Source organism: Perognathus longimembris, chromosome 14 (genome assembly GCF_023159225.1).
Source record: "Perognathus longimembris pacificus isolate PPM17 chromosome 14, ASM2315922v1, whole genome shotgun sequence".
NCBI lineage: Eukaryota > Metazoa > Chordata > Mammalia > Rodentia > Heteromyidae > Perognathus > Perognathus longimembris.
In genome coordinates, this window is record NC_063174.1 from 49,229,262 (window position 1) to 49,301,350 (window position 72,089).

The following is a 72,089-nucleotide window of genomic DNA, read 5'->3' on the forward strand; positions in this document are numbered from 1 at the left end:
ATGTTTAGTCTTTTGATGAACATCCATAAAGCTTTCCAGAGTTTTTGAACCTGGGTACATTCTCACTAATACTGTAGCATTTCCTTTTGGCCACATCCTTTCCTGCATCTGTTATTATTTGTTTTGCTAATAATGGCCATTCTAACTGGGGTGAAGTGTAATCTCGTATCCATCAATATCCCAACAACATTCTTTAATGAAATCAACAAACAATCCAAAAAATCATGTGGAATAATATAAGACCCCAAATAGCAAAAACGATCCTTAGCTGGAAAAACAGTGCTAGAGGATGATCAACATGAAACCTCAAATTCTATTATAGAGCTATAGTTAAAACAAAACAAAACAAAACAAAATCAAGCAGCTTGTTACTGACACATGAACAGGCCGGAGGACCAATGGAAAACAATTAAAAACCCAGAAATGATCCCACAGACTTATGGCCACCTACTCTTTCATATGGAAGCCCAAATCATCAGATGGAAAAAAGCCTCTTCAGCAAATGGTGCTGGCAGAAATGGCTATACACATATAGAAAACTGAAATTACATCCTTATATATCACCCTGCATCAGTATCAACCCCAAAGAAGATCAAAGACCTCAAGGCAAGAGCATATACCCCAAAAATATTACAGGATGGAATAGGAGAAACACTAAGACTCCTTGCTACAAGTGGAAGTTTCCACTTCCTAAATAAAGATCCAGAAACACAACAAATTGAACAAAGGCTCGATAAATTGCATCACATTAAACTGCAGAACTTCTGCATAGCTAAGGGCATACCTAGGCAGATAAATAGAAAGCACAGAGATTGGGAGAAGAGCTTCACTGACTATACAACTGACAAGGGTCTCATATCAAAAATATACCTAAAATTGGCATTAAAATGTAATTGCCATTTTGGATATTTATCAGCATAACATCTTTAAGAAGGGATAAACACCTCAAAGTTCCATCTTCATGAATGGTCTTAGAGGTATGCTTCACTCATACTCTAGGCAATACTCAATTTCATCAGGTTGACAAACCACTGTTAACCACACCACATGTATATATTTGTAGTCAAGGAGATTTACTTCCTCAATAAACACACACACACACACTCACACACACACACATACTCTCACACAAACTCACACACATACATATGATGTAGGAAAACATAGTACTATAACTCATTGATGAGCATGGAACCCCAGATAGAGTACTGACACCACTGGATGTTTCAATCCAAGTGAGTGACAGTAGAGCTAAATGCAGTTCCTTACGTGGAACACACTAGAATAGACTCAGATGTTACTAAGCAATCTACTGCCCCATGCACATGTACTGGCTCTTGAATGCTTCCACATTTACAAAGTACACTTGCAGATTAGATGTAGAAGTGGATAGTTTTGTTTTTTTTTAACTGTTGGAATACTGTCTCCTTGAATGAAAATCTTTGGATTTTTGTAGACATCTTAATTTCATTGGAGAGCCCAATAATTCAAAATGCTTACTTGGTACAGAGGGAAGGTCAGAGAAAAATGAGGGAGGAGGTAACAAGTTTGATAAGAAATGTACCCACTGCCTTACATATGTAACTGTAACCTCTGTATTTCACCTTGACAATAGGAGAAAAAGGAAAAAAATGTACTGGATTAAAAAAATTGTTCAATGAATAAATGGCATTAAATGATTTTTCTTGTAAACATTTATTGTAACCAATGATGTATTATCGTTGGTAATATATCTCTCATCCAGTTATAAAAAAAATTGAATGCAAGTAAGGAAATATTCTCATGTATGTATGAAGAAGTGTTATTCTTATAGATCATCTTTTACTTAGTTTACAGAATTTTGCCAAAGAATATTCAATAAATAGTATTCATAGCAGTAAAAATCTATATAAATTTGAGGAATAAGTGTTATCTCAGTAAGGGTTTGATAATTTAGCAAATAAATATTAAGCTACTATATGCCAGGTAGTGTTTTAAGAAAATGAAGTAAACTATCTGCTCAAGAGAAGAGGTGTGTGTGTGTGTGTGTGTGTGTGTGTGTGTATGTGTGTGTGTATATTACATATACATATATGTATATGTATATATGTGTATGTATATATATAATTTCAGATGATTAAATGTGTGACTGAGATTGTTGAAAGTAGACAAAGGGAATAGAAAAATATTGTAAGTGGTGTTATTATCCACAGGATGGGTAAAAAATATCACATTCTGTCTGAGATTAAATTTGAATGAAGCACTATTTAACTATCTCTGTAATCTTATCTGAGTATATTAGAAACTGTGTATACTGGTATTGGAAGTAGGAAATTGAAAGGGAATACAAAATTTGAGAGACACAGGGTAAAAAAAGACAAACAACTACAAAAGCAATACTTGCAAAACTGTTTGGTGTAAGTGAATTGAACACCTCCAGGGGCGGGGGGCAGGGGGAAGGGAAAGGGGGAGGAGGGAGGGGTGTATGAGGGACAAGGTAACAAACAGTACAAGAAATGTATCCAATGCCTAAAGTATGAAACTGTAACCTCTCTGTAGATCAGTTTGATAATAAAAATTTGAAAAACAAAGGGGGGGGGAGTACAAATGGTATAAGGAAAAGAATCCACAGAGCATTTTAGGTATACAAGAGAGTAACCTGGCTAGAACTAAGTAGGAAAATGGTATGTCATGGGGTCAGGAAAGAAATACAGATGCTCTCCTGTTGCTATGGGAAGTTACTAGTTTATTATAAACAGGGTTGTGAAGTTTGAAGTGATTAACTTTAATCACACATTGCAAGTAGACTATAGACTCAGGGGTTAGCAGGGAGAAAAGCAAGGATCCATTAATATTGTCCAAGTGAAATTGCAGAATGGTTTCTTAATATGTTTGAGCAAACTGGCTAAGTGGAAAGCTTACATTTCTTTAGTTTTTCAAATTGTAAATTATTTAACTTCTCTGTATTTGGGTAAAGACAAAATTAAATTCCATGGCCAAGAAAATTTGTAAAATTGTTGGAAATTTAAATTACTTGGTGTGATTCTTGAATATCACAAAAGTTGAGGACACTTGCATGTACAATTGATGATAGTCATTATTGTCTCGAAAAGACATCAATTTGCCGAACTATATTTTCATATATAAAAAGGAGTAATTTCTTTCTAAGAATAAAGATTAACCAATTGTTCACATATGGTTAAAGTCTGAAATATGCTTTCTGTGTGTTTATGAAAATAAACTAATACCCAAACACACACAATTCCAAGTTACTAAGTGCTTAATAACTCTGTATGCTTTAAAACTCTGGATTCTAATGAAATATTTGTGGTACTTAGTTTCTGGGCCATATGTGCAAACACTTCAAAATTTCTCAGTGGCAGGGATAATTATTAGATGGGTGGGTATTAGTTGCTTAGGTTATATGCTTTCTTTTTTCACTGTTGTTAATGAGCTATACTGAATCGTAAGATGAGTCTTCTGGTTCAATAAAAATAGATTCCCTCAAGTCTCATTTTCTGAGCTTTCTTTGTATCCAGTGCCTAATTTTCAGATTCCTGCCCTTATGTCTGCTGACACTAGGTCTCTTGCTAACTGTGTAAGTCCTTGTCCTCAATGAATAAGGGCTTGATTGTGCACTAATTAAAACGGCTTATTTTACTGTTAAAGCAAATTACACAGAAATGGCATTTCCTACCAAACAAAGAAAAATAATACCATAATAACACAAACTTGACACGTCCCTAATGCTTTAATCTGACAACCTCAGTACACTTAACAAATGGCAATTAATTAACCCTTACAACATTCCTGTCAGGAAACACCGATTACACTCACCTTACAAATTAAAAGCTGAGAGGTAATGGGAATCAGAAGAGGTTATACTACTCCTGCTGGACAAGAGACCTCCAAGCCTTGACCCACATACACTCCCAGTCAATCAACAATTTAAGTACTATTAAAAAAAAAACAATTCCTGAGTGGCCACTTAGACAAAGGTTTCATTATAGGGAGTCACAATGCAAGTTTGACATCAAGAAATAAAGAACTCAAAAATCTGTACATATATCTTTCTAGGGTAAGCCAACAACAACAAAAGAGTTATATCCTCACTAATAAATGAAATACGAACAAGGAAGTGTTTGACTTACTGGCTGTGCTGATGCCCGGGTGTCATCTGTGTGAGTTTCAAAGTTAACTAGTCAATGACTTCAATAGCTCTCAATGTCCTGAAGAATATACATCTTGTCTTATAATCCCAAGAAGAAATGTTTTCTTATGATTCATGTACATGAGCCAAGCTGCCTTGCAAAGAAAAATAAAGAGAGAAGAGAAACTCTTTGGAAATAATACTGGAGGCTTGAATCCATTTAGAAGCTATTTTCTTTCTACACTGTGAGTATAAAATTAATATCTCTTTTACCAGTAATGTGGTTTCCTCAAAATCACTGGCTGCTGTTACTCTAGATCCCACAGGGATAGTGATGAGGATGGCTAGCCTCACATTACCATGGCACCAACTGAACCTGCAATTGCCAAGCTGCAGTCAGGTTGGGACAGAAAACACACTTCATTTCTCTTCTTGTCCAAATGCAGAGAATATAAACTAACCACACTCTTCAAACTTACATGTCCTCATGGATGTCCTAAGTAAGAATTTCACTCTCCACAAAGTTTATGTATGATATCCTGAGACTCTATACTTATTAAGACCACAAGAGGTCAAAGGTAACATGCACTTAGACCATTTATAATAGGCAAATAAAGGACAAATATAATTAAATGATACCATGGTTTTTCTTCTTGCTTTCAGCTCCTTTAAACTCTATCTATTTTTATTCTCTAATCTGACAAAAGGTTAGTTTTCTTTCTGCCTCTACATCATTTCTCTCATCATGGTGCCTTCTGATTTTTGAAGTTCATCAGCCCCTTGGTACTTTATCTTCCTGTCTTTAGAACCCCATGTCTAGCTCTGATCAACAACAATCCCAGAAGCATTCTACGTTTAATCATCCTCTCAGGTAACTACCCCATACACTTTTCTAGTCGATGCACTCAAGACCAATATAAACCGCCCTACCCTTTTATTCTGTTTCCTTTGTTTAGCTTTTTACCTTGTCATTCTATAACTATGATTAGTATTTAAATAGACAGATAGAATTGCAGACATTTTAGCAAATACACCATGTTTTGAAGCACAGAGATACTTCAGAGTGGCCTAATCCACCTATGTAATATCTCAATTGTTTTCATTATTATTATTTTTCTGGTGAGAACACATTCATTCTTTTCGTATATTTTAAGATTGGTCTAGAGTGTTGCCTATATTTTTTAAATTATGCAATAAACATCTTAAATTTATTCTCTCTATATAACTGAGATTTTAGCATGTGATGATCAATACTGCTTTAATACTTGACTTTTTCCCCAGCTCTTTGAACCTCTGGTAACAACAATTCCTTTTTTTAAAAATATTTATTGTCAAACTGATGTACAGAGAGGTTACAGTTTCATACGTTAGACACTGGATACATTTCTTGTACTGTTTGTTACCTCCTCCCTCATTCACCCCTCCCCCTCCTCCTTTCCCTTTCCCCCCATGAATTGTTCAGTTGATGTACACCAAACAGTTTTACAAGTATTGCTTTTGCAGTCGTTTATCTTTTTACCCTGTGTTTCTCAATTTTGGTATTCCTTTTCAGTTTCCTAGTCCTAATACCAGTATACACGGTTCCAATGTACTCAGATAAGATACAGAGATAGTGCAGGTACAACCACAGGAAGGGGATACAAGAGGATCATCAATAATAGAAGCTACGGTTTCACATCGCATGTTGAAGGTAGTTACAACAGTGATATAACAATTGTTTCCATAACATGGAATTAATTTCACTTAGCATCATCTTATGTGTTCATAAGGGTATAGCTTTTGGGCTCTTGTGATCCTCTGGTGTGACTAGCCTAAACCTGTGCTAATTATTCCCTATGAGGGAGACCATAGAGTCCATTGGTAACAACAATTCTATTCTATAGCTCTGTTAGATCAATATTATTAAATTCTACATATGAATGAGTAGTTTTCTATCTTTCAGATCATCTGTGTAGCTTAAAATACCATGTTTTCCTTCTTTTGCTTAAGAGGGTTACATTGTATGTACATGTCATATTTTTATATTTATTCATCTACTAATACAATTTAGGTTGATTTCATATCTTTATCTTGTGGATTTCATTCTTTAATTATTAATTGAACACTTATTGACTGTCATTTGTCTCTGAAATATGACATAAGGGTTTAGTGGTAGATATATTATAGATTGTCCCCTCAGGTAATTATACCTTAGTAGACATCAAAATGTGTTAATTTTTCTAACAATATTAGACTGTATACAATGTAAATAGCACAGAGCAGAGGAAAACATGAGGTCATGGTAAAATGGGGTGACGTGGTGGAATCCCATATCCGATTGACTCCACACTGACTATTCCAAATATTTCCCTATTGTCTCAACATTTTCTACCTTACTTAAAAACCAGTTATAAGAACAAAACTGTACATATGGTTCTTATGATTGCTTTCTTAATTTCTAAAATATCATTCATTCTTTTTATAATGTGGTGAATTATGCCATTTTCTTTTTAAAATTGTTTTATTGTCAAAGTGTGATACAGTGGGGTTACAGATTCATATGAAAGGCAGTGAGTACATTTCTTGTTCTACTTGTTACCTCCTCCCTCATTTCTCCTCTCCCCCCTCCCCCTTTCCCTCTACCCCCAAGAGTTGTGCAGTTGGTTTACACCAAATGGTTTCTAAGTGGTGCTTTTTGAATGGTTTGTCTTTTTGTTCTTTGACTCTCGATTTTGGGATTCCCTCTCCCTTCTCCAGATCATTTACCCCTATCGGTCAATATACAGGGTATTCGGATGTAGTACAGTGGTAGCAAGGGTACAGCCACAGGAAGGGAGTACAAGAGACACAAAACTAGGCAAACAACTCAGTCAAACAAATAGACAAGGAAAAAGAGGTGGTGGGGGGAAAGTAGTATGAATTCACATGGCATGTTGAGGTTCCTAAGAAGGCTAAACATAGAGCTCCCCTATGACCCAGCAGCCCCACTTTTGGGCATCGACCCAAAAGACTACAAGCAAGACCACACTAAAGCCACCAGCACAACTATGATCATCATACCACAACTTGTCATTGCTAAAACATGGAACCAAACTAGATACACACACCACACACATACACACACACACACACACACACACACACACACACGCACTCTTCCTCAAAGCAAAACCATACCCAAGATAAGCATGCTTTAAAAGGTGTAGATACTTATTCTTTGTGGGGCTATTGTTTTCTAACATTGTCTATGACCAACACAGACCTTCAGGATTTAGCATTTGCTCTATACAATATACAGGACACTTCTCCCTTCAAGGGTTTACACAATCACAGTATCTTCTAATGGACAATGTACAAGCAAGTGACAGAGGAAAGAAAACTATGGAAAAGTGTTTCTGATTTTCATTGGTGTGGAAGAGGTGCTCAGTAAATGATAAGAAATATATTGAGTACCTTGTTGATTAAGATTAGTGAAAAGGGTTGTCCTGAAATTATTCTGTGCATGACTTTGGATTCTATGTTTATCCTTATTTCACTCACTGTGAAAATGCTATTCAGAATCAAAGTGGAGAATCTTCCCTTTTGGTGATTAAATCATATGGGCACACATATTTTAAATCTTTACATTCACTTCTTCACAGATTAAAATATACTGTTTTGTCTACTGAACACCTATCTGCTGAAAGATAGTTAAAAAGGAAAGAAAGATCCATGGATTCTTTTTTTTTAAGTTTTTATTATAAAACGGATGTACAGAGCGGTTACAGTTTCATACGTTAGGCATTGGATACATTTCTTGTACTGTTTGTTACCTTGTCCCTCATATGCAATAACCTTTGTATTCTTACTAGTCTACTTTAGAGATTCAATTGAACATTCTCTAAGAGTCACAACACATTCTCTATGAGAAATGTTCATATTAACACATTAGAGACATTTATTTAAATATAAGGAATATCAATAAAGGTACAATTATTAATAGACTTACTATGTTTCCATAAATACTTGGTATATAATATCTTAATATTCTTCAAAAGGCCAGAAGTGAAGGTGGGGTTCAAGTGGGAAATCACTAGCATTGAACAAAAGATCACAAGGACAGTAGCCAGGCACTGAGTTCAAGCCCCAGGAGCAGTGCCTGCTCCTCCCTCCCCACAAAAGAAGAAAGAAATACCATATTTTATTATCAAACTGATAATAGTACTTCATTGTAACTTGGGATTATAAAACTACATGTATAAACTGTTGAAACATTTACAAGTACTCCAATGGAAAATAATTTATTGGTACAGAGTAACATTAATTGAGAACTTCATACTCTTTTCCTGTTATTTTCTTTATAAGAAATATCTCTTTAAAAAGCATGAAAATTACAAATACATTCACATTGTGTAGAATGAAAGCAATAATTTGTTTAAATACTACCCAAAGTCCTCCATGTTATGACTCGGCTGCAGACCCATGGTATCATGAAGGAATAGTGAAAGACACCTTTAAGAGGTAGTACTGAATATGAGGATTTTCCATTGCTGGTAATATGACCATCAAAGTAATATTGGGACTCAGAGACATTCTTGTGAATCTCTTTCTTTGCTTGCCCAACACCATAAAGCCCAACTGCTTGACCCAACACACAATCTCTCCCTGATGCACTAACTTGCCATTGTCTCAAAGCACCAGGGCCAATTGGCCATGAATGAGACCTATAAACCATTGAACCAAGAAATACCTTATATTATGATAATTTTTTAGAAATATTTTGATATAGTAATGGAAAACATTAACAGAGAATATTTGATTCAACATTACTAGAGTGGTGATAATGTGCAAAAAATATAAATGTGCAAGAGGATAAAAATTAATTCCTACACATCAATGTAATTGGATATAATATATTAAATAACAAGGAGTTAAAATATTTCTTGGAAAAATGTGAGCAATATAAATTTCATGGAAAAATTGCAAAATAAAATGTTGCTTTTAGAGCATTGTGTCAGATATGTAAGACATGTAAAATAGTATTTAACCACCTTTTGTGAAAAGCTTAGGAGGAGCCAAATTCAATAGTGTCTACCTTTAATTTTATGAGATTACAGGGATGTTTATATTTTCTCTATATATTATTTTCTTTTAGAAGAGTAATGATTTCATTATATTATAAGGAAATAGTTATATGCTTATAAAATTGTGCTTAAATATTAACCTTCATTTCAGATGGACAACTAGCCAAATCAACATTGCAGAATATTTCTAAAATATATATGCATAGCTGGAGGTAGTGTCATGTACCTGTAATACCTATACTTGGGAGATTGAAAATGGGGGTCGAATCCAAGGTCAGCCATTCTGGGATACATAAAGACTTCCAGAATAAATTTGACACGTGTGTGTGTGTGTGTGTGTGTGTGTGTGCGCACGTGCATGTATGTGTATGTAGCAGCAGATGAAATTTTTCAGGTGATTGAAATCTACCTGAGTTATTATGCATAAAAATGTAAAGGGAATGTTGCAAGTGATACTATATGTTCTCCTCTATTTTACATTAATTATTTTATATTATGTGAGGGGATTAAGCTTGAAAAAAAGGCAGAAAAGTGTTCCGTTTTATCACCCATTGAAATTAAATATTTAAAAGGTGCATCAAAGAGAATACAAAAACTGGGGTCTCTACTTTCAAAGTGATAAGTATAATTTTTTCCAAGTCCAACTCCTTCCATTTCCTTATGAATAGGGCAATGTCATTCTTTCTGATAGAGGCATAAAATTCCATGTGTATATGTACCACATTTTCCTGATCCATTCGTCTACTGAAAAAGTATACTAAGTGAAGTGAGCCAGACCCAAAGAAATATGGACTCTATGGTCTCTCTTATGGGTAATAATTGGTACATGTTTAGGCAAGTCACATCAGAGGATCACAAGAGCCCAATAGCTGAGCCCTTATGAACACATAGATGATGTTAAGTGAAATAAACTCCATGTTATGGAAACGAGTGTTATATCCCTGTTGTAATTACATTCAACATGCCTTGTGAAACTGTAGCTTTTTTTGTTGATGATCCTCTTGCATCTACTGTCTGTGGTTGCCCCCATACAATCACTGTATCTCATGCTAGTACCCTGGATACTGTATATACAGGTATTAGAACTAGGGAAGAGAATGGGAATACCAAAATCGAGAGACAACGGTTAAAAAGACAAATGACTACAAAAGCAATACTTACAAAACCATTTGGTGTAAGCCAACTAAACAACTCCTGGGGGGAGAGGGAAAGGGAAAGGGAGAGGGGGAAAATGAGGGAAGAGGTAACAAATTGTACAAGAAATGTACCCACTGCCTTACATATAAAACTGTAACCCCTCTGCGTATCACCTTGAAAATAAATAATTATTCAAAAAAAGAAGTGATAAGAAAAGGTCAAAAGATAGATTTCTGGAGAGAAGAATGGATTTTCTGGCATATGTATGAATTTTTTCTGAATAATCATTTATTTATTGTCAAAGTGATCTACAGAGGGGTTATAGTTTCATAGGAAAAGCAGTGGGTACATTTTTTTGTACAATTTGCTCCTTTTATCTTTTCTGTACCTGGGAGCTGCTTGAGCAGCTGCCTGGAAGTGCTTACCTGGTTAACAGGTGGTCTGAATTAGGCAATTGTCTCATGGTGTCACTGTGTATTACATTTGTAATATACTCTTCTACTTTTAGCTGGTTGGCTTCAGTGAGGGAGTAAAACAAATACCTTTTAGTCTGTATCTGACTAAACTAATGATAAACCAATAACTGGTGTTTGGAAAAGGAAAAAGCAACCCTGACGTTCATGCTGTAAGGATGCAGTTTATCTCCAGCTAACAATTTCCATGCTTGGTGAGATGTCATTTAAAGCAAGGATTAAGCCATATGTCACTTTAGTCAGTGATATTTTCATTTGCATATGCTAGTCTTATGTATAGGAAACTGTTCTAACTCAGTAGAGTAGGTGGTTCTCAGCATTTCAGAGGAAATACAGATTGGTAGTGAAGTGATTTATACCAAATTGATTTTACAGAAATCCAAATGTTATGGTGATTGATTTTTCTTGTCTGTTATATAAAGATACTCTTTTTCCTTTCACTTCCTGACTAATCATTTCCAACTAAAGCTGTTGAGATGGATGCATATGTGCTCCTAGGAGAAATTGCTCAGTCATTTCTTGTCCAGCCTCCCAGCCAGCCAGCCACACACACACACAGCCAACAAGCCATAAATTCATTTTATTCATCCATCCATCCATCCATCCATCCATTCATTTATCCCATTCACATGAACAATATGAATGGGAAACCTACTCTGCTCAAAATGCTGAAAATGGAATAGATACATGATTATACAACACAGTACCAGGATTGTTTCAGGTAAAAACTACTAAGAAAGAAAGATTAAACAATTCTATGATTATAGAACTATGGCATAACAGGTCATCTCACCAGCTGAGATTTGCCCTAGTATTTTGAAATTCCAATTATAGATGTGTTCTGTGGTTTCATTTCAGTAATATTAATTTGTGGGTACTCCTGCTAAGGTTTGAAGAAGCAGGGTGACACTCACCCCCCCCCACACACACACACACAAAGAAAAAAAACTTGTACTCTTAGGTTGGGGAATCAGAGTATACTTTTTATTCTCATTAGTTAACATGAACTACCACTCAGTAGATGTACTCATGTCCATTATCAACATTAATGAAGCATGCTTGTTCCTTCAGTGATACCTCTATATGTATGTAATTTAGTGTTCCTACACACACATAGATATTAAACATATTTACCAAATATCTGTATGGACACTTGAACATAATGAAATCACAGTTTTGTGAATATTTTAAGGCAAAAATTTAAGTTGCTAGCCTTGGAGTAAGAAGTATTCACTTAAATTATGCTTAAAATCTAAATATGATTTTCCCTCTCCATGTGGTTATATAAGTAACAGCTATCCACTTACTTAACTAGTCCATTATTGATGGGAACTTCATGTTGTTTTATAAAAAAAAATTATGTATCTATTACTCACAACATTTATTCCTTCATAACTTTCTCTAATTACATATGCAAGGGGAGATATGAGCTAAAAGATAAAATGCAGTTAATTATTTCATATACTCTACAGAATGGGATTATTTTTTCCTCATGAGAACATAACCAATAAACATTATTCTTATTTGCTGAATGAGACATAAACTAATTTCTTTCTCTGCAAATGCCTGTTTTATTCTTGTATTGATGAAGTCTAGGTTTTTGTCCTTTCATGCCTTATGATCTCTACTTGGTCTGCTGTCTAATCCATGAAAAACCAACCATAAAGTCTCTTACTGTATGATCTCTGATTGAAAGGGGAAAAAAATCACCACTTATAGTTAAGATACATTGAGGAAAAATAACAAGAAGGCTCCATTTCCAATATCAAGTAGGCACAAAAACTGTCACTATCTAGTTGAAAATGTATCATATTGTTTATGTATTTTTAACAACATATTTCACCATTTTATATATATTTTTAAATGTGCTGCATCTTTACGCTTGAATCTTCTGTGGAGAATTGAGATACCACTGGGTGACTATGACTATGGGCACCATATTTCATAGCTAAGAAAACTTATCTCTTTTCCTAATTGTATTTTTTCTCCTAATGGAGTTTGTTAAAGGATCTTTTGAAACCAATAATAGTAACAAATTTACAAATACTGAGCAAAGCGAATTAAATGCATGTTTACATTTTAACATTCGTGTGGTAAGATTTACTATTAGCCCATGTCTTCTAATCTCCATACATCATGATCTTTCTTATGAGTAATGCCAGTTTGCCAAACATACAAATCTTCCCATGTAAATAAGTTGGTGTTTTATCCTTAGGAGGCTTTAGTGATTGCAGGAGTTTAACTTTTCATTTTTTTACCTGTATATAACCACTTCTGCTCCTCATTCTGAGGTCCTCTCCAGGACTTCATGTTGATTCAGCCTTAGAAAGCAAAATATCCCAAACTATTTTTTAAACATCGTAAATGCATCTACTTGTGCAAAGTTATTCCACTTACTGAAACAAGAATTACAAAGCGAAAATCTAAAGGCTCTACTAATTCACAGAGTCTTTTTTTCTAATTCATCTAATTAGGTGGCTGAAAAAAAATGTGTGATCTGCCATTATTTAATTTCCTTGAATGCAAATATTGTTTTTATATATAAGCAAACCTATTTGCCTTAAAATCAACCAGGGATAATTATTAAATGGCATCTGGCTCTGCTGAGTTTCTAAAATTTGAATTTTTTTGTATCTCTGAGTAAACTGAATCTGAAGTAAACAAAATTACTTTTTAAACAAAATGTGAACATCAATGTCATTTTTCGCTTTCTACCTGTACATTGAAACATTCAGAACTGACAGACCTAGCTTTACTTGTATAATTATAATCTCCTCCACATGACACCTGATGGGATATATATATATATATACATATATATGTGTGTATGTATAATTATAACATATACTATATTATATATAGTATATTTTATAATATTATATATCATATATTATAGTATATAATTTATTCTGGTGTGTGCAAATAAGGGAAAACAGTATACTATGTGTTACTGATTTTCTGGAAAAAAAATGAGAGAAATTTGGAAGTGTGTTCATAGTATCATTCAACTTATCCAGAAATGTAAACTGAAGTAGAAAATAACTTGATTGCATAGTAAATTTACATAATATTTTTGTCCCGCCTCCAAATAATTTTATTGCCTTAGAAAATATGCAGGAGTTTCAATAATGGGTGTGTTTTAAAGCTCAATAACAAAAAGAAATGCCAAAGGATGCCTCAGTTTGTCCAAACTATTTTTCTACCCCAACTGGAACATAATCATTAATGCATGAAAGAATGTCTCTTTGCCCACAATTCTCACACATGCTGTGCCCTTAAGAGGAAAGATGAAAAGGCGGATGGTGAGAAGTCCAGGATCTGTTAGTTCCCTCACTTTGAAAAGCCTCAAATCACAAAAAATGACTTGTAGCTCCTTTACAGAAGGATCAAAAGAATCTTACTGACAGCTGTGTTTTTGGAGCACGTGCATTTTTTAAAGTAAGTTTATAGTTCGAATTTGAGGTCTTGAAGACCAGATGTTCATCATAGCAACAAACTCCTAAATTTACTTGAGAGGAAATAAAATGAAGAAAGAGAAAGCATTTCACCAACAAAAGGGTATTTACCTTTGAAAAATAAATCCCAATATGATCAGAAACAGTTTTTCTTAATTAAGGCCCATTTGCACATTTCCAGTATCAAAAATGTAGGTTAAAAAAAAAAAAGATAAGATACTGGCCACAGTTTAAGCAGATGAGCACTGATAGCAGTGAGCTTGGCTTTGGATTTCTACATATCTCAAAACATAATTAAGGTTTTGTTTGTTGGGTTGTTATATTGTTGCTTTTATGTTTTATAAAAGATGAGGAAGAATGAATTTATTGAGATAAATTGATCTATGGTATGAAAGAAGCCAAGAAGAAAAAAAAAGTAAAACTTAAAGGATGTATTTAAAGCAATGGGTCTGCAAAAGCGAGACATGACAGTTGAAAGATAAAATGAGCACAGAGCATGCAATGTTGGGGACTCAAACCCTGCAAAGGTCCAGAGTGAGAAGAGCAATGGCTTTGATGTATGGCCATTGATAGCTTTTAAATGGAAACAAAGGAATACCTATTTTTTAAATCCCATGCTGCTTTTTCTCTCTCTCTTGAAGATATTTTATGTATCTTTACCCAATGTAATCATCAGTAGAACTCAAAGATGGGGAAAACGTGTTGTAGAGAGCATTTCCCTGCAAGATATTATGATTTTGATTAGCATCAAATCCTTAGATCTTCACTTTGCCTTTCTCAGTCTTATTCATTCTATGCATACAAAAACATCTGTTAAAACACACCCTTTGGCAGACTCAGACTAAAAAAAGAGAGATAATGCTGTTTAAAACTATTTTTAAGTATTGTAATATTGTCACTGAGGCTCTGAAGGATAGATAACTTTTCACCAAAGTGTTCTCATTATTTTCTTGAACAACTAAAGAAACACACACACACACACACACACACACACACACACACACTTCAATGGGTTCATGGGCACACATTGATTTCAAGTGCCTCGAGCATCATTTGTTCCCAAAACCAACTGCAATAAGTTTGTGAGCTTCTGTCTTGATATTTGTCCATTCAAATAGGATAGCCTGTATAAATAAGAGAGGCTTGATCAGAAAAGTAAACAATAGCTGTGAAAATAACATAGAAGTAGAAACCACTGTTACACTATTATCTATTGAATGGTTAAATTACCAGAGGAGAAAGGGCATTGATATTTACTGCATACTTACTGTGATGCTGACACTAACAGCTATATTAATATTGTCAGATAGATAGATAGATAGATAGTTAGATAGATAGATAGATAGACAGACAGACTGACAGACTGATAGACAGACATGCACAAATAAATAGATGCACCAATGGTGGATGAATGTATTATAGATACACAGAGAGGTTGACATAGGTAAATAACATTATCCTCACCTGTATTAAGTAGAAATTTACCAGAGAACCAAAAACATAGGAAGACAAAACCAACTTACCCACTGCCATACAACTATGAATTGACAAATGGTTAATTAAAACCTACTGTCGTTCCTTAAGAGTACATGAATCCACAAGTAGCTACAAAGCAACATGTATTCCTTGTACTTCCTCGGAGTCATGTGGCTGCAATGACACAGGTTACATTAGAACTTCCTTTGCTGCAACCTTGAGCCTGTGGGAAAGATTGGTTCCTCCCTCCCTGTGCTCTTTCTACCTCAAAACCAGCCTAGGATCTTCCAGATGACAGGAGAAAATTCCACAGAATTGAAGAGAAGAAATTCTCACATACAAACATTCTCTGACCCTCCCCTTTGTCATATGTGTTCACATGTGAACACACAAAAAAAATGATGCTCAAGATCAGATTCAATAACAAAGAAAATAAACTTTACCTCATGATGGGAAGAGAGGCAAGTAGCTGTCATTACATGTTATAGGGATAGAAGAATTTATGGACACTATTGAAATCTCAAACAATTTGATAGTCACAACACCACAGAAACTATAGATAGCATTTGTATGTGTTTTGGCTGTTGTACATTGGGCTAATATATTGTGTCAATGTATGTTTTGTTTGAGAACTTGTGGAGCCACAGAAAGGAGCAAGATCTGGCTAATCAGGAGGTTAAGATATGATAGTCTGGGTACAAAAATCAGTAAGACCCCATCTCCCCCCAAACAATGAAAGAAAAAAAAGAAAGAGAGAGACAGAGACAGAGACAGAGAGACCGAGAGACAGAGAGAGGAAGGAAGGAAGGAAGGAAGGAAGGAAGGAAGGAAGGAAGGAAGGAAGGAAGGAAGGAAGGAATTCTACAGATGTGATTCTAGTGGTTGAGTACAAACTGAGTAAGCAAGCAAACCAAGTGTGAGATCCTAAATCCTGTATTCAAACCCTGGTCTCACCAAAAAAAAAAAAAAAAAAAAAAAAAAGAAAGAAAGAAAAAGGTTACACAGAAATGTCTATGTTTATAATCTGTTATTTTTGCTTAGGTAGACCAGCAAGAATTATTAAAAGAGCTCAGACTAAAACCTTATGCACAGCACTTGTTATGCCCTTGCAATTCATATATTCATTTTAGTAAAATTATTTTTTAGAAAACAAATGGCCTACACAATACACATGTCACACATTTTGTTTGTGGAGTGGGTTATAGGTACTGGGGGGTGGGGCTTAAGCTTAGGGCCTTAGGCTCTAGGTTGCCTCTTCCCTCTCAACCCTCTACCTCTCATGACTGGTACACCATCACTTAAGAGATAACTCCACTTCCATCTTTTTCCTGGTGTTCAGTGGAGATAAACATGTCTCAAATGTGTCTTCCCCAGGCTCCCTTGTAACCCTGATCCTTAGATCCTCAGCTTTCTACATAATTAAGATTATTGGCTTGAGCCACCAGTGCTTAGCTCCAAACATTGTTTTAAACTCAAATTGCTAACATTAAAAAAAAAGGAGAATATTGGAGAAAACACTCTATTTCTAGACCTTTGTTAAATCTCTAGTGTGTGTGTGTGTGTGTAAGTGCGTGTTTTGGGGTGTGTGTGTGTGTGTATGGTTGGCCACGGGGTGTGAACTCTGGTCCTGGGCACTGTCCCTGATCTCTTCAGCTCAAGGCTAGCACTCTATCACTCGAGTCACAGTAACACTTCCAGTTTTCTGGTGGCTAATTGGAGATAAAAGTCTCATGGGCTCTTTTCCCCCAGGCTGTCTTTGAGCCAAGATCCTCATATCTCAGCTTCCTGCATAGCTAGGATTATAGGCATGAGCCACCAACACTCAGCACACTCTAGTTTTGAAAAAAATCTAGCAACACTTACGATCCTATAGCCAAATAGTAATAGGTACAAGTCCTGTAAATGGGATGGAAGTTTCCAAATGTACATAAAACTGTAGCCCCCGATAGTACCAGTCTCCTCACTGAGACTGAAGATTGAAGACAGGTTGTAGACAGATCCAAAGTTTATAAAGATGGTTTGGAAGTCAGTATTTTTTTAACCTCTGTGATCTTTAGTATAATTATCAAGGCTAAGAGCCCCTTACCCTTTACTTAAGAAATATTATGTGGTTAGTAATTAAATCATTAACATGACTTGGCACTACCAATTAATTAAAAGTGAGCTTTTGTTCACTTATCTATTTAGTTAATTGCACATAATGGTTCTGGCATTCATTTACCAGCAATGGGTGGTTGGGGAGATCACCCTGTAGTCAGGAGATGAGTATTTCAACTAAATTCCATTTCAACTTGTCAAATGTGAGTAAATCACTTAACACCAGCGTATTTTCACACCACTTAAAAAGGAATAATAAGAGACTTTATAACCTTCACGATTACCTTTGGTATTTAAAAATAAGTCAAATGGAATGCACATATTTGTGCTAAAGGAGGAGTAAGGGAGCTGGGAATCCTTAAAACGTGCCCTACATTCCTCTAGGTTTAGTCATGCTGTTTGGATTTGACTATAAAATCAACACTAGGAAACTTTACCAGGGTCTTGTCAAATCTGTGAAATGTGTATCTGATTGCCCCTAGACCTGGGTGTCCAGGTACCAAATAGCCAGATGTGATCAAAGAGAGTTTCGGTCTTATTTAGGCATGATGAGTTCATTGTGACCAGATACTTGCCCACCTCACCAAATTGCACAGGTGTTAGCTCTACAGTTCACCATTTCAATCATATAGAATGATGGCAATGGGGAAAAAGCAGGTACAGGGATATTTTGAGCACAGTTTTGAACAATGTATTCCTTTCATTGAAAGAAGCCATTAAAAATAAAACTAATGGCCAGTAATATATACAACAGAGTTCTGCACTTGAGTATGTTCCAGAACTTGAATACAGTACCATCCTCCTTGAAACCTAGCCTCTATGCTGGGACTCAATTCAAGAAGCCACTCAAAGAGGTTCATGTGAAGGCAAACACAAATTCTGACCAAAATGGCAGGCAATCATCAAGCACCATTGGCCCAATGTGTTAATGCGGCTATTTTGAACGTTTCACCCATCTGTTTGTCCTTGCACGTGAGGCAGATGGCTCTGCTTTGTTGATCCCAGCCCATCTACTTAAGATTCAGAATCATAAACCAACAAAAAATATGCATTGCTGCTTTGGAACACTCCACTGAGGAGGAGATAACTGAAGCACACAATTGAAACGGATAGGTAATTGACTACAAATGACTTATTTTCATTGTTGTATTCAAGGATGGGATTACATCTTAAATTTCCTTCTGAACCCTACTTCATTGTTGGTGGGAATGTAAACTGGTTCAACCACTCTGGCAAGCAGTATGGAGATTCCTTAGAAGGCTAAACATAGAGCTCCCCTATGACCCAGCAGCCCTACTTTTGGGCATCTACCCAAAGACCACAAACAAGAACACACAAAGACACCAGCACAACAATGTTCATTGCAGCACAATTTCTCATAGCCAGAATATGGAACCAACCCAGATGTCCCTCAGTAGATAAATGGATCAGGAAAATGCGGTACATGTACACAATGAAATTTTATGCCTCTATCAGAAAGAATGACATTGCCCCATTCATAAGGAAATGGAAGGACTTGGAAAAACTTATACTATGTGAAGTGAGCCAGACCCAAAGAAATATGGACTCTATGGTCTTCCTCATAGGGAATAATTAGCACAGGTTTAAGCTAGTCACAGCAGAGGATCACAAGAGCCCAATAGCTATACCCTTATGAACACATAACATGATGCTAAGTAAATTGAACTCCATGTTATAGAAACGACTGTTATATCACTGTTGTAATTACTATCAACATGTGATGTGAAACCAAGGCTTCTATTATTGATGATGTTCTTGTATCACCTTCCTGTGGTTGCACCTGCACTATCTCTGTATCTTATCTGAGTACATTGGAAACCGTGTATACTGATATTAGAACTAGGAAAGTGAAAGGGAATACCAAAATCGAGAGACACAGGGTAAAAAGACAAACAACTACAAAAACAATACTTGAAAAACTGTTTGGTGTAAATCAACTGAACAACTCATGGGGGGAAAGAGTAAGGGGGAGGGGGGAGGGGTGAATGAGGGATGAGGTAACAAACAGTACAAGAAATGTATCCAATGCCTAACGTATGAAACTGTAACCTCTCTGTACATCAGTTTGACAATAAAATTTTTTTAAAAAAGATGTCCCATAGAACTAGAGGTCCTCACATACTCTGTATGAAACTTAGGTGCTGTCCCATAGAACTCTTCAGTCACAAAAAGCCTGTGTTTACTTTTGTGCAGAATGTTATTCTTTTATTTTCAAATGTCTACTATTTGTTTTATGGAAAGAGTGTATGAGTAGGGACATATGCTATATCCTGACTGGGACCAGCAAATTCAGTGAGGAGTTGTATTGTTCACCCACTTCTTCCTTTGGTAACAATCTATGGAAAAGAGACATGTTAGTATCTCCTCTCTGAAATGGATAAGTTGACTAAAACAAGCTCAAAATCCAAAGAAAGTTATATAACAGCTCTAAGAATTCATACATTCTTAAGTTGCAGCCAGAAAACAAACAGCTGCATCTTGCTTTTTAGGGGAATTTTAACCACTGAGAATACAAGACATACAAGAGATGAGGCAGATCTGTGGGATGTAAGTTTCTTTCAAAACCTGGCATTTGTCAGCCCATATTATGGAGGCTATGTTCATCATCTCGAAACATACAGGGCCATGAACACAGTTACCTTCACCTACAAAAACAATACCACAGGCTCAAGCAACCAGATTCTTAAACAGGATTTTTAGTTAATGGGTGTGCTTACATAAACTTTACATCTATGCCTACTTCCTGACTTGTTGTAAACTGTCTTAATTGGCAAACCCCTCAGAGTGACAGCTTTTTAAAATAGACTTCAGTTAATAATAATGTGATGGGAATAATGAGAAGTAGAGTGCTAAGACACACATACATATTTAGAAAACACAGTTAGATTATTTTAGTCTATTAGAACTCAAAAATTGCTCCCTAATCAATTTTTTCTCAGTTAAAACCATACAATTATTGGTTGATGACTGCAAATAACTTTCTTACTATTCCTTCCTTCTACCTAATTATAAACCATTTTATCCTCCCCGCCCAGGGTGCTGAAAATCATTTCCCTGTCAACACGAACAAAACTGGAGTTTAAATCAGGGATATAATTAGTCTTGAGCAATGCTTTAATTATGAAATAAAATATAACATCCAAAGGAGAAAGCAAAGTTTAGCCTAGTTGTTACATGTTTATGATTTTAATTTGCTAGTAATGAATTAAATAAAATTTCCATTCAAATCTACCCAGCATTTAATTGTCTTTCTTAGGAATGATTTAGCTTAAGAGTTTATAATGGCACATAAAGTTCCTGAGTTTTTGCTGCAAACCAATTGCTTTGTAAGCCTTTTTTCCTACTTGTCAATTCTTAAGAACCCTCTTATTGAGATAATACATCTCCATTTGCTTACAGTTGATGAAACAGACGCTTAGCTGGTACAAATTCCTTGACGAAGTTCTATTCAGTAAGCTATAAGGTTGAGACACTTGAAACCAATCCAACATGATCTCCTGTCCTAATTTTATTTTATTAATTGCCCTCTGTTTGCTAGTACTGGCATTGGAGACCTCATAGCTTCTCTAGGTGCAGTCATTTAGCAGAAATATCATTGCTTTCTGCTCTTGGAAAACTAAAAATATCACTGACTTCTTGGGAAAGCTCCAGGATATCTGGACATGTGTGATTTTAATAAAGAATTTTAATTTCATTGACAGTAAGATCCTAAGTAAGTCTGAGACATTTAGATTTTGGAAGTATAACTCCAGATCACTGTGGCAACAATGGAGTGACAACGAATAAGAAGAACACATGGATTTTCAGTGTCTTTCCTTGACTTCATATGGAAATGTCCTCTGACTGAAAATTTGAAAACAGCTACTAGAATTCTCCCAACCTCTGTCTCCAGACATTGTCTTTCCTTGTTAGACATTACTCCAGCAAGTTTCCCACTGCTCTGCGGCTGTGCACGGTTACTTATCTATGTGGCAAAGGTTCACTTCTCTTCTCAATTTGACATAATTATTTCAGGAATGCATATTTTCATAATGACATGATTCGTTTGTAGAAACTCCAGTTAAAGATGTCAAGAATCCTATCATCTCTAAGCAAATGAATCTCTCTCTCTCTTTCTCTTTCTCTCTCTCTCCCTCCCATTCCTTCTTTCTGTGTATCTGTGCATGGGTGTGTGCATGTATGAATGTCTGTCTGTATAAATTGGAACACTTGTTCTTATTTCCCACTTTAATTGCTTCTCATCAGCATCATGTGCCATTGTTCATCAATCCCTTCTTGTTGCCATTGTCTAGAAGCACAACTTCCAGCTGGCAATTTCAGGCATTTGCTGTTTATTAAAATGTGCTGCTATTTGTAAGAGATAAGAAGAAAGGAAGGAAGGAAGGAAGGAAGGAAGGAAGGAAGGAAGGAAGGAAGGAAGGAAGGAAGGAAGGAAGGAAGGAAGGAAGGAGGGAAGGGAGGGAGGGAGGGAGGGAGGGAGGGAGAGAGGGAGGGAGGGAGGGAGGGAGAGAGGGAGGGAGGGAGGGAGGGAAGGGAGGGAGGGAGGGAGGGAGGGAAGGAGGGAAGGAGGGAGGGAAGGAGAGAAGGAGGGAGGGAAGGAGAGAGGGAGGGAGGGAGAGAGGGAGGGAGGGAAGGAGAGAGGGAGGGAGGGAGGGAGGGAGGGAAAAAGGAAAGGAAAAGAAGAACTTGGCATATAGGAAACTAGAAAGTGAACAGAATAGTCATACACTTTTGTAAGAAAATATAATGCAATCCTTTGTGAGTAGTCAAAATAAAAACATGTCCTATAATGCTTTATTAAAAGTATATAATTACTTGCCTATAGTCTCAGACACCCATAAGTCAGAAGTAGGAAGACCCTTGTCTAAAGCCAGTTTAGGCAAAAGCTCTACATCTATCTATGAAAAGCAAACTGTGAGTGCTCTTAAGTGAAAAAGCACTTGCCTAGGAAGAATGAGGTCCTGAGTTTAATCATCAGAACTGGAAAAAAATACATAATTGCCTGTTTAATCTCTTATGAAACACCTTACCATGATTTGGCAATATTTTGATTCTTCATTCACAGTTGTAAGACTAAAAGACCTTGACATGACTATTATCCAAACAGACCATGCACACAATGTGTCTTTTGGTCCACACTCCTCCTCTCATTCAGACTTGCATGTAACTTGTTCCAGGAAACATGAGCCCTACAATGAATGGTTTCATTTAGGAAAGTGCAACTTCATGCCTTTCTATATTGCTATAACTAAGTATACACAATGATATGCTTGACTTTGCGTTAGACAAAACTTCTATTTCTAGGTATTAATGGCTCAAAATTGGCAGTACTAATTTAGACACTCAAAATCCAAAATGCCAGCCCTCAAATTTAAAAAGTATCTCACAAAATGAAGAGAAAAAAAACCACAACTGTACAGAGCATGACACTAAAACAAAGTTTTAAAGAACATGTAGAGAATAGATCAATTTCTAAGCAAACAAAGGAAGCACATCCCTCATTTTATTCTGAAAGTGACAAGTGACAGGATTAAAAGCAGGAAACAAGAGAACAAAAACACCTTGGCAGGCTTCAATTATGGAAGACAGGGCAGCCAGGTAGACAGAGGCAGGAGTGTTTGAAAAGATGAACTGAAGTGAAAATGGCTGGTATCTTTGGTGACTGCATTAATCTGACTCCTTACCTTACAGAAAAGTAGGTTACATTTACTAATGAAGGAAAGAATGATTCATTCAATTTTCTGTTCAAATGAGCTCTACACAACTAGCAGCAACATTTCTTTAAATAGGCAAATATGTAAAATGTAGAATGTAGAAAGGCCAAGACAACACTATAGGTTATCAACCACTTGTTTCTATTATGTGTCCTCATTTCATTGTGGTCATATATATCTCAGTTTACATTCAGATAACAGAGTGACATGGTCTGCACAAACATGAATATCCTGAAATATGGATGGAGAAAGTGCAGATCAGGAAGTTTAGAAAATGATAATTTGTGTTAGGCGATAGTAACAGGAAAAACAGGAGTGGCATTCTATTATTTATTACCATGATACCAGATAGTGAAAGATAAATTAGCCCTTTGAAGTTCCACTGGGTATTGAAAAGACAAAATATTTTTCCTCTTCAGATGTTGAGAGACACAACAATAAAATAAAATAAACGATGACAAGTAGGATTTTCATGATACAGTTTCTTTCCAAAGAATTTTTGTTTGAGAATAAAATGAAAAGCAACTTTTCTATTTCAGTGAATGTCAGATCTCACAGTATCTCCCTTGAAAACCCATGATTTTACAACTCAACCACAGTAAAAAAAAAAAAAAGTGTTTTTTAATGAATTTCTCACCTCTTTCCTTATCTTCTTTAGAACTGCCATGTAGTTATGAACTTTAAACTAGTAAACACTGAGAACAAGCCAATCAGGTTTGCATAATTATTATAGTCTGACTTTGCAATTGAAATAACACAGAATTTTTTTAAAAACTTGTCACATGGAAAAGAATGTTAACAGATACCATGTTCTCAAATTTTATTCTCTGATGGACCTTGTCTTCAGTACTCAGCTCCATTCAACACACAAAGCATTCAGCCCGCTTAAGTTCCATATCAACTCTTATAGATAAAACATTACCTTTACACATGTTCCTGGAGCATTACTTTTTGCCCATGATGCTTTTCTCTATAATTCTATTCGAAATTGAGATCTCTTAAATGCCTCTTCTCAATGTTGCCCTTGACACATTGTGGATTTTAATAATCATAAAGCCTATATTCAGTGGAAATTGAGTATTAAAAAATAAATAGGTAATGGATAATTGCCAAGTCTTTGGGGGTATTTAAATAAAATACATAATTTGGTATACTGTACAGTATAAAAAGAAAATTTTCATTAATTTTATTTACCACAAAACAAGGATTATAGTGGAAGATAATTAGCATTCTTTGATCAGCTTCAGTGTCAACTATTATACAGACATACATTCTTCAAGGTGACTACCACCCTTAGGAGTGAATGACAACAGCAAAAACATATTGAGTGCTTTGATGTCCTGGTAGTAAGCTGAGAGCGACCCATTTGTCTTGGAATCCTGCTGATAACCATATAATTCTGGCATTATTCATCTGTAAGCTTCTCATAAGGGAGAATTGGGTTTTGGAGATTTTAAATAATAATGTATCAATGGTAGATACTAATCCAAGTTTCCAAGGCCTAAATTTAATGGTAAAATATCTGATAGCTGTTTGTCAGTATCTGGAACTGATTTCTGGACTGATTCTGTAGCTTCTAGAAAAGTAATGTCTAGATTTTAGATAGTCATGTCATGTAGACTTTTTTAAAAAATGACTTCCAGAGTTTGTACAGAAGAAACTCAAACATCAAAATAGTTATTCTTGAACACCAAGCTTCCTTGATCATTACTTCTCAGGCAGAAGCCTACAGACCATTGTCTGCCTTTGAGGGAGAAGTTCACTGAATCCAGAAAGGCTATGCCACTTGCCTCACTGCAGCTCAACAAAACTGTCCTAGAAACTGCAGTTGCACTGCCTGGGATTTTGGTGCTCAGGGAGTGTCTGTAAAGAAGATGGAAACCTCCTGTGGTTGGTGTTGAATGTTCTATGTGCTGACATTCTAAAAGATTTGTCATTGGATTGGGTATTTCTCCCCCCTGTTATCTCTCTCCATTTTTTTTTTTTGTTTGAAAAAGGTGACACAGGTTCTGATCTACAAAATTCATTTTTCTTTTGAAAGCAAAGTTTTAGCAACCAGAGGTATTTGAAGGAAAGGTCATTCCATGAGAGAAATATTTTACTGAGGAGGATTCTTTTTAAATCTTTATTGTATAAAAAAGGACATGGAGCACTAGCTTCTCTCTATAATGAAATTAAAGTCCTAGAGCTTATAAACTGAAATTCAGCAGAGAGACTCAGACATTTTAAGATCCGTTAGTTATCATGCCTATCCTTCAAAAGCCTGCTTTAAATTCTTTCTGAACAGTGATTAAAAGTAACATTTAATAACAGGTCATTCCACTGACAAGTAATTATTTGGTACCCACAGAGTATAAAGCTTTATGTAAAATGTTCAGATTTAGATCTCACATAATGGGAAAAGCGACAATAATTCCACTTTCGAAGTGGATACGAGCCATTCTAAAACATTTTTGTCACATTTTAGAAAGATAAGACCATCAACAATATCTTTGTAATTTAATAATAAGTTACACTTTCCAGTATTTGTTCCTTTGCCAGATTTATTTTTACATTGTTACATAAAAAATGTCCTCTCTATGAATTAGAGAAGGCTGCATGATGTTCCCATATCTCAGATGAAGAAACTGAGGCTCAGATGGAAAGATGACCAAGATACTGGGAGGGTCGATGTAGATTTATGCACATCTCGACTTCTTTTTCATCTCTTCAAGTGATGAAGTCTGATTGTGCCAGAGGACAGCATAATAAGGGGAGTTTGTGGGGCTGGGAATATGTCCTAGTGGTAAAGTGTTCGCCTCATATACATGAAGCCCTGGGTTCAATTCCTCAGCACCACATGTATAGAAAAAAGTTGGAAGTGGCACTGTGGCTCAAGAGGTAGAGTGCTAGCCTTGAGCAAAAAGAAGCCAGGGACAGTGCTCAGGCCTTGAGTCAATGCCCCAGGACTGGCAACAAAAACAAAACAAACAAACAAGGGGAATTTGTGAATGTGGGAAGAATGCTACCTTTATTTTATTTTTAAATTTTATTTAATTATTTTTTAATTATATTAATTTTTTTTTCAGTACTGGGGATTGAACCCATAATGTCACATCTCAGACATGTGTTCTACTACTGGAACCAGGCTACTAGCCTTTTGTTTTCATTTTGTTTTGTAGACAGTTGTGCTAACTTTGTCTGTGCTTACCTGGAAACAGTGGTTTTCTTGAATTTGCCTTCCAAGGAGCTGAGATTACAGGCATGTGTTACCACAACTGACCCTCGTATATCTTGTGAATTTTTTCGGGAACATATTTTTAACATATTTTCCATATGTAGTACCTGTGTATTATATATCCATGCCCTGCACTGGATAACCTGTGAGTATTCTTGCCCTCATGGATTCATTTTTCCTTAGGCTGCCAGTTTGTCTTTTTATCTCCTATCCACTTCTGTGCCACCATTCTTATCCCCATGCTACAACCTGAGCACCTCTTACATTCTATTCAGACAGCTAGAGCCTTCTGTGTATATGTATTTGAAACAGCACTCAGGACAGAAATTCTCTCATGACGGATGATAAATTCACTTCTCTTAATCTACTACATCTTTACCTTCACAACCTACTATTTGTGGGCATCCATAACAGGTAGTCAAATATTACCATATACAGTTTCTACACTGTATTATTTCTTCTTCAAAGGATGATGATTCTGTGTATACTTTGAGCATATGAGATGAAGGCCAACTGAATCTCCTGGAATAACCCTCAGAATCATCTTTAATGTCTGGCTCACTTCTGCCTCTCAGGTACTGGGATTAGCACAAAATACATTATACATTTCAATGGATCCATGAAATTCCTTTAAATGTTAATAGTTTTGTTTTGTTTTGTTTTTGCTATTGTTGGAAAAGGTAGCAAACACCTGTGATCTCAACACTTGAGAGACTGAGGCAGATGCATAAATTCCAGATCTTGCATGCTTAGGCAGACAATACCTTAAAACAAACAAACAAAAACCATATACCTTGACTTTGACATACAAATCATAAATGTCATGCTGTCACAATTCATGTATTCTGTAGATTGAAAATGTCCAATTAATACTTATTTAAAGAATTATTTTTTAAAAAGAATAAATAATAGTGAGGGAATTTTTCCCTTTGTAACATTCTAATCTTTTCAGAAAAAAAATTATGTGATTAAAAAAACCATAGCAAATTACCCAGATAGTTATTATATTTTTGTCTTCATTATGAATTTGCATTGGTTTGGATTATATCAAGTTGTCTTTGTTACAGATAAAAATTATTGTATGTAATCAGTTCCCTGTAACTCTCCCAAAGTATCCATACCCACAATTGCTGTCAAATTAATGGAACCTATGTTACAATATTACAGAAAATAAATGTTCAATGCCCTGATTAAAACTCCAGAAATGATGAGAACCTTTAGAAGGGTTGTAGGCTCCACTGGGTCAATTGTCTGGTGATTATATTATTACTGGCTAGATACAGTCTTGGAACAATTATACTAGACTATGAACTTGCCAATGGTTAGAACAAGAATAAGGAAGATCATCAGAAACATAACCATTAGTATTCAGCTATCAGTACTAACATTTACCCAATTACACATCCTTTATACAATGTTATGATGCTTAGATGTGAAATTCAGACAAACATATACTCTGCTTTTCAATGGAAGTTTCCCTAGAATCATAACTTCGATTCTAAATAAAAGCAAATACATCAAGTACACAGGTAAAAATTAGCTATATTTATAGTACTATCTCAACATTTTTATTGAGAAATAGACCTATATTTGAATTTAGCTTCCCTGTCTACAATTAATAATGTTCTCTAGTAATTTTATGATTTGATTTTGTCACAGGATCTTTATTTAAATATGCCTCTGTATCTATAGAAAGCTTTGGTGCCACTGGGGTGTGGACTCATGGCATTGTACTTGCTGAGCAAGTGATTTACCACTGGAACCACCATGTCAACCCCTTTTTGATTTGGCTATTTTTTTTTTTTTTTGCCAGTCCTGGGCCTTGGACTCAGGGCCTGAGCACTGTCCCTGACTTCTTTTTGCTCAAGGCCAGCACTCTGCCACTTGAGTCACAGCTCCACTTCTGGCCATTTTCTGTATATGTGGTGCTGGGGAATCAAACCCAGGGCTTCATGTATATGAGGCAAGCACTCTTGCCACTAGGCTATATCCCCAGCCCCCTGATTTGGCTATTTTTAAGAGAAGGTCTTTATACTCAGACTGGCCTGGGCTTTGATTATGGATGATCACTACCACAACCAACAACAAAACAAACAAAAAGTGGCAATAGCCAAGAAAAAGGAGGAAATTAAAGTGTTTTGCTGTAGAAATTTTGGAGGGAGGAATATCAAACCAACACAGATTTCTGGAATTCTAATCTCTATAAGTATGGTAGGGGGATTTTGTGTGTGTGTGTTGTTTTTAGATCAGCAAGTGTGTGGCAACTTCTTGAAACATCCCTAAAAAGCTAATACAAGTAGAACGTGTAGAAGTTATGTTTTCGTCATTTTCATTACTCAGATTCCTAGGCAGATAACACTCTCCAGTGGGACAGGCTCTCCTCGAGCTCCACATGAGAAAAACCACTGAGAATTAAAATAGGATAGAGTACTAAAAGAAGTAATTGGCCTAGAGGTGAGAAAGTAGATCTTTAAAGTTGTTCTTTGGATTAATATCAAGGCCTTACAATTGTAGGGCACTTTCTTCTAATTTGACCCTAAAGGCACCTTTGGATGTAGATAAAGCAGATAATAAAACTTTAAAGTGGCAAATGAAAAGTCTTAGTTTCAAAGAGATTAAACGACTTGTCTAAATTGTCTAACAAATCAGTTAAAAGCCTGAACTAGATCCTAGATCACCTTAGCCAGTGCTTTATTTCTGGTGCTCTGCCATGTGTCATCCAAGTAAGTGTGACTAGATGACAGTTTTCTGATATGACATTTGACTTTCTGGTTAAACTCGGTTCCAAGAACCCTGTGGGCTGAATTCCTTTGGTATGGAGACATTTATGCTACTCCAGGGCAGATCCAGCTGGTACCTGTTCAATAGCAGGTACCAGGAAGTTGTTACAAAATATACTTGAAAGCACTTAAAAATATGTGTGGTTTGTGGGGAAAAAAAGATCTCTGGTACAGGGAAAGGGCATCAAGGATATGATAATTCAAAAGAAATGAAAAGCATAGTCCAAAAGTTGCTGAGCGGGCTTTTGGGAACATGATTTATGACAAAATACATAAAAGACCTATAGCAAGTGACAAAAGAAAGAAACACTCGTTTCCAAACCATTAGACCATGGGAAAGTACCAGGATGGGAATACAAAGATTCTTTAAAGAATTGATTAAAAGGTGGACCAGGATTCATTCATTTATTATTACTGTTATTTCATTTTTGAATTACTATGCATTTATGATGTTAAGGGGTTGCAATGTGATATTTCCATACATAGACACAGTGCACATGGGCCAAATCACAGCTCTACTCTATTCCTTTGTTCAAAAACTCCTTCCAATTTCAGTGTTTGGTGGGCTTAATTATGTTTTATTCATATATGCATATGTATGTTTATTTGCATAAATGCACTTATGTATGTATATTTATTTATATGACTATGTCTATGTATATCTATTTATGTAAGTATATTTATTTACACATATATTTACATACATACACACATGTGTATCTATAGAGAGAGAGGTTGAGAGAGAGAGAGGAAGAAGTTCAGATTTTACTTGGTATACTTTGTTTCTCAAATTCCTAGCTTATACTAAAGTAACTGGTAGGACTGCAAAATATAAAACCAATATAGTCGAATCAGGAGTTAGTTTGATACAGCTGCAGAGAATTGTGGCCTTCAGAATTCCCTATTCATATATAATAGTAACTTGTTACATCATTTTCTTGTGAATTAATCAGGAAAGGTGTGCCACTGTTTTTTTCCAGATACTGTCTTTTAAATGCTCAGAATAAAGCTGTATTTTCCAAGTTATTGTTTTGATGTCTGTCTATCTGTCTGTTTGTATCCATCTATCTATCATGCTAGCTAGCTATCCTCATTCTGTCTCTCTCTATGTCTCTTTTCAACTGTGGGTCATATGTTCAGGTACATCTGAACTAATAATCTTGTTTTAAGGATTGGATAAACTAATTTGCTTGAAGTAGGTGTCAGAGCCTGATTCTCCAAGCACGTGTGCTGTACAGTGCTTTCTGATCTTCTGGTCTTCAACTCTTGAATTTCATCTAAGAAGCAAGACCATAAAACAGCTACTTGGGGGCTTTGTTGTTTTCTTATATACAAACTAAGCTATATGTTTAAACTGCTCTTAAATTCTCTTCTGACTGCTGTCTCCTCCCCCACAAAAAGAAAAAATAATGATTTGATTTTTTTTCCAGTTTCACTTATACTCTCTTGCTAAATAAACTAGCTTTTGCTGTGTTTTGGTTTCGTAAATGCTTTAATTGCTCCCGTTGAAGCTATTGACTGCATTGTTAACAATTAATCTTCTTCAACTGTCTTTCCCCGGGTTGGAAATGATTTGGTTAGAGTTCAAATGGTAATCTAGAGACTTCATACTTTTTCATGAAAACACTAATGCTTTGATGTTCTTCCAAACTTATGATTTGGGAAGTCTATCTCTCTCTTAATTTTTAGTCCCTTTGGTTGCCAGTGCAAATTATATATAAAAAATAAAGAGCAGACAACTTAATTTGGTGCTAAGGAATTCATAAGGAATAAAACTCCAGAGAATTATATTTTTATTTCACTTTTTCCTTCTTAGCTTTTATTCAGTTACATTCATCCACATGTGCATATGCATACACACATACACAGCAGGGAGGCTTTACAAGCAGAGAATTAATCACTCAATGTTTAACTGTCGCAAAGACAAAAAGCATGGAAAATATTAATACAAAAATGAATTTCGATGCTGAAACTTCACACTTGGGAATCTACCCAAGATGGACTTATTAATAGGAGAATAGAACTCCAAGGTTTATCAGTTATCCACTGCTTTGGAATTTCAGCTTGCATAAGAAGCCCCAATGATTATTTTCCACTACCATTACCTGAAGGAATGTGTATAACTTAAAGGACTAAATATAATGACAACAGTTCTACCCAGACTCTACCATGATGATTATCAATGAGTATTTGGGGGTTTGGGTTTTTTTGTTTTTTGGTTGTTGTTTTTGTTTTTTTTTTTTTTGTTTTGTTTTTTTTTTTGGTTTTTTGGTCAGACTTGGGGCTTGAAATCTGGCATAGGTGCTGTCCCTGAGTTTTTCAGTTCAAGGCTAGTGCTCTACCACTTGAATCACAGCACCATTTCCAGTTGTCTGGTGGTTAGTTGGAGATAATAGTCTCATGGACTTTCCTTCCCCAGGTTGACTTTGAACCTCTACCATCAGATCTCAACCTCCTGAGTACCTAGGATTATAGGCATGGACACTGGTGCCCGGCTCAATGAGTATTTATAGAAGCAAGGCCCATCTGTTTCTAGCTCAATCTCAAGAGAATACAGAAAGGTGTTTGTAGACACATATATTGAGGTTCCCTCCAAGATAAACATAATTGGAAAACTTAACAAATTTCACCAACAAAAAATGTATTCTAGGAAGAAAATGGAGAGTTTAAAATGTAAGGAAGACAGGCACCTATTTTCCCTGAGCATACAATAGAATTTGCATCTGTAGATCAGAACAGGACAAGCCAGTTAACCAGAGACCCTGTAATTTACAGTAGTTGTCTTTAATGAGGCCACTGAGAGACTGGGGAATGAATGCATAAAGCAGAGAGAGTGCAAGTCATTCTATAATTGAAAACAGAGGTTTCTAAATGTAATCTGGGAAGACAGAGAAGGGTATAGTAAAAATTAACATAACATCCATGTCTACAGAAACATTCTTTATTCCTGAGCTTTCATTTAATCAAATACTAAGTGGCAATTACTGAAACACAATAGGCCTATTCAGACTCTGACAACCCTTAACCTTTTTGAGTTTTATAAACCATTTGTCCCAGGCTTACATGCTGTCCCATCACATGAGGTGACTGTTATACCATAGGCTTCAATGCCATGTGGAACAATCTAAGCTTCCCTGAACGGCTAAAATATTCTGAGGTAATTTAAGACATCTCTATTGAGGCATACAGTATTCAATGAGTGTTTAAATAGACTCTTGGGTCCTGAAAAGCACAAACTTATGCAGCATACAGGTTGTCATCTGTTGATGAAAGACTAAGACCAATGCTCTGATTCAGAACAGTTAAACTTGGAACCCTACTCGGGTCAATAGATGCAACGAATCCCAATTGGTGCCAATATTTATTATACAGTGGGAATTCCAAACGCTGTACGAAGAAGGTGAAAAATGGGCAACTAAAATCAACAAGCTCCATGCTTTTATTTCCTACTACCCTCTGCCATATTGCTAAGTCTGTAGTTCTTTCAAGCAATTCTAAAAATCACTTCAGGATCCTATCTGCTTGGCCAACAGTTACGTTTGAATTGGGCCAATCTGAAAATTGAGAAAACCGCAGGAAACTGACTTTGACCTAAATTGATAACATTTCCAGGAGACTTCAAAAACACATTCTGCAAGTTTGTTCTACGACCTGAGTTCTCAAAAGTTGTATATTGAGTGGATCTTTTGCTAGGGTCTCATATTTCAAATAAAACTGCAAGTATCTAGTCTGGTAATGTGTTGTTATGTACTTCCTCTTTCATTTTTCAGTTACCTCCTGAGGAGAAGTTGTCTTTGTTTCAATATTTGCCACATTAGCCAAAAGAGGCACCTACATGTGCCCACTCCCTTCCTAGTGTATCCTTTTGCTCATAGCTGTAGAGAAGGGTCTGAGAGGATGAAGTCATTCCTTGGAGGCTTGAAGACTGCTATGCTAAGAGACTGATTGATAGTATGTGATCCAAAGTAAAACTTAAGAAAAAAAAATACCATTTCTTTCTGGGTTACCCTTAACTTTAAAATGCATTTTATTACTGCTAGAATCTGAAATAAAAGTTAGTAGTCCTTAACATAAGAAAATGGCACTCGTGGCATTTCTAGAACAAATTGCAGCATGCTCCTGTGGTGCTAGGAAAGGTTTTTTCCTCCTGACAGCACAGCCTCTGATCTGTAACTCTCAACCTCATTACTCACCTGGCCCTTGCAGGGGTGGATGCTGTCTCTTGGCCCATACATTGCCTGACCAGGATTCAGGGAAAAACCCTTATGGGAGAGTTAGCTTTATTTGTCTGTCTGGAGAGCAATTCATGATCCATAGGTTGGGGATTAGAACACCATAACGACAGAAAGATTTGGAGCCACGTAAACTTCATTTAAGGTTTTTGAAAACTACATGTAGAAAAGGAAAGGAAGATTTTAAATGTTACAGAAACACGTACAAAAAAGTCATTGTCCATTAGTAAGAGATACCCTGGTTATCTAGGTTTATTCAAAACTGCAGCCTTTTTTATTCTTGGTTTAGTAAGTTTTTTCTAAGTTTCTCCTTTCTAGATTTAACATAAAAAGAAAGGAGGAAAAACGAGCTTTAACCTGAATGTATATTGGAAACCCATCATCTAGGCCATGTGATTTTTCCACATGTAAATTTTCACTAAAGCTATAGGGTATAGAATATGTTGCATCTTATTTGAGAGTTTCACCTTTGTGAGGTCAAGAATGTGCTTTGGAAACATAACTCATAAGATGCATAATTCAAATATGATCCTTTCTGACTTGAAAGCTCCTATACATTTGTTACCTTTTATTTTCTTCAACATTTATCACTCTTGAGCTTCAGAATAATCTTTATTTCTAACATGTGTTTGTTCCTAGGACATGTGTTCACTATCATTTGAGTAGATCCTCAGGAAAAAAAATCTTTCTCAATTTGTTGACAATGTCCTTCACCACTGGCTGGACATGGGAAAGTCAGGCAAAAGAAATTTTTAGATCTTTTTACTAAATAGAGGGAGATTAGGACTGAGAAATTCTCATTCATGTGCAAATAGCTGTGTAGGGTTGCTTATACATACAATAGATTATAGGAATTCTAAAATGGGTATGTCTATGGTTTTTGGATTATGGTGCAGTTGAACTATTACTGAGAGATACAGAGAGTCATTTATGTAAAGGGTATTCTTGAACATTCCTTCCTAGATTATTAAGTAAGACTGAACAATGAAAGTGTACAGGTAATAAAGGAACTAATGGGGGAAATAAAGATCTGAAATCCATCTTTGAGAGAACATCCTGGTGGCATTAGGGTTGGACAGGGTGAGTTGAATCAGTTACTGGGGAACATTTTTATAATGTTTTTATTTTTTTATTTGTTTGTTTATGTGTTGGCCAGTTCTGCAACTTGAACTTGGGGCCTACATGCTATCTCTGTACTTTTTTGCTTAAGGTTAGTGCTCCACCCTATACTACATTAGTATAGGAAAAGTAAAGGAGATCAAGTTGGATCCATGGAGAAAATGGAAATTCAAAACTGGGATATTTATTGTTATTTTTAATTCTTTACCAAAGCTTAATGAGAATGTATGCCAGAACATCATCTAATGCTGTGTCACATAATGCTAAGTCATATAATCCTACGTCGGGGATTGAACTACGTCCACCTCCAAATTTCATTACTTTGCCACTCATCATTTATATTAGTAGAATTTAAATATTATTCCCACATTGGAAAAGATCTAGTTTAATACTGCTGCTTGTCCCAAACTGATTTAACAGAATTAGTCTTACCTCAAATGCTTCTGAAAAACAACAAATTACTAAGCAACTTGCTGAATCGGTATTTCTGATAGAATACTCTGAGGATCTGCATTTTTGTAACTTGACGTTTGTTATGGTTTAGATCTTAAATCTTCTTCAAAGGTTAGATCTCTATGTAATAGGCTTGGCTACCAGATTACCGTTCTATTGAAAGATGATAGAACACTAGTAGTTTGGGCTAGGTAGAATGAAGTTATGTCATTATCATATACTTGAAATTATAGAACCTAGCCCCCACACGTCTCCCTCTATTTTCCTCATCATTGTGAGGTTAGCAGATTTGACTCAACCAGGTAATAATGCCAAGATGTTTGGCTTCATCACAGGAATGATCAAATGATTATGAATGATTATGAACTTAAATCTCTTTAGCCATGACCAAAATAAACTTTTCTTTCCTTCTAAGCTCATTACCTCCAGTATTTTCTGACAGCAAGGGAATGTTAATTGTACACTCTAGAATGTACAAAAACCTAAGAGCTACTAATTCATTTGGTCTCTTCTCTGAGTCATTGCTATATCCTTTTTTGTTTTCGAGGTGTGAAAATTAGTCATTAGCATGTGGCCGTGTGAGATATCGCCTTACCAGTATATACACGCTCAGAAATTTGAGACATTTGGGAAGTGTCAGTGGCTGTATTTACCTAGAAAGTCATCTCACAACCATGGAAGACTTCATAGTACTCTAAAGAATTGTTGCCCATGTTACGATCTGGGCATGCTCATTGTGTGCACAGGGAATCTTCTCTCTGAACCCTAGTGAATATATCAGTAAAAAGAGCGACTCAAGCCTGAGGAGAAACAGACCAGCTGCTCTAATTTCACGGATGGAGATACAGTGATCAAACAGTGAAGACTGGATTTGGAGGTAGCCATGGAGATGGTTGATGAAGCGTCCACTGGAGATTTATATATGTTTGATATAGTTATCTTATTTGTCTTATGACAACAGATTCAGGTTTGCACAGTCACTTCCTCAGAAATGAATTCCCAGAATTAGATAGCTATTAAGAACAGAAACTAGAATCCCTTATTTGAATGCTTTCATTTACAGAATCAAAAAGTACTATTTCTGAAGCATTAACTTTCCCATCCTGGTACTGCATGCTCTTGTAGGTATCTGGAATTATGAGACGTGTATAAAAACCATGATGTAGAGTTAAATTTTTCTTACTGTAACAGAATTTATGAGGTAGTCAACACACATAATGGACATGTTTGTTTGGGGTCACCATTTTGCAGTTTCAATCTGTGATTGGCTGGTACCATTCCATTTGAACCGGTGGTGAGGGAGCAGATCATGGCAGGCTTGAAAGGCAAGGAAAACTGTGGACTTGAAAGCAGACAAGAAGGAAAAGACTAAGGAAGAGTGATAGCAAATTCCTATTGTCCCCGTCAATGTCCTACCTCAATGACCTCTGACCTTTCACTAGACTCCACCTCCTAGATGTCCCACCACCTCCCTATAGAATAATGCTGAAAACAAGGGTTTAATATATGGGTTTTGGTGGAATTTTTATGATAAAATAATTATATCACATAAGTCCTTAGGAATCTATCTTTGTAATATTTATGCAGCGCTTTAGTTGATTGTTAAATATCTCTCTACATGGGAGTCCATTAATCTATAAGTATAATAACAAGAGTAAAATCTTGTCCATGTTGGGATCAATGGTATTTTTGTAGGGAATCATTTTTCCTTCATTTATTCCAAACTTAATTTTATTGAAAATCCCATTCCCTTGAATCATAATTAAGGTACAGAAATAAGATTTAACAAGTTCTTTGGAGCAGCATTTTAAGTACACAGTTCCTAATTAACTATAACTAGACAATTTACAGACACATCTACTGCAAACTTGAAACTCTGGTGGCAGATGCATCCATCTTTTACATGCAGTAGCCGTTGCATCATAAAATTATTCTCAGTCATTTGCTGATATTTTAAGACTTCATTATAGTTAAATAATGTGCTTAAGACAAAAATTTTTCTTTCTTTAAAATGACAAGAAAGGACATTTATGCTTTTGATAAATGTTACTTAATGACACTTGGAAACTAAAACTGAATGGGGATATAAAACGCATTAAAAATTCTAACAGTTAGAAGAGTTTCTTCCAATTACTGACAGTCTTCTCCACCGTGAAAAGGCTCTATATTTCAATGACACTAATAGACAAAGAAAATTTCTCTGAAGAAAGGAAAAGGCATAAACAATGGCTTTCCCTTCAGTAGGACAAAAGCTAATATGTTGAAAGATTGTTATGTGTATTGTATGTGTTTGTATGCATTTGCATGGTGTGCATATGGTGAGTGTTATGTGTTTTGGGGTGATATGTGACACTTATATGATGTGACATATCTATGTATGTAAGGGGTCCAATTGTTGATGTATGTATTTAGTTGTCACTATTTTTTCAGTAGCTGAAAGTCAGTGTTTAGCATTGCTTTTCTCTATTGGTACAATTCCTTATAGATACAGGCTCCCTGTAAATGTTTAGCAAATGTGCTATTTGATTGACTCTCAATGCAGCAGTTGCTATAGTTTATTGTCCCATTCTGCACCACTCAAATTTTAGGTGGTTGGAGAAAGGGTTGATGTAGTAGAAATATGTCAGCAGATTACAAACATAGGGAAATAACCCTTCGGTTTCTGCCCCAATTTAGCTATAACAAATGTATATTTTCTCAAGGGTAAGTACTGGGTTGCAGAATTTATAGCCTGTAAATAGATCCTGGGTGATGTGTGCTAAATATGTCGCAAAAGACTTGTATGGAAAGTATAGTATCTCAGGTTTTATGGATAAAGGCACTTATACTCAAAGGGGCCAAACAATTTGTCCAAGGTCAAAATCACTTAATTCTAGGGGAAAAAATGACAGCAAGAGAAAATTATGGTTGTGTGGCCGGCCCATAGTTCTCTCTACAGTCCATCAATTTCACCTCTTTATGTTAGCATAACATTTTCAGGCTGTGGTTCTGAAATGAAAAGCCCAACGAAGAGCTGATATTAAAGCATTCTAAGAGTTTTGAATTCAATCTGATTTCTACGGATTGTTATCTCTGGCTGTATAATTCTACTAGTGTGTAGAGTTACTCAGGTACCTTTTCCTTCCAGTTTTTTTAAGTCCATTTTCATGCTTCCTCAAATGATGTTTTTCGGAGTAGAATCTACAAGCCCAAGAGTTTCATCATTGTCTTGACTCATATCCATTATTTCATGTTCTACTTTAGTTCTAATCATAAATCAATACATCCATAATGGATTGAATCATCTTTACAGTGCTAGGGAAAAAAATTAGAGTTCTCCTCCAAAGAAACAACAGACTTCCATTCTAACACTGGAATTTAAACTCAACTTCATATCTTCAGACTGCTTGTTCTGCATTTTTCACTCACCTTGATTAAAACTCATGCTTCCTTATTTGTATTTCTTACCTCCTTAACATTTCACATACAATCACTGTGCTTTCTGTAGGTTTTCTCTCTTCTTCCCATGTAAGTTTTCTTTTCTTCATTTTTGTGCTTTTCATAATTTAAATGAGTCAATTTTGATAATTTACCACAAACTACCAGGAAAATACTTATTAAAATAATTTCATTTCTAGAATGAATCTACCTGGTTTAGGAAGGTGGAGAGAATCTCCTAGTTAATTATTAAGAAAAAGAAATTCATGGTGGTACTGATTTAACAACATTCAATAAACACTGATACACTGTGTCGAAGTTTGCTATGCACATTGCATTCATTAGCTCTTTCAAGTTTCATAGTAGCTTTTGTAGGATACAACTTCTGTTTCAAAAAATGTGAGAAGTGTAGTTAAAAAATGTGAAGAGTATAGTTGAAAAATGTCCATTGGCCAATATTAGTGGACAAAGTCAGGAGTTAAAGCTTTCCCTTTGTAAGTGTGTACAAGAGGTACAGAGATGGAAAGCAACATACTGTCTTTTAGTATCCCTTCCCCTCCTATTTTTTCCTGTCCTTTTATAATACAGGATGACTTATTTACTTCTAATAATCACTGAAACTGCACAAGGAGAAGGTCATAGAACCAAGACATCACTCAGTCTCCCTTCTTTCCATGATACCAATTGGAAGCCTCCTGGAGCATACACACAAAGGTATGATGTTCTTTATAAATTTTGAAGACATGCCTATCTAACAAAAGGGCAAATTCACTAAGAATGTCTAGGGGTGATTCAGATGAACTTTTCTTTTTTCATTCCCTGGAGCCACAATACTACATTGGCATCCAGATTTGCCATTGCAAGAGGCTGTGGAACTCAGCTTTGCTGAGTTCAGAAGACAGAACGCTGCCAGACATGTGATTAGGCAAAACCTTTTGGAGACACCAACCGGAGTCATGTGAGGGATTGTGAAGACCTGGGTTTTTCTAAATGTCTTGCTGCCGTGATGAGTTATACATAACAGGAAGAGAAGACCCAAGACCTAAGAAGAGACTATCATAGAGAATCAACCTGCACATACGATATTGTCAACATAGCCTTAAAGCCTTAGGTAGATCATCATCTTTGACTCAGGTTTCCTGAAAACATTTCCCCTGGGATACTGATTACTTGGAGTAATATAAAACATGGTCACCAAGGATGACACCGGGGAATTATCTGCTTTCAAAGAACAAGAAGAAGATCAAATAATTCTGCACTAAAACTGAAAGGAAATTGATCCTTTTATTGTTTTTTAAAAAGAAAGTAAGAAACACTTCACTCATTTCCATACTGAGACCTTTTAATCTGTTCATAGTGGCAAAGCAAGGAATAATAAAGTTTAACAAAGCAAGAAAAAGTCTTAAATTTAGTAAAGGATTGGCAAAGCCCTTTAAATAAGATATTTTAAGGCCTTAGTCAAGATATTGAATTGCTTGCAGATTCATTTATTCAGTCAATTTAGAAATGAAAAGTACTGTCTTGTGTTGAGATGAAGGAATTTGTCCTGAAGGCTAGCTCTACTTAGTGCTTAAAATGATACCTCAGCCATGTGCTAGTGGCTCGTGCCTATAATCCTAGCTACTCAGGCAGTTGAGATGTGAAGACCATGGTTCAAATCCAGCATTGACAGGAGTGTCCATGAACCTCTTGTTTCTAGTTAACCACCAATATCCCAGAAGTGGTGCAATAGCTTCAAGTAATAGGGACAGCACTCAGGCCCCAAGTTAAAGCCCCACAGCATACAAAAACATAAATAAAAAGAGTAAAAGAATGATCCTTTGGGGCTTGGCTTAGACACGAATCACAGCAGATTTCACCTCTGGTTCTGATGATGATTGTGCCTAATGACAGAAAATTGAAATAGCTACTTCTTGGGAGAATGACAGCATTAGGAATCTTAGTAATTCCATTTTTTTCCTCTCTAAATGGAAGTAAAGTAATAGGCATGATATAGGTTTATTCTAATAATTAAACGAATTAGTAAGTATTAAGACCTTATGAAAACATTTTGTTTTTGTTATTTTTGCAAGTCCTGGGGCTTGAACTCAGGGCCTGAGTGCTGTCCCTGGCTTCTTTTTACTCAAGACTAGCACTGTGCCCCTTGAGTCAAAGTGCCACTTCTGGCCTTTTCTATATATGTGGTGCTGAGGAATTGAACCCAGGTCTTCATGTATATAAGGCAAGCACTCTTGCCACTAGGCCATACTCCCAGCCCCCTTATGAAAACTTATGTGCATGTGCTTCTGAAAAAATTTGAGTATTTGCTAATTTCTAGAGAAAGCCCTGTAATTCATGTTCCCAGTAACAAGGCTGAACTTCTCAGAAGCTTTCTTTAAACAAGAACTGCCAAAAATTTATCTCACTTTACTCTCTTGTTTTCTCCCGGATAATTCATACTTTTGAGCTCTTGGCTCCTGCATGATATATTGTATTCCACAAAGACACTATGATTTAATTAAGAAGGATTGGCATTAAGGCAAAAATGAGAATGTCAAGGACTTTGTTGTATAATCTGGAATAGTTTCTTGATATTTTCAGTTTCTCAGAATATTTATTATATAACTTAATATACATAATATTTATTACATAGGCTTTATGGCATAACAATAACAGACCTTTGCTCATGGCTATCTTGTGTTCTTTTTGACATGGGAATGATGAATAGAACATACCTACCTCCATGCCCATAAAGGTAGTAAGCAGGGCATAGGAGAGAACAGATGTGTAATGAAAACAAGAGAGAATCTCTGAGGAATAAGTAGTCACATAACATCAAGTTTCCATTAAGGTTGTCTTGAGGAAAAAACCACGATGCCAAATCTTTTCTAACACTCTTTATATGGGAAGCTCCACTCCAAGTGTTATTTTCATAAATTGATCTTCACAATAACTATACGAGATCAGTGTTATTATGCAAGCTTTTCAGATAAATAAATTGATGTGGGAATCTGTTGGGGTTCAGCTTTGGCCTTGAGGGGGAAGGGCAATGGAGAGCGCTTCCAAGACACCGCCCTTCCCCCAGCCCTGGGGGAATGCGGAAGCAGGCCCCAATTCTCTGGGTCCGGAACCAGAAGAACTGGCTTTGCAACCAGCCCCCCAACTTTCTCGCCAGCCCATGTGCCCCCCATTCTTGCGGGCTTTCCCCCTGGGGTGGTGCTAAGCAAGTGACGTTAGCTCATGAGGGGGTCCTATGACAAGCTCGCCAGCCTATCGCCAGCTCTTTGGTCGATCACCCCTTCTCTCGTCACCCCCTACTATATCAACTGCTAGCCACTCCCTTATTAAGTCAGATTCGCTCTTGAAGCGTCTCCGAGATCAGCGTATGCCTGGCTTTTTCCAAGGGTAAGGAGGGAGGATAAGCGACCTCGTAAGGCCGCGTGCACCTGAGGTCTTTCCTGAGCCCCCCACTCCACTCTGGCCTTACCTGTGGGTCTGGTGACCAGGGGAGAGGGTGAGAAAGGGAGCGATTAGAGTAGAGTAGAACCTGACCCCCCGTGCCAGGGGAGGCGACCCGAGCCCGGCAGGAATCATTGTGCCAATCACACTATTGAGAATCCAAGTAAACTAGAATTAAAATCCAAGTATTCTTGAGTACTTGTTTACCTATCTCTCTCTTCCTTTCTCTCACCACCTCCCCAAATAAGAGATAAAGTCTCTACACTATGTATTGTTTTCTCCATCTTGTCTTGAAATCAGAAAGTTTTTAGATTGGTTTTCTATTAATGAGAATAACTATAAGCTGAATATTCTATATCTATAACAAAATCTATAAGCTATATAATCTATAATCTATCGAATATCTAACAGTTTCAGCTTCTCCATGACAAAAATAAAGGTTACTTACCATCTATGATTACCATTAAGAATGAAAACAATGTATAAAGCCTATTGTAAATACTCATTTTTAATAATAATAACAATAAAATGCACTAATATACAATTACAAGAACTCTAATGTAGGTTAAGTTTTTCAAACAATTTTCAGCTCTTAGCTGCCCATCCACACATATGCATCTATTTTTTCTTCTTTCCAAGTGATACACTCAGAATATTAGCATGTCAGAAATATTTCTAAGGAGTATTACAGGATATACTGAGAAAAACAGAACCTTAAGGGAAGTCAGTTAATGGGTATTTCAAGAAAGATCACTTTTCCCACAGTGGTGGATTCCAAACATGGCACCTAGTTAGTCATATATTGCAGATACAACTAAATCTTTCAGAGTGATGAGATATTGGACTCAATACCTTTAATGTCTATTCAGTTCTATTTGACTACTTCTTTTGTTTCTAGGATTCAGAAAAATCTAATAAAATTTCATCAGGTTTGGTATCCCAAGCTCAGCTGCCATACCTCAACAGGGTGAGGAAGGTTTGATAGACACGAATTACTCACACATTTCTTTCTCTACCCTCTTGAGCTTATACTTAACATCATTATAATCGACAATTTTTTTGTCTTTTTTTTAATTAATTGAACATAAAATTTTTTACAAGGTGTTGTGCAAAGAGGGTGCAGTTACATAGAAGGGCAGTGTGTACATGTCTTGTGATATCTTACAACCTGTTTTTCCATCCCTTGTCTAGGTCAGGTAGACACATATGCAATATACAATGTATCAAGAACATATACAGTGATCACAGACTTGGTCTCTAATGTCTCTCCGTCTCCCTTTGTTAACAGTCATATATCAGGGAGATCATGCCCCTTTGTTTTCTGTGTTCTAGGCTTGTCTCACTCAACATTATTTGTTCAAGTTCTGACCATTTCCCTGAGAATAACAATATTTCACCATTCCTAATCGCTTTGTAGTATTCCATTGTGTGTAAGTACCATATTTTTTGGATCCATTCGTCTGTGGAGGGGCATCTGGGTTGTTTCCATATTTTGGCTATTGTGAATTGTGCCGCGATAAACATGAAAGTACAAATGTCTTTTTGATATCTTGGGTTTTGCTGTTTAGGATAGATGCCTAGGAGTGGTATGGCTGGGTCATAGGGTAGGTCTATATTGAGCTTTTTGAGAAACCTCCATACTGTTCTCCAAAGTGGTTGTACTAATTTGCACTCCCACCAACAATGGAGAAGGGTTCCTCTTTCCCCACAGCCCCTCCAGCATTTATTGTTTCCTGAGTTCAGAGTATAGGCCATTCTAACTGGGGTGAGGTGGTATCTCAGGGTTGTATTTATTTGCATTTCCTTTAATAGCAGGGATGTTGAGCATTTCCTCATGTGTTTCTTTGCCATTTTTATATCTTCTCTTGTGAAGTCTCTCTTTAGCTCTTTTGCCCATTTCCTAATAGGTTTATTGGGCTTGGAGGGGCTTAGTTGTTTTAGTTCTCTGTAGATGACCAATATCACGCCTTTGTCTGTTGCTGTGCTGGTAAATAACCTTTCCCATATCGTTGGCTGTCTTTCTATTTTGGTGGCTATGACCTTAGCCGTGCAGAAACTTTTTAATTTGTAGTAGTCCCATTTGTCGAGTCTTTCCCCTATTTGTTGTGCCCCTGGGACTCTATTCAGGAAGTTCCTTCCTGTGCCTATAAGTTCTAGTGTCTTTCCTACTCTGCCCTTCAGTAGTTTCAAGGATTCAGGTCTGATGTTGAGGTCCTTGATCCATTTTGAGTTGATCTTGGTGCATGGTGATAGGCATGGGTCTACTTTGAGTTTTCTGCATATGGCTGCCCAGTTCTCCCAGCACCAGTAGTTGAAGAGGCTATGTTTATTCCATTGTATGTCTTTAGCTCCTTTGTCGAATATCAGTTGGCTGTAAGAGTGAGGTTTTATTTCTGGGTCTTCAATTCTAATCCACTGGTCTTCCGATCTGTTTTTATACCAATACCATGCTGTTTTTGTTATGATGGCCTTGTAGTAGAGCTTGAAGTCTGGTATGGTGATACGTCCTGCACTATTTTTTTTGCCTAGAATTGTTTTGGCTAGGTTTTTTTGCTGTTCCATATGAATTTATGGATTGGTTTCTCTATTTCAGTGAAGAATGTGGCTGGGATTTTGATAGGTATTGCATTGAATTTGTATAACAATTTGGGCAATATGGCCATTTTCACTATATTGATTCTGCCTACCCATGAGCATGGGAGGTTTTTCCATCTCCTTGTGTCTTCTTTGATTTCCCTTATTAGATTTTTGTAGTTTTCATTGAATAGGTCCGTCACGTCCTTGGTTAAGTTGATCCCTAGGTACTTTATTCTTTTTTTGGCTACTGTAAATGGAATTGTTTCCATAATTTCCTTTTCTGTTTGTCTATTGCTGGTGTACAGAAAAGCTGCTGACTTTTGTGGATTGATTTTGTATCCTGCTACTTTGCCAAATTGGTTTATTAGGTGTAGGAGTTTGGGTACTGAGTTTTTTGGGTCCTTCAGATATAAGATCATGTCGTCTGCGAATAGGGATAACTTGATGTCTTCATTGACGATGTGGATCCCTTTGATGTCCTCCTCTTGCCTTATTGCTATGGCTAGGGATTCCAGCACTATGTTGAACAGAAGTGGGGAGAGTGGGCATCCTTGTCTTGTTCCTGAGTTTAGGGGGAATGATTTAATATCCATTTAATATATTAGCAGTTGGTCTGTTGTATATGGATTTTATTGTTTTGAGGACTGTTCCATCTATTCCTGTTCTCTCCAAAGCTTTTAATAGGTATGGATGTTGTATTTTGTCAAAGGCTTTTTGGGCATCGACTGAGATAACAATGTAATTCTTAATTTTAGATCTGTTTATGTGGTGAATTACGTTGATTGATTTACATATGTTGAACCATCCTTGTGACTGAGGGATGAAGCCTACTTGGTCATGATGTATGATTTTCTTGATCAGTTTCTGGATCCTGTTGGCTAATATTTTATTGAGGAGCTTTGCGTCTGTGTTCATTAGTGCTATTGGGCTGTAGTTCTCTTTTTTTGTTGGATCTTTGCCTGGTTTGGGAATGAGTATGATATTAGCTTTGTAGAATGAGTTTGGGATTTCTCCCTCTGTTTCTATTTCGCGGAAGAGTTTGAGGAGTATTGGTATTAGCTCCTCACTAAAGGTTTTGTAGAATTCGTTGGTGAATCCATCTGGGCCTGGGCTTTTCTTAGTAGGGAGGTTCTTGATTACCTCCTGTATCTCACCTTAAGTTATTGGTTTATTTAGTTGATTTATTTCTTCTTGGTTCAGTTTGGGCAGTTTGTACTTCTCTAAGAATTGATCCATTTCTGTAAAATTATTGTTTTTTGCTGAGTAGAGGTTTTGGAAATAGCTCCTTATGATTGTTTGAATATCGTGTGTACTTGTTGTAATTTTTCCAGTGGAGTCCCTGATTTTATGTATATGAGTCTCTTCTCTTCTTTTTTTTGTAAGTCTTGCAAGGGGTCTGTCAATTTTGTTTATTTTCTCAAAGAACCAGCTTTTAGTCTTATTTATTTGTTGAATGGTCTTTCTATTTTCAATCAGATTTATCTCTTCTTTAATCTTTGTGATCTCTCCCCTCCTAGTCGTTTTAGATTCTGTCATTTCTTGTTTCTCCAGTTGTTTTAGTTTCACCGTGAGGGTATTCACCTGCTCTGCTTCCATTCTTTTAATGTGGGTGCTGAGTGCAATGATCTTGCCCCTCAGTACTGCCTTAGCTGTGTCCCAAAGGTTTCTTTGTGATGTGTTTTCTTTGTCATTGTGGCTTATGAATTCGTTGATTTCATCTTTAATTTGGTCTGTGGACCAAGTGTTGGATAGCAGCGTGGGGTTTAGCCTCCAAGAGTGAGTATAGTGTCTGTGGTTTCCTTTGTTGTTGAGGGTTACCTTTAATCCACTGTGATCAGATATAATACATGGGATGACGTCAATACTTTTGTATTTGCTGAGGTTCTTTGTGTGGGCTATGATGTGGTCTATTGTGGAATATGATCCATGGGCTGCTGAAAAGAAGCTGTATTGGGTCTCTGTAGGGTGAAAGGTTCTATATAGGTCTGTTAGATCCATTTGGGAAATGGTGTTATTTAGGTCCTCAGCTCCCTTACTAATCCTCTGGGTGTTGGATCTGTCTCTTGGAGGGAGAGGAGTATTAAAGTCACCCACTATGATTGTGCTTGCGTCTATCTTGCTCTGTAGTTCTGTGAGAATTTGCTTGACATATGTCGGGCCTCTTTTGTTCGGTGAGTATACATTTATCACCGTGATGTCTTGATTCTGGATTTTTCCTTGTATTAATATGTAGTGTCCTTCTTTGTCTTTTTGAGTGGACTTTAAACAGAAGTCCAGCTTTTCTGAGATCAGAATGGCTACACCTGCCGTTTTGGTGGGTGCATTTGCTTGGTAGATCTTGCTCCATCCTTTCATTCGAAGCCTGTTTTTGTCCCTTGCTGTAAGGTGGGTCTCTTGTAGACAGCAGATGTCAACTTTTTGTTTGCGAATCCATTCTGGCAGTCTGCTCCTCTTAATCGGGGAGTTTAAGCCATTTATATTTAAAGAGATCAAGGATAAGGGTGTTTTTTCTACTTCCATTTTCTTGTTGGGCTGTTTTTTCCTCTTTTTTTTTTTCTTCTTGTCTTTAGTGAGCTGGTCTTTCTGCTGGACTTTGGCTGTTGAAGTTTCTTTCTGATTCTGTCTGTGTGTCTTTTACAATCTCTGTTGGGTGGGGTTCCCCTCTTAATATTCGCTGTAGAGCTGGGTTTTATTCACAGACTCCTTTAGCTCCTCTTTGGTGTGGAAAGATCTGGTTCTCCCTTCGAATGTGAACTCCAATTTCACTGGATATTTGATCCGAGGTTGTAAATTGTTATTCTGAAGTACTTGGATGGTGTTCTTCCACTCACTTCAAGCTTGGTAAGTTTGTGTGGATAAGTTGGATGTTATTCGAATCCTCTTCCCATTGAAAAAAGTTTCCTTCTTTGCTTTGGCTGAATTCAGAATTTGCTCTTTAATCTTGAGGTCTGTAGTCTTGAATATTATGTGCCTTGAGGTGGTTTTCCTGGGGTCTGGCCTGCCAGGTGTCCTATAGGCTTTGGTTACCTGGATGGGGTCCCCTGTGAGATAGGGGAAGTTTTCTGCAATAACTTTATTGAGAACATGATTAAGCCCTCTGTTCTGATATTCGGCTCCTTCTTCTATTCCAATTATGTGCAGATTATAACTCTTGTCTTTGTCCATTAGTTCCTGGATTAGTCTTCCCTGAAACTTCACCTTTTCTAGGAGTGTGGTCATTTTCTGGTTGTTGTCAGCTGCTTCATCGTCCAGGCGAGAGATTCTGGATTCTATATGGTCCACTCTTTGTGTTATAGTTTCAATTGCGGAGTTTATGGATGTCAGAGAGCTATTTATGGTTGTCATATCAGCTCTGATCGTGGAAATTTCTTCCTTTAAAGAGTTGTATTTTAAATCTATTTTTTCATGCATTTCAATTCTCAGGATGTGTAGATTTTCTTTAAAGGCGGCTTGCATTGTATCCATTTTTGCTTCCATTTCTGTAAACAAGGCTTGCATTCTATCCATTTTTGCTTCCATTTCATTCTTTGGTTCCTGGGTGTCCTTCCAGATTTCCGCTCTAAACTCCTGGAATTGTTTTCTGATTTCATTTCTGACGCTTTCGATCATTCCTGTTAACAAGGCCTCATTTGCTTTTTTAGTCTCCATCTCCTCTTCAGTCGTGCTGCTTTTTGGAGCTGGCGAGTTGGCTTGCCCTTTGATGAACTGAGTTATGTTTCTTTGTGATTTGCGCATCTGGAAATCTGTGGATGGCTTCTCAGGTTTAGTTTGTAGCTCTTTCCCTCCTGTGTAGGCGTATCTATGGCAGCAGGTGCTGCCGCTGTGGCCCCGCCCACCAGTGCAGTGTATGCCTACCAGAGCGGGTGCTGTCGCCGGGGGGCCGCCCTCCTGTGCGCTGTTGTCCACTACAACATGCAGTTTAGCGGGATATGCCTCCCAGAGCGAGTCCTGGGTTGTTGGGTTTCCCCCTCCCGCGAGTCCGTTGGGGGAGGCGGTATGTGTGGGGCCCAGTGGGATCGACTGTCCGGGTGTGGGTTAGCACCCTCAGACCTCGCCTCCGCTGCGAGGGGGAGACGTGATCAGGCTCAGGTGACCCTGCTGGGCTGGTATTGCCCACCAGCGCCTGTGATTTTAGCTGTAAGAGTCTATGAGGTCCCGGCGCCTCGGGTCGGGCTTGCCATGCCGGACGTCCCCCGGCCCCTGTTGGGAAGGGGGCGGGGCTGGTTCTGCCAGTTCAGGAACCTGTGGGGCCTTGGGGCTGTTCCGCCCTTCCCCTGCTAAACTGGCTTCCCAGCCCCTGATGGGAGCTTCCCGCCTGATTTGGGGGTTCTTTGTTCCCTCGGGGGTGAGGAGGGGGAGGAAGGGAGATCTAGCTTCTTTGTCAGGCTTGGGTCTCTGATAGCTGGTCTCCCGTTGTGGGAGGGGGTAATGGGGCACTCACTGTTGCTGCTTTGTGTGTGTGCCCCGCGCAGCCGTTGGCCCTTCAGGGGTTGGCGAAGTGTCGTGGTGGCTTCCCCGTTCCCTCTTTCTGCCGTGCTGGGTTCCCTTGTCCGAACCCGGTGTGGACCCGAACTTCTCATTGCTGCCGGTGTGTGTCTTGGTCCGCACCCTGCCTTGTGTCCGTGGGGTCTCCCGCTATATGAATTCTGCGCTCCTGGCAGCCTGTCTGCCAATCGCCGGGTTCCCCTTTCCCAGCCTGACCCTGTTTGGGCCAGGGTAAGCTGGTGGGGGGAGGGTGCCCCGGTGAATCTCCGGCTCCGTGTAGGTTTTTGGTTCTTCTTTTTTGCTCCTTTTTGTTTTCCTGCATTTCTCCACTGCTTCTGGATGCTGGTTTTACTGGGTGCTTGATGGGGTGTTGGGTGTTGGAGTTCCCAGCTCGCTATTCAGTTGGTGCGAGTCTGGGTGCCTCCCTATTCTTTCGGCACCATCTTTCTCTCCCCAATAATATTTTTAAAAATAACTTCCATTGCTTAATGAACAATGGTGCTTACTAGTCTTAAGACCTGTCACAAAACTACATCTATTATGTTTATATTTATGGTGAAAAGAACTAAATATTTTCCTTTCCTGATGGAATTAAAAATCAGTCAATTTGACTACATAACTAAATATAAACAAAAACATATTCTACCAGAAAATAACAATGACTAGTGACTAATAGCAAAATCTCAAGTTGCTAAATTGTTCAGAAATCTGTAAGCAGAATGTCAAGCTATGTTTTCAAGGTTCACCATCTCTCCCCAAGGTAGGGTGACAGCAGATAATTTCTTACTACTTGCTATATACTTTCTTACTATTTTTGCTACTTTTCTAAACAATAGATGTACCCTAGCCATCTTATTTCCTTGTAGCTTTTTTCTTTGTATTTTTTATTCCTCAAATTTTATGAACCTCACTGATTTTATTATCTTCTGTTGAAATGTTTTATTAAAATGTTCATATGTTTATATTTTATGGCATGATTCACTGTTCCATGTATCTCTAACCTTTAATCTGAGATTATACTTGTTCTGTCCAAAGACTGTCATCAGTGACTTCTTGGGTGGAGGTACTTTTCATTTACTATCTCTGTTTTTTTTTTGTTTTGTTTTTTTTGGCCAGTCCTGGGCCTTGGACTCAGGTCCTGAGCACTGTCCCTGGCTTCTTCCCACTCAAGGCTAGCACTCTGCCACCTGAGCCACAGCGCCCCTTCTGGCCATTTTCCATATATGTGGTGCTGGGGAATCGAACCGAGAGCTTCTTGTGTAGGAGGCAAGCACTCTTGCCACTAGGCCATAATTCCCAGCCCTCTGTTTTTGGTTGGCTGAATACTCTTTATTTTATATTAAATCCCAAATTCTTTCAAAGGCATATGATAATTATTATATTGAATTTCTTTTTTGCACTTCCAGAACATGCTATTCCGTTCATGTTTACAATGATTCTATCCAGGTACCAATTGGCAGTCTAACTAACCCTTGAAAACATCATGTGATTGTCTCAAGATACTGTTTACGTTTATCTCTGGATTTGATATGTTAGCAGATTTACTAGAGAGGCCAAGTATAGTTTTCTTTTCCTTTAAGCCATAGAGTTTCAATGGTCTTCTTGAATCTGACAAGTATTCTTCCCTAATAATTAATTACTATCATTACTCCAAATATTTCTGTGTTCCAGTCTCTCCTCATTAATTCTACACATCATTTACACAAACTTTGAGCCTTCTTGTAGGTCTCCTTTCCTCTCTGTAGTTTCTAAGATTTTTCTCCCTTTAAAATTTACATGCTCCATTGTGCTAATTTGCCTGATATTATATTATATTTTCACCTGTATTTGTGTTACAGCTACTTTAAGTTGTAGTCTATATATAGCTGTCAGAATTAGCAGGTAAAAGGGAAAGTTTTTGACTAAATTTACATTTTATTGTGTGATTTTTATATGAAATATTTCCAAATATTGCATGGGAAGTTACTAGTTTCTTAAATGACTTTTGTTTCCTTAATCATACTGCAAATGTCTTATTTGAGCTCCCTACATGTCTCTTTATACATAGTTCATAATCATTTGTTTTAGTCAAGTCAATTCTTGAATGTCTTCACATTCACTTTTAATTTCCCCTTTCAAATTTAGTTTTACTTATGAAAAGAACTTTGCTTTTCAAGATGTCTTTTGGAATAAGGAGTATTGTTTTCCTACAGAAAATTATTTCAGAAATGTCTGTGACAAAATTATATCAAACAAGACCATCTAAAAATACAAAAAAATAAACATCTATAAACCAATCACATTCCCAATGTAATGAAAGAGAATAACTCTCAACACTATTGAATCTCACAAGTAATAACAATGTCATCCTTCTCTTTCCCACTCCTCAGATACATGTTTACTTTTAGTTTTGTCAATTATCTATCTTAAATAAATAACTTGTGTCATCTTTCCTTAGCTGTACTATAAATGCATTTTCATATATGGTTTTCTGTGGCAGCTTTTTCAATAGCAATAAGGACCCTTCAAGATAAAGATATTTCTGGAAAATAAGCAGTATAACCAGTACCATGATAGACAGAGATGTTATTCCTGACTCTTGGGGACATCTCTTCCAAGGGTATTATTATCTATGGTTTTTAAGGACGTTATTGGATTTTGACCTCCTCCTTGGTGTACTAGTCTTGCATGGTACAACCACCTCAGTGTACACCTGGCAGATTGAACAGAGGGCATCAAATACATGGAGGTCAAGTTTGGTGGATGTGATGTTCACTCACCATTACACATAGAATGGCAGTAATTAGCAGCTATTCACTCATTTGAGCTAGAGACAACAGGAGTAGCTGGAAACTAGGCTGTTAAAAACACAGGTGACATTGCAGAGAAGTTTCACTTGGAGCTGAATATCCTTGTTGATTTGTTCTCTTGCATTTTGTTTCATTCCTTGCTATATGTTCTGTCTCTACATCCGCCTCGACCACCACTACTAAGCACTGATAATCTCCACTACTTATTGTGATCTGTTCCTATTATCCATCACTTTTATGCTGCTGTCCTTAGTATCCTTTCAGGTCCCTCTATTATTATTTTTATTATTATTTTGAACACTAAAAAACTTACAAAAGCAACTCAAGGCTTTGGAGGAAGTTAAACTGCACTAGAGATAATTAAACTCTTCTTTTTAATTATAAAAGTGATGAGTTACAGTTATATAAATCAGGTCATGAGTACATATCTTTCCTTTTTAGTTTTTTTCCTTCTTTTTGTCCATCATAGGGCTTGAAGGCTGAGATTGAGTCCTGTCTCTGATCTCTTCAGCTCAGGTCTAGTACTCTACCACTTGAGCCACAGTGCCACTTCTGGTTTTCTGGTGGTTTACTGGATACAAAAGTCTCACGGACTATTCTGGCTAGGCTGGCTTTGAACTGCAATCCTCAGATCTCAGCCTCCTGCATAGCTAGTATTACAGGCCTGAGCCACCTGTGCCCAGCATGAATATGGTTATTTTTAGCAGTGTCACTTTCTACCTTATTTTCTCTCAGTTTCCCCAAACAACCCCCATCATTCCCAGTTTGTATAGATTGTTTGCAACATAGTGTCTAGTGAGTATCACTGCTGGATTGAATGGCCCTTTGTCCCACCATTTCTGTTCTTCCCCTTCTGTTCCCCAAACCAGACAATCTTATACACAATTGGAGAAGATCTTTACTAGCTATGCATCAGACAAGGGCTTCATATCTAAAATATACTTAGAGCTCAAAATATTAAATCTCCAACCCCCCAAAAAAAAATCGTCAAAGAAACAACAACACAGTTAGTAAGTGAGATAAATACTTAAAGAGAGACTTTACCAAATAAAAAATAAGAATGGCCAATAAACAAATGACGTGTACAACATGTCTGGCCACAAAAGAAATGAAAATCAAAATGGCATTTAGATTCCACCTCATCTCAGTTAGAATGGCCATTATCAAGAAAACAAACAATAACAAATGCTGGCAGGAAAGTGACCAAAAGGGAACAACACTACATTGTGTTTGGAAATGTAAACTTGTTCAACCACTCTGGAAAGCAATGTAGAAGTTCCTCAAAAGAGCTTACCTATGAACCAGCAATCCCACATCCGGGAATTTATAGAAATGACCACAAACAAACCCTCACTAAAGCTACCAGCACAATTGTGTTCTTTTTGTTACAGCATTGTTTACCAGAGTTAAGATACGGAATCAACCCAGATGCTCCTCAGTGGACAAATGGATCAAGAAAATGTGGTATATATAAACAATGCAATTCTATATTTCCATTAGAAAGAATGGCACTGTCCCATTTGTAAGGAATTGTGAGGACGTGGAAAAAATTATATTAAACCAAGTAAGACAGACTCAAAGAAACATAGGCTACATAGTTTCCTTCATTTATAATAATGACAATGTGCCTAGAAATCTACAAGTAAACCCAGTAAATAAAAGACAAAAAAAAATTATACTTGTGTATCATTAATCACACGTCAGTCTAAAGATGCACACAGTGAGAACCTTTGTTCTCCTAGGTACTCCTAGGAGGGGATAAGGAGGACACAATAGCTATGTTGATTTGATCATATAAAATGATCCTTACTGAAATGAACTACAAGAAAAAGAACCAGAGATAAAACCATGTGGTTCTTTAGCTTGCTCCGGTTGATGTGGTGGATTATATTAACTGACTTGTGTATATTAAACCAACTTTGCATCCCTGGAATGAATCCAGTTTGATCATGGTGTATGCTTTTTTTGATGACCTGTTGAAGTCAATTGGCCAGAATTTTGTTGAGAATTTTTGCGCCTATGTTCATCAGGGAGATCGGTCTGTAGTCCTCTTTCCGTGATGAGTCTCTGCCTGGTTTTGGGATGAGGGTTATATTGGCTTCATAGAATGAGTCTGGTAGTGAATGTTCTCTTTCAATTTCATTGAAGAGTTTGAGAAATATTGGTGTGAGTTCTGTTTTGAAGGCCTTGTAGAATTCTGCAGTGAATCCGTCTGGACCTGGGCTTTTCTTGGATGGGAGATCATTTATTGCCGTTTCTATTTCAATACTGGATATGGGTCTGTTTAGAAGGTTTAAATCTTCATGGTTGAGTTTGGGGATATCAATTTTTTCTAGGAAATCATCCATTTCTTCCAAGTTCTCGAATTTGTTGGTATAAAGGTTTGCAAAATATTCCCTTATAATTTCTGAATTTTGGTTATTTCTGTGGTGATGTTACCTGTTTCATCTCTTATCTTGTTTATTTGAGTATGCTGCCTTCGTTTTTTGGTTAGGTTTGCCAGGGGTCTGTCTATCTTGTTGATTTTTTTCAAAGAACCAATTCTTTGTTTTGTTGATTCTTTCAATTGTTTTTTTTGTCTCTAATTGATTTAATTCTGATTTGATTTTAATTATTTGCTTCCGTCTATTGATTTGGGGTTTGGCTTGCCTTTTTCCAAAACAAAACCGCAAAGAACCAATAGCCCCCTCATCAAGTGGGCTAAAGACTTACAAAGAGACTTCTCTGATGAGGAAATGAGAATGGCCAAGAGACATATGAAAAAATGCTCTACATCACTGGCCATAAATGAAATGCAAATCAAAACAACATTGAGATTCCATCTCACCCCAGTAAGAATGTCATATATCAAGAAAACTAACAATAACAATTGTTGGAGGGGATGTGGCCAAAAGGGAACCCTACTTCATTGTTGGTGGGAATGTAAACTGGTTCAGCCACTCTGGCAAGCAGTATGGAGATTCCTCAGAAGGCTAAATATAGAACTACCCTATGACCCAGTAGCCCCACTTTTGGGTATCTATCCAAAAGCCCACAAACAAAATCACAGTAATGCCACCAGCACAACAATGTTCATTGCAGCACAATTTGTCATAGCAAGAATCTGGAACCAGCCCAGATGCCCCTCAGTAGACGAATAGATCAGGAAAATGTGGTACATATACACAATGGAATTTTATGCCTCTATCAGAAAGAATGACATTGTCCCATTTGTAAGGAAATGGAAGGACTTTGAAAAAATTATACTAAGTGAAGTGAGCCAGACCCAAGGAAGCATGGACTCTATGGTCTCCCTTATAGGGAATAATTAGCACAGGTTTAGGCAAGCCATAGCAGAGCATCATAAGGCCCAACACATAAGATGATGCTAAGTGAAATGAACTCCATGTTATGGAAACAGTTGTAACTACTTTCAATGTCCTATGTGTATCTGTAGCTTCTATTACTGATGATGTTCTTGTATCACCTTCCTGTGGTTGTACCTACACTATCTCTATAATCTTATCTGAGTATATTGGAAACCGTGTATACTGGTATTGGAAGTAGGAAGTTGAAAGGAAATACCAAATTTGAGAGACACAGGGTAAAAAAAGACAAACAACTACAAAAGCAATACTTGCAAAACTGTTTGGTGTAAGTGAACTGAACACCTCCGTGGGGGGGGGGGGAAGGGAAAGGCGGAGGAGGGAGGGGGGTATGAGGGGCAAGGTAACAAACTGTATAAGAAATGTATCCAGTGCCTAATGTATGAAACTGTAACCTTTCTGTACATCAGTTTGATAATAAAAATTTGAAAAAAAGAAAAAAAAAAGAAAAAGAACCAACATTTTTAATTGTACTGCTTGCATTTCTTTTTTCATTTATTTTCTTCCACTTTGGTTTATTCCCTTTTGTTGTTGAGATAATTAAACTTTGCCTCAGACAAATGGTCAGCCTAGGTCAGATTCAGTCCTTCTCAGAATTCTTCTCCCTCTCATTAGCAATTAATTCAGAAGTTGCATTTCTGGATTAACCTTTTATGGAAATGTCAAAATAGTCATATCCATTTCTGTCTTTATCTCTCAAAATTATGTAAATTAATCATTCAGCTAATAAGTAGAAAAGATATCCCTAGAACTAATATCTACTTGGTCATGAAGCCTTTGTTCTTTTTTTTTTCTTATTTATTGTCAAATTGATGTACAGAGAGGTTACAGCTTTGTTCTTTTAGCAATACACAACACTTCCTAAGGAGTAAGGTGAGGGAGAGCACTGAGAAAAATTTGACCAGATATAATTAAAAGCTCCAGACCAAAGATAGACTCCTTCAAATTTCTATAAAATGCTGCATTAATAACTTGTGGAAAACAACAACCTTCTTTAGAAAACCACACTCTATGAAACCAATGAGCAGTCTGACAAAATAACCAAATTCCAGTTGCTGTTATTTCCAAGAAGGTGGAGAGAGAGAACCAGGGAAGGAGTGGGGTGATTAGTTTGATCAAGGTACACTGTATGCATATGCAGGCATGTTAAAACGAAATTACCTTTTATTTGTGCTCACAATTGATGCTAGGATTTTTTTAAATAACTGAAGTGCACAAATGAGTATTTTAAACAGGAAGGAAGAAGATATAAGGGAATAACAATTAAAATACTTTTAAAAATGGACCTGGCTGGTAATTTAAGAGAATGAACCAAGCAGTCAAGTGAAAATATTCTAATCACATTAACAGACCCCATTGGTATTTCATATGCAAAGGAGGAATGACAAAGGACTTGGTGTAGGGGTAATGTTGATTCCTATCAACTCCATTAGTGAATTTTTGCAAAGTGAAATTCAAGAGGAGAGAAACTGATAAATGGGCACAGGGCAGAAAAAAAAGCATTTAATCAAAGAGAAGAAGTGATGGTCTGTCTTCCAAAACTGTACACTAAACAATAAAAGGTGGGAAAGGTTTTGAAAAGGAAATAAAGAAAACCTAGTACATGCAAAGCCTTGCTCCTCTGAGAAACAGCCTCATAGCCCCATATGCTTCTAGACACACATTTGTCAAAATTACAAAGCATGCTCTCTCAACTTTCTGGTTAAATGTAAATTGAATAAATGTAAAAATGCACCAAAACAATATTCCTCAGGAAAAAAACAGAACCTTGGCTTTCGGTGCACCAGAGAAACTGGGCAGAAGGCAACACATCAAAAGAATTTGCAAAATGAAACTTTTGGTAAAGCATTTTTCATACATTTGTTGTGGTATTTACTTGGCATTTTAAACATTTTCTCTTGGTGTGACACATCCATTTTGCACATATGGGTTACTTTATTATTAACACATAATGGAATAGTTAGACAGGCAGTAACATTTCATGCATAAGCCTGGGAGAATAAATCTAGCCTTTAAAACAAATCTATGCCTTTTCTATAAATTCTGCTCTGCTTTCTAATTCCCATGTCTGTATTTTATTTTGACTTCAGCTCCCTTTTATTCATATTTTTACAAACTTAAATAATAGTAAAAATGTTTCTAGTGCTTCCATAGTACAGAAATCTACCTCAACATTTTAGTCAAATCATTTTCATTTATTTATGGTTATTTTTACAGTCAATGGTCTTGAAAATGATTTTAAAAAATGTAATTTATTCTCTAAATACCCCTCCAATAACCCTTTCAGTCTTTATTCACAGCCCATATACCTGTTTTATGAGGATTTGAATGATACAAAGTTATTATTTTTCAAAAATAAACAGCTTTTATAACTTTGCCATGTTGCTAGAAAGTCTTACTTTTCTCTCACCCATTTAACTAATGTTTGAAGAATAACACTGCTTCAGTATAGCCAGGAAAAGAACAAGCCCATAATTAAGCCATTAATACTTCTACAAATATCCACGTGCTGGTAGCTCATGTCCGTAATCCTATAGCTACTCATGGGACTAAGATCTGAGGATAGCAGTTTGGAGCCAGCCTTTGCAAGAAAGTCCTCCAGACTCTTATCTCCAATAAGCTACTCCTAAAATGACAGAAGTATGCTGTGTCTAGCAAGCTTTGAGCAAAAAAGACAAAACAAAACAAAACAAAAACTCAAGAACAGTATTGGCAAATAAAAGAAAAAAAAATCCACAAAGCATTTTCTCAGATTAGCAATTGTGCTTAAGAAAGATAAGAGAATGAGAGCCTTGGCGGGCTAGTTCTAATTTTCAGGTAATCAGGGGAACATGGAATTGTGTTTTGTTCTATATTTCAAAAACTAATCATGAAACTGTTATTGCCCTTCCTAAAACCACTTAGACAAACCTTGAGACTAAGTCCAAGTTCTCTCACATGGCTTAAAGATCTTCAAACTATGACTGGTGTCAACTTCTCTTTTGTCAACCTGTACGTTCCTCACTTAGTAACATGAGCACATCAGTGATATTCCAGTTATGTTTCCTTCATGGCCGTTTCTTTTCTCTATAGCTCCATCCTTGCTGTCTTTATTCTCTGCTTGGAAAATTCTACTTTATTCTTCCGGGAGGCTATGCTTCTTCCATGATTGGTTTTATATCCCTTTATATACCTTCCTAGTATTGAAAAAGTAATAGTATTATATAAATAATAGATACTGTTTTCTGTCCACACCCTGAGCATTCTGATAAAATGAATTTATGCTTAGTGCCATACACCTAAAACAAATGTTAAATATGTCTGAAAAAATACAGTGTGATTTCCAAGTGGATATGAGGGATGAAGAGAAAACAGTAATTGAAAAATGGCCTCGAGGAGACTGATATTTGATAATTAAGACACAGGAGTAATTTTAAACATGGAAAATCAAGTAAACAGAGAAGATAAATAGTGCATTAAGATCGTTATAAAAATTAGAAATTCTCTTTCTCTTGCTTTCTTCCAAACTCAGTAATAATCTCTTACTCTCTCTGTCTCAATCTCTCTCTCTCTCTCTCTCTTTCTCTCTCTCTCTCTCTCTCTCTCTCTCTTTCTCTCCCTTTCTTCCCCATTATCCCTCTCTGAATCAGAGCTTGGTCCCTCACCATCTTTTTCTGTAAATGGGACAATAATAAATTTGAGCCTGCAGAGATTCGAACAAGCCATGTGTTTGTATATTTTCTCTTGCCCCTTAGTCTCTCCTGATCAAAAGTAAGATATGGGAAACAAAATCAAGCAGAGAGAATGTACCTGACATGATTCGGACATGTGAGAGTGTGAAGCTAAAATACTCAGAGACTTCTTCTACTGTCAGCTGCATGCAGCAGACTAAGCTAGAACAAGACCTTCATTTGCAGCTTCAGTCCATAGAACTGGCCAATTCACTTCTATATCACCAACCAAAGGAAAAATCAAAGTTTACTATTGCATACTAGTGAGGTTTGAAGTTACACAATTTACTAGTATAAAACATCATAAAACAAGGGAAATGCTGTCTGAAATCATATATCAAGGAATTTATCGGTCCCTTCTAAGTATCCATTGTAGTGAAAATCCCAGCTCTTGTGAATGTGGACTTGTTTGGAAATGGTGTGGGTGAGTGTGGTTTCTCATCACTGTGACAAAAGATGAGACATCAAGATTGCAAATGATTTATTTTGGCTCACAGTCCAAGCAGTTTTTGTGCCATCCTAATGGCAAGGGCATGATAAAACAGAGTAGTTCACATAAAGGCAACCAGGAAGCACAGAGGGTGAATGCCTGTTTCTTTCCTTTTCCCCCTTTTATTATATCTGGCTACTCCAACTATGGATTGTGCCATGCATATTGAGGGCAGGTCTTACCCCATAGGAAATCCTCTCTGCCACTCTTTTCATGAGAACACCAAGTACATTATTAAGTTCTAGGTACTTCTCAATAAAATCAAGTTGATAGTGAAAATTACATATCACATAGGGTCTGGGCAGTTGGAATAAAATTCACGAGTTCATTAAGGGTTAATTCAGCATGATTGGTGCCCTGACAGAAAGAAGATGCAGGAACATATCCTGTGAAGAAAGAGGCAGAGAATGGGATAATGTAACTACAATCAAGAGGTGTTAAAGAATGCCAGCAGTAATAAAGTACTAAGAGGACTAGGATTGAGCCCTGAACCGGACCTTGCTCAGCCTCCACATGGGAACTGACCTTATGAACAGCTTGGTTTCAGATTTCTAGTCTCTGCCAGAGTAACAACACACATTTTCTATTGCTTGGATTTAGGCAATGCATGGTTATTAACAGCAGCCCTAAGAAACTAAAGCAATAAATGATCAAAAGAACAATAGCTTCAGGAAAACCAAGGTTCTTAACAAAGAGGCCTAGATATAGACAAAATACTTAACTAAATTCTGTGATTTTTTTTATACATTAATATAATAATGTATTCAACCTAAGGCAAGCAGGAAAGACTGTAATCCCTATAACTTGGAATATGCATGTATTGTTTTTCTTATGAACATATAAAACCTGATTAAAAATAAGTAAAATAAGGGCTGGGAATGTAGCTTAGCAGTAGAGTGCTTGCCTAGCATATATGAAACCCTGGATTTGATTCTTCAGCACCACAAACACACAAAAGCCGGAAGTGGCCGAGGTGGCTCAAGTGGCAGAGTGCTAGCCTTGAGCAAAAAGAAGACAGGGACTGTACTCAGGCCCTGAGTCCAAGCCCTAAGACTGGCAATAATGATAATCATAATCATCATCACAATAGTAATGGTAATAATAATAAGTAAAATCAGAAATTTTCACTCAATGTCTCCTTTCTCTTTCTTATGAATTTATTTTTTTTCTCATCTTAATTTCCACTATAGATTGAAGATCTTTATAGCCCACAGAAATATCTTCTCAAAGCCTATGTTTGAAGCCATCTTCCAGATCCCATATGATGGTATACATGCAGCACTAAGCACCTCATCATGGAGAATTTGATGAGTTGAGATTTCTGCCATCAACCTTTCACCTCAGTGAAATCAAAACAATACTTTTCAACAGCTCTTATTCTAGTTCCTTAGACAAAGAGGATGCTCAATAGATTCACTAAGTACAGGTAATAGAGGATTCCAAACTTAAGGTCAAATTGGTCTGCATAATGTGATCCCATTTCCCAAAAGAAAGATAAGATTTAAAAAAAGAAAGAGGTGGTAGGAGAGAGAGGTATAGGAGAGAGCAAAAGAGGGGGAAAGATTGATTCAACTACGTCATGCATTTAGAAGCCTATGGCCTTGAACTTTCCTTCTTGTTTTGTGATGTAACATCAGTCTATTAGATTTAAGTAGGACAAAAGGTAAGCCTTGAATGAACTGGTAATGTTATCTTATTTGTATTCAAATTTTCCAGTTTGATCCACTCACTGACAATTTTTCATATGAGACAGGTATCGTATGAATAATATTAAGTGAGGAAGAAATACTCTCAATCTCTGGCTTTGTGACTTAGAAGCTATATGAATAAATGAAAATTACTTTAGCTGTTTTATTGCCAACATCATCATGAACTGCAATTCAGAATTCACAAATCATAAAGTTATCAGAACAAGCAATTAAGATAGATGAAAATAAGCAGACTGTGTTGATATACTCAATAAGAGATAACCCTTATTAGCATGGCTATCATTACCAAAGAATGCACTTTTGTAGCAGATCTCCCTTGCCAAACTAATTTGGAAGAATATGTATTATGCCGAATGTATAAACAAAGGCCTATGAGATAATATTCATCAATCTTTATGTATTAATTTCTAGGCCTAGTATAAAAAATATAATGGGATGGCTTACACAACAAACATTTATTTTGACATAGTTATGGAGGATAGATGTTCATGATTAGGGTGTTAACAAGGTCAATTGATGGATATCAAGTCATTTTCCCCCATCTTATAAATAAATGTCATCTCCTTGTATCTCCATGAGGTCTTTCCTTGGTGTGAAAGTGACCTAATCTCCTTTTACACGGAGATCAATCAAACTGGCATGAATGCCTAGGCACATGGCCTCAATTTAATTTAATTACATCTTTAAAGGCCGGATCTTCAAATTTTGTCATAGTCTGAAGTATTGGGACTTCAACACACAAAATTTGGCATTATCACACTGAACTCAAAACTTCATGGCTACTCATTCTGGTGTAAAAGAATATCTAATTTGGGGTAGCATATTAATAACAGAATTACATTTTTTGTTTTACTGTTCTGAAGGTTGAGGGTCCAAGATAACAGTGTTTGGTGAGGCACTGTTCCTCGTGGATGCTAGCTTGTCAGTGAATTCCCACATGTGGAAGGAAGAAGAGCAGAGAGCCTCTGAATCTGTTTTCATAAAGGCTTTGATCTATTCATAAGGGTCTAACCCTCGTGACCTTGCTACGCCCACAATGAACGCACATATTGTCACATTAGCCAATAAATTTCGCCACATGATTTTATGCTGCTGTAAAATGTTCAAGGAGGCAAAAACAGTGCTTCCCTATAGTGTATATTATGCTTAATTTTTTGTCCTGAAAATTAGGGGGGTTATATTTACAATTACTTTTGTGGTTTTTTGCTTTTAATCTTTTCTTCCCAAAAATACTGGACAGGGATTATGACTTGCAACTTTGAACAAAATTCAAGTCTAATCTCCCACTTCAAAATGGATTTTGACAGGCAAAATTAGATAACTACTGCTAGGATATGACTAGTATACTTTATATGTCCCTTTGGAAATGAAGTCTTTCTCTTTTCTTTTTGTTCCCATCACATTTTATTTATGTCCTTCAATACCATGAAATGGCACAACACTATGAGCTGATTGTGTCCCTACAGGCTGCTTGCCTGTTCAGGTCTATAGAATTCCCTCCCCAGTTTCCCACACACACATTATAGACTACTTTCATTTGACAATTAGGACTAGATTTAGAATATGGGTTTTAAATGTCATCTTCTGCATTTCCATGTTTTAAAATCTAAGTACACTGACATAAAGTATAAAGTATATTTCTCTACTGCTGTTTAGAATTGTTAATTGAGGTATGATATCTGATCTGAACATATTACACTGAATAAAGAGTATTTACCTACTTTGACTTTCACCATAACAATAGATTGGTTTATAATCAAATATTTGTTTTATATAAAATATTTATTATATTATTTTTATTAAGTAAAATAATTACAGTAAGTATTTTATAATGCATATATTTTAAAATATCATTTTCCCTTTGGTAAAGTAACTCAAATAATTAGAATGCTTAGAATATGCGTAATTTTATTAACATTGGGTGATCACTAAAATACTGGTTTGGGTGGAAGACTATAGGAAACTGTTATTGTTATTAAATACAGAAGAAAATATCAATTATGAAAAGAACAATTTAGAAAAAATTGTCTTTGACAAAAATTATGACTGCTCACTTTCCAAAATGAATAAGAAAATACAAAATATTTTTAACATTTCTATTAAATTTTATATTAAGTGAAAAAATACCTCTTATGGATAAAAAAGAGACATTATACTTAGAAAATGTTTTGTTTTTCTTCTTTTCTAAACGTATAAAAGTACAACTGTTACCTGAATGGGTCAGCCTTTTGCATTGTATGACACAAAAAATATATTCAGAGCAAAATGAAATATATTTACATTCATCTTATTAGTGGGAAAAGTCTAGAATGAACATAAGTTTCTATCCATCATATATTTACAACAAAAGCATTAATCGAGATAACACCATGTCCATTGTAGTGAAAGTGAGAAATCAGGAAACATTCGGATTAATTTCAGAGGAGTAAATGTTTTCTTGAGATCGCCTGAATTCAAAATCAAAACACACCCAGTTTCCTACACATCATATATTTCCAACTCTGCATCTCCATTGTGTTTCCCAGAACTGTCATTAAAGTGAAATGTTAGCTCACTTTGGACAATGTTTAAGAGCACCCCATGAAACATTCTGGCAGTGGTAGATCTGCTAAAATAGTATGGAGAGTCATAATACAGAGCCCACTGGGAATGAAGTAAACCAGTCTCCACATACTGTCTATGCTTTGGCAATTTAAAATATGATGGCTTTCTTTACCAAAAATAACCATTTGGAAGTTCTTATATTGGTGGTTAGAACAAGATGCCATTTATATGCCTTAGCTAATAACAAGTAATATTCAAAGGAAAAAATCCAGAGAAGTATCTACATCTATATACCAACTATCCAATACTTATTTGATCTGTAATCTAGGAAAGGCATTCCCCCCAGAATGAAAATATTATCAGCTATAAAGTTTCATTGGTAAATCACCACCATTGACTTCTTCATTGAATCATAGGTACATTGCTTTTCACATCTTGGAAATCCATGGCTGTAACACTCTCACTGTTCAGCTTCTATTTATGAACAGGTTTATGAATGCCACCAGCCTGGCATTATAGTATCTAGAAAGAGAATTGAGAGTTATGCAATTATATGTTTTGCCATCATAATTGAGAGTCTGATTAGGAAAAGCAACTCAATATTTAGTACATTCAGTAATCTGAAATATATAGGCTATTGAATATTCAATAATATCCAAAAATGTACTGTGCATATCAAAGGTAATTTTTGAATGCCCTGGTATAAAAGTAGCTACCCATATTGAGAGCTCATGGCTACATACTACCTTACATAGGGATTAGAAAATGTCTAAGCATCTCTATAAAGTATTTACCTTGTGCAAACTGATTATTGAATATTTTCAGCATTCAAGAAATACAGCATGATGTCATGATATAGCTATAAAACAGAATTCTTAAATCAAATAATTGACACATTCATTACCTTAAATACATAGTCTCTAATCTTGAGAACAGCTAATACTCACAATCTTAGAGATTTTGAAATATGCATTGGTGTTAACTGTATTCTTTGTCCTGTGTGTCTACATCTTTACACCTTTTTCCCCTTCCAATTTCTTATAACAATCATTTTACTGTTATCACTAAACCATAGTTCATTGATGTAGATTTCTAATCCTAAGCAGGCTTTTCTGTGCATGCTCCAGTTTCATTCATGTTTTCATCAATGATAGACTTTCATTCCTTTATTTTCTTTTCTTTTTTTTTTCCAGTCCTGGGGCTTAGATTCAGGGTCTGAGCACTGTCCCTGGCTTTTTTTTTTCTCAAGGATAACACTCTACCATTTGAGCCACAGCACCACTTTTGGCTTTTTCTGTTTATGGAGTGTTAAGGAATGGAAGTCTGGGCTTCATGCACACAAGGCAAGAACTCTACTCCTAAGCCACGCTCTCAGCCCCTTTCTTTCCTTTTACAAGTATGAAAAGTACAAAAACATACACCTTACTAATCTATTTTTCACTCTTTCAATAGGCTTTAATCAACTCAGTGACAGTGTCAACAGAGTATCATTAAAACAGATTTTCTGTTAGACTACTTTGCCTCATTGTAGGGTAATCAAATAGATGTTCTGAGTTTGTCAAAGTTAGGCTAAACTTGCATATGGTAGATGAGATATTTTAATATTTTTCAACTTTTAATATTTTTTTCAACTTACCGTTGGACATGACCCCTTTGTACATTTATATGCATTTTTATTTAGCTTTCGTCTAGACTTAGAAACTTTGAATTCCATCTTCAAATTAAAAATATTTCTCAGCTTAATTCTGACACAATGTTTCTGAGGGCATGTTGGTTTGTTTTTCATGCCAATGGTTTTATTTTATATTTAAAATATTTTAAGCATCAGACAACTAAGAATATTGGCTGTGTGTCAAAAAAAATTCAAAAGTTTTAGCATTAAATAGTAACCAAAAAGCTGATATGATGATAGAACAGAAATGGACAAATCATTCATATATATATAGGAACTTATGGTTTGGATGTTATTAATGAATATTATCCATTGCACACAGGAATTTTTGGCTCCAAACATTTAATCATTTCTCAGCACAAACAAGGAAATCATCATCATCATCATCAGATTGAGCATATCCTGTATTTCAGAAAAATCATACATATTCCTACACTATCACTTCTTTCGATTCCGATGCTTTGGGGTATTTTTAAAAATATTTTCTTATAGAGTAATCTGAGGAAAATGAAGCAATTTGTCTGAGTGATACAGCTAGGCAGTTCTAAAGCTTATGTTTGAACTCATTTTAACCTGAATCCATGGAATGCTCATCTAACTATGATAAAATGCTGAGTCGAACTTACATAGACCAAAAATATCAGAGCTTGTACAATCTGTGCACATGTTGTAGCATCCTTCCCATAAATCCATTCTGACTACCTCTCAATTCAAACCACTCTGGCTTCAAGGAAGGTAATTAAGAGTTATGGCTTCAAGGGACTCCCTACTAGGTCACCAGCTGTATTGCCACGCGTTAACAAAGATAATGTGAGATGTAAATACACAACATAATTAGACAAAAATGGGTATTTAAATGTGGAGCAAAAGGCCCATTTTGTTTTGAATATGCACAACCAATTGCCCATGTGGAATGTACTGATGGTATTATTGCCCACCATGTCCAACACGTGCCATTGCTTATAAAATTGTCTGGTTTCTAAATTTTTACAATTTAAACCTGTCATCGTTTCTTACTTCAAGCAGAAGTAGCACTAATATGATTATTTCAAACTCACAGTAGCACTTGTCAAATCTCTAAGCCTGCACTCTTTAATCTCTTTTGACTATTAACGTGTCTTTTACAACTACTAGGATAGTAAAAGAATGATGAGGGGCCAACAGGTTTTTTTCAAAGCTCTATAGACACGATTAGTACTGTATGCAATCCATGATTAGCAATTTGGGGGCGGTCTGGGGCGTATGTGAATGAATCTTCCCAGAACTTCTCAAATGTACTAAAGCACAACAAAAGAGATATAATATGCATCATTTAGTAAAGACATTCCACACAAGCACTGCTTCTTGAAATATCTTTTTAAACCTGTAAGTTATCATAAAGGAATCTTCAGAAATGCTAAACAGAAAATCTCATTGTGCTCTCTTTCTCCCTTTCATGCATTCTCCCAGGTTCTCACTCTGCCATTTGATTTTTTCTGTGTATAATTAACATGCACCAGTGAATGAACAGGTAAAATGTAGTGCATACCTAATAATACAGTGCTGATTTGCATCAGAAATTTCACTTGCTTTAGCTCAAAGCTATGCTTTGAAGTGCTGTGATTCAGTCAATTTTACAGATAAGTAAATTGAAATGATCAGATGTTAATAAAATGCCAAAGGTCATGTGTCCATTTATTGTTAGGACAGAGAAAATCACACAGGATAATGTTAATGCTAGAGTTCAAATGTTTCAACAAAGTTTATGATGAAAGCTTGCAAGTTCTAAACTGTTGATTTTTGACTCAGCTTCCTTTTCTCATTCCGTTCAATAGCCGCTTGACAACGGAACAACTTTGTTACTACATTATCCTACCACGACCATGTAAATGATTGTACCTATGCATTCATAAATAAAAGACTAATGTATTTCAATGTATTAGTAGTGTAGATTCATGAGTTTCATTGTGATATTTCCATATATATAATATATATATGAAACACTGATGATGTTCACATTCTTTATCCCATGTGCCCACAGATGTTTCTTTTTTTTTTCACTTTTGAAATTTTTTCGTTTTTTTTTTCGAATTTTTATTATCAAACTGATGTACAGAGAGGTTACAGTTTCATACGTTAGGCATTGGATACATTTCTTGTGCTGTTGGTTACCTTGACCCTCATATCCCCCTCCCACCTCTCCCTTTCCCTTTCCCCCCCATGAGGTGTTCAGTTCACTTACACCAAACAGTTTTGCAAGTATTGCTTTTGTAGTTGTTTGTCTTTTTTTACCCTGTGTCTCTCAATTTTGGTATTCCCTTTCAATTTCCTATTTCTAATACCAGTATACACGGTTTCCAATATACTCCGATAAGATTACAGAGATAGTGTAGGTACAACCACAGGAAGGTGATACAAGAACATCATCAATAAGAGAAGCTATAGATAAACATAGGATGGTGAAAGTAGTTACAACTGTGATATAACAATCATTTCCATAACATGGAGTTCATTTCACTTAGCATCATCTTTTGTGGTCATAAGGGTATAGCTATTGGGCTCTTGTGATCCACTGCTATGACTTGCCTAAACCTGTACTAATTATTCCCAATAAGGGAGACCATAGAGTCCATGTTTCCTTGGGTCTGGCTCACTTCACTTAGTATAATTTTTTCCAAGCCCTTCCATTTCCTTACAAATGGGGCAATGTCATTCTTTCTGATAGAGGCATAAAATTCCATTGTGTATATGTATCACATTTTCCTGATCCATTCATTTACTGAGGGGCATCTGGGCTGGTTCCAGATTCTAGCTATGGAAAATTGTGCTGCAATGAACATTGTTGTGCTGGTGGCATTACTGTGATTTTGTTTGTGGTCTTTTGGATAGATACCCAAAAGTGGGGCTACTGGGTCATAGGGTAGTTCTATATTTAGCCTTCTGAGGAATCTCCATACTGCTTGCCAGAGTGGCTGAACCAGTTTACATTCCCACCAACAATGAAGTAGGGTTCCCTTTTGGCCACATCCCCTCCAACAATTGTTACTTTTCGTTTTCTTGATATATGACATTCTTACTGGGGTGAGATGGAATCTCAATGTTGTTTTGACTTGCATTTCATTTATGGCCAGTGATGTAGAGCACTTTTTCATATGACTCTTGGCCATTCTCATTTCCTCATCAGAGAAGTCTCTTTGTAAATCTTTAGCCCACTTGATGAGGGGACAATTGGTTCTTTGCGGTTTTGATTTGGAGGAAGGTAATTTTTTTAGTTCTGCACATATTTTAGATATGAAGCCTTTGTACGTTGAATGTCCAGTAAAGATCTTCTCCCAGTCTGTGGGCTTTCTGTTTATCTTGCGAGGTATGTCCTTTGCCCTGCAGTAGCTCTGCAGTTTGATGCAGTTCCATTTGTCCACCCTTTCTTTGCTTTGTAGCCTTTCTGGGTCTTTGTTAAGGAAGTTCCTTCCTGTGCCAAGGAGCCCAAGTGTTTCTCCTACTCCTTCCTTTAGTGTTTTCAGGGTGTCTGTTTTGATTTTGAGGTCTTTAATCCATTTGGAATTGATTTTGGTGCAGGGTGATATATAAGGATCTAGTTTTAGTTTCTTGCATGTGTTGAGCCTGGTTCGCCAGCCCCATTTGTTAAAGAGGCTATCTTTCTTCCAAACTATTGTTTTAGCTCCTTTATCAAAGATTAAGTAGGCGTAATTCTGTGGGTTCATTTCTGGATCTTCAATTCTGTTCCATTGTTCTTCAGGCCTGTTCCGGTGCCAATACCAAGCTGTTTTTATTACTATAGCTTTATAATACAGCTTGAAGTTGGGTATTGTAATTCCTCCATCACTGTTCTTTCTGCTTAGGATTGTTTTTGCTATCCTAGGTCTTTTATTGTTCCATGTGAATTTCTGGATTGCTTCCTCTATTTCATTAAAAAATGGTGTTAGGATATTAATGGGTATTGCATTGAATTTGTAGATAGCCTTTGGCAATATTGCCATTTTGATTATATTAATCCTCCCAATCCAGGAGCCTGGGGCGTTTTTCCATTTCCTTAGTTCTGACTTAATTTTGTTTTTCAAGCTTTTAAAGTTCTCATCAAAGAGGTCCGTCACTTCTTTGGTTAAGGTTATTCCTAGGTATTTTATGTTTGGGGGTGTCTATTGCAAAAGGAGTTGCTTTCCTGTTTTCAGCCTCGGTCTTGAGATCGTTAGCATAGAGAAAGGCCATTGATTTTTTTAGGGTTTATTTTATATCCTGCAACTTTGCCAAAGTTTTGGATCAGCTCTAGTAGCTTGGGGGTTGAGTCTATGGGATTCTTTAGGTATAGGATCATGTCATCTGCGAATAGAGAAAGTTTAACTTCATCTTTTCCTATTTGGATCCCCTTTATATTTTCTTCTTGCCTAATTTCTCTGTCTAGTAATTCTAGTACTATGTTGAAGAGCAGGGGAGAGAGTGGACATCCCTGCCCTGTTCCTGATTTTAAAGGGAATGGCTTTATTTTTTCACCATTTAGAGTTATGCTTGCTGTTGGTTTGTCATAAACTGCCTTGATTATATTCAGGAATGTTCCCTGGAATCCCAGTTTTTCCAGGGCTTTGAGCATCAACGGGTGCTGGATTTTATCGAACGCCTTTCCACATCCAGAGATATAACCATGTGGTTCTTTACCTTGCTCTGGTTGATGTGGTGGATTACATTAATTGACTTGCGTATATTAAACCAACTTTGCATCCCTGGGATGAATCCAGTTTGATCATAGTGTATGATTTTTTTGATGACCTGTTGAAGTTCATTGGCCAGAATTTTGTTGAGAATTTTTGTGTCTATGTTTATCAGGGAAATCTGTCTATAGTCTTCTTTCCGTGATGTGTCCCTGCCTGGTTTTGGGATGAGAGTTATACTGGCTTCATAGAAAGTGTCTGGTAGTGAACGTTCTCTTTCAATTTCATTGAAGAATTTGAGAAATATTGGTGTGAGTTCTGTTTTGAAGGCCTTGTAGAATTCTGCAGTGAATCCGTCCAGACCTGGATTTTTCTTGGATTGGAGATCATTTATTGCCGTTTCTATTTCAATACTGGATATGGGTCTGTTTAGAAATTTTAAATCCTCATGTTTAAGTTTGGGGATATGAGTTTTTCTAGGAAATCATCCATTTCTTCCAAGTTCTCGAATTTGTTGGCATAAAGGTTTGCAAAACTGTCCCTTATTATTTTCTGAATTTCAGTTATTTCTGTGGTGATGTTACCTGTTTCATCTCTTATCTTGTTTATTTGAGTGTGCTGCCTCCGTCTTTTGGTGAGGTTTGCCAGGGGTCCATCTATCTTGTTGATTTTTTCAAAGAACCAACTCTTTGTTTTGTTAATTCGTTCAATGGTTTATTTCGTCTCTAATTGATTTAATTCTGATTCTGATTTTAATTATTTGCTTCCTTCTATTGACTTGGGGTTTGGTTTGTTGTTCTCTTTCAAGGAAATTAAGGTGCTTCCTTAAATTATTGAGTTGCTGTTTCTCCAGTTTGTTGGTGTATGCACGCAGAGATATAAATTTTCCTCTGAGTACTGCCTTTGCTGTGTCCCAAAGGAGCTGGTACTTTGTGTCCTCATCTTGGTTGAATTCCATAAACATTTGAATTTCCGTTTTAATTTCTTCAATGACCTACTGATGGTTCAGCAGTGTGTTGTTTAGTCTCCATGAATTGTAGGATTTTCGGTGGTGGCTGATTGAGTTGAGCTCTAATTTTATTCCATTGTGGTCTGAGAGAATGCACGGAATGGTTTTGATACCTCTGAATTTGTACAGATTTTCTTTGTGCCCTAAGATGTGATCTATTTTGGAGAATGTTCCATGTGCTGTGGAGAAGAATGTGTATTCTGTTGTTGCTGGATTGAATATTCTGTAGATGTCCGTTAAGTCTAGTTGGTCTATGCTTTTATTTAGTTCTGTGGTTTCTTTGTTCAGTTTTTGGCATGTTGATCTGTCCAGAGGTGATAGTGGAGTGTTGAAGTACCCAACTATCAATGTGTTTGGGTCTATGAGTGTTTTTAGAGTCAGTAGTGTTTGTTTGATGAAGTTGGGTGCTCCTGCATTTGGTGTGTAGATATTTAGAATGGGTATATCTTCCTGTAGGAGAGATCCCTTTACTAGTACGTAGTAACCTTCTTTGTCTCATCTTACCTTTTTTAATTTGAACTCAACTTTGTCTGATACTAGGATTGCAACTCCAGCCTGCTTATGGGGGCCATTTGCTTGATAGATTTGATTCCAGCCTTTCACTTTCAGATGATGTTTACTTTTGCTGGATAGATGTGTCTCTTGGAGGCAGCAGAAAGAAGGATCTTGATTTTTGATCCAACTTATGAGCCTCTGTCATTTGATTGGAGAATTAAGACCATTAATATTGAGAGTTAGGATTGAGAGATGATCGTTTGTTCCTTTCATTGTCACTATCTTGTTTAAAGCGGTGTCTTCCCATTTCTTGATCTGATGTTTACTATTTAGGGTTCATTTCTCTGTCTGTATTGGGATCTTGATTATTTTCCCTGTATAGTACATCTTTAAGGATTTTT